The sequence below is a fragment of the Furipterus horrens genome, unplaced genomic scaffold (genome assembly GCF_987537825.1).
Source record: "Furipterus horrens unplaced genomic scaffold, mFurHor1.1.pri manual_scaffold_7, whole genome shotgun sequence".
Classification (NCBI taxonomy): domain Eukaryota; kingdom Metazoa; phylum Chordata; class Mammalia; order Chiroptera; family Furipteridae; genus Furipterus; species Furipterus horrens.
In genome coordinates this window covers 13,300,556-13,372,644 of record NW_028327177.1, presented here as the reverse complement: position 1 = coordinate 13,372,644, position 72,089 = coordinate 13,300,556, and the positions used below count along the sequence as shown (strand labels likewise).

At 39.8% G+C, this 72,089-nt stretch overlaps 1 protein-coding gene, 1 long non-coding RNA gene and 1 other non-coding gene across 3 annotated transcripts; 2 read left to right on the top strand and 1 right to left on the bottom strand.

The window, feature by feature from the left end:
- Positions 1-32,665: 32,665 nt before the first annotated feature.
- Positions 32,666-52,567, bottom strand: LOC150004054 (uncharacterized). Its single transcript, XR_016512267.1, has 4 exons — positions 52,469-52,567; positions 46,362-46,422; positions 37,165-37,253; positions 32,666-32,821 (listed from the first exon to the last, which is right to left on the bottom strand). It is a non-coding gene; the product is annotated as an uncharacterized LOC150004054 (long non-coding RNA).
- Positions 50,230-50,361, top strand: LOC150004055 (small nucleolar RNA SNORA3/SNORA45 family). The gene has a single exon (XR_016512524.1). It is a non-coding gene; the product is annotated as a small nucleolar RNA SNORA3/SNORA45 family (small nucleolar RNA).
- A 224-nt stretch (positions 52,568-52,791) lies between the features above and the next one.
- On the top strand, positions 52,792-60,298 carry CCN3 (cellular communication network factor 3). Its single transcript, XM_090282742.1, has 5 exons — positions 52,792-53,026; positions 53,158-53,383; positions 54,461-54,715; positions 55,889-56,103; positions 59,074-60,298. Exons 1-5 carry the CDS (start codon positions 52,943-52,945, stop codon positions 59,368-59,370), a joined length of 1,077 nt encoding a protein of 358 aa, XP_090138868.1. The 5' UTR covers positions 52,792-52,942; the 3' UTR covers positions 59,371-60,298.
- The last annotated feature ends 11,791 nt before the right edge of the window (positions 60,299-72,089 follow it).

Genomic DNA, 72,089 nt, shown 5'->3' with positions numbered 1-72,089 from the left:
ACCTAATCATTCCCTTTCAGTACCTTCTTCAGATCTTTAGAAATGTCTAGTGCCTTCTGCAATCTCAACACGGTGCTAAATGACATCTCATGCTGAGTGTAGTTCTCAACCCATTACATAAGACATTTCTCTAGTTATTAAAAAATATTATGCTGTACTCAACAGAGTGAAGCTCTCCAGCATCAACACCACTTTCATAATATTTATTTTCTTATCATATGCACAATAGATACAGGCATGTGGATGGCCAAGCTTTATATATTTAATGCATTCACTTCGCTCCTTATACTTTATCACCTCCAGCATTTCTGGTAAGTGCATGAGCTTTCTAGACAATTCCTTTATTCACAGTTCTTTTTCTCTTTTTAAAAACATTTTTACTTAATAATGTGAAGATGATAGCAAAGAGACACAAAGTGGCTAAAAACAGGAGCGTGAGACATCTTAACAGAATGAAGAAGGTACAGGAGCAGTGCCCTCTGAATCCTCTAGTCCAGATTCTAATCCGAGTGTCTGGGCCAGCCCACATATGCTGATCTGTTAGCTTGGATTTCAACTAAAGTAGTAAATACTTTACAAGTAGTTACAGTGGCCCTGGCTGGTTTAGCTCAGTGGATTGAGCGTCGGCCTGCGAGCTAAGTGTCGCTGGTTCGATCTTCCAGTCAGGGTACATCAGAGAAGGAAAACTCTGACTCCAAAAAACCTCCGCTGCCTTGCGGCATACCTCTTCAGGGGAAAGGCTAAGGGAGTAAACCCCGACAGAAAATCCGGAGCCGGAGTCCCTAAGGCGGTTTGACGTTGTAGTCAACACCGGCAACTCCTGCGGCGCACCTGAAGCCAAGCTGTATTGACTCCGTCTTTCCCTTGGACCCTTCAGCTGCGAAGAGAGGGGGGGTCTGCTGCATGGGCAACAGCAGACCCTCCATATCACCCTGCCCAGGCTCTGTAGCTTCAGTGTCATCGCAAGATGTCGATTCAACACGGGAGGAGACAGATACCGTGTCACTCCCGAGTCGGACTGCACAGCCATTTTCGGCGGTGCAGATGGACTCTTAAGAAGCTACACCATCGTCTCTCGAGACGGACGGCTGCCGACGAGTTACAGTGACTATTTGGATAGTGAGCATTCACCTAATGAGGGACACCTGTAGTTCTTTCACCTATTTACTCTCTGTGCAGCCAAAGGCTTATGTTACCAACATAAATGTTATTCTAACTGATAAATTTCCCTCTTTCAAACCGTGAATAGTTCCCACAACTTATGAAAAAAAAATGTGAATCTTTAATGTACCATTCAAGGCCACTCGTAACATAATCCCCACCTACCTCTGTAGCTTTATACTAACTTCCTTCCGTTATACTTTAACCCACACAGAGTTAACAACTCATTCACACGTACTGACTCCTGTTTGGAATGTCCTTCGCCATTGGGTACCATAGTTACTTTTGCTTTTCTCAAACTCTAATGCTTCCTCTCTGATCTTCACACCCAGCACATAACTTTGCTTTCTACTTCACTACTACATTTGAAGTCATCAGAAGAGAAGATACACAAACACTCATCATCATAATTATATGTCCCTTAGTACCTGTGCCTATAAAACCTGCCTTCCGTTGTGTTGCTATAGATAAACTGTCCATGTTTCCATATAAGGCCAGCTCCTGTATGTTTGGGCTGGACCTTACATTGTTGTTGACTCAAAGTCAACTCCACTGAGGTCCCTTTAAGAAAAGTCTTGCTGTTCAGTTTCAAGGAGGAAAGTTGGATGATAGCCCTCAGCTTTAGTCTTTGGATCTATCTTAGCTTTCCAGGTAGGATTCTGGCTTCCTGTGTAGCCTCCAACTAATGAGAGACCATTAAAAAGCTACTGGCATCTGTACATTTCTTCCCAACATTTCTTCCTTTTATAGGAAGCTTTGCTCCAGAATTCCATCTTGTTTCATCTGTAGCTCTCCCTACTCAGTCCTGCTCCCATCCCCTTTTATTCCATAGGTATCAGATCTGGATTGAGGTCTGAATGCTTCCCCTACCTAATCTTATTTCTTCCTCCTTTGTCTTTCTGATTTATGTTAAAAGGAACCTCTTATACTCTTAACTTCATCTAGTCATCTGCTCCCTGAAGGAACAGAACTACCAGATACTCAGAAAGGTTTCAGAACCAGAACTGAAGACTGAATCCCTCGCCACCCAGCTGTCAGTAAGGACACCAGTTGTCAGAGCTTGGTCAGGGTCTCTTCTGTGAAGTAAAAGACAGATTGTTGCAAAGTGCATCATCTACAACAAAGAAGCAACTTCTCCGGGTTCTGAGGGGGAAAAAAAACCACATTTTATACCTAGGAATGCTTCCTCACTTATGCACTGGTTGACATGAAAAGGAGCCACAGTTGAGTGGTATCTATGGCATAAATGAGCTGTGCAGGAAGTCAGTCTGTGGTACGAGCACCCATACCACTTGGTCATACATTCTAGCAGTGGAGGTGTCAGCAGTGGGAAAAGATGCAGTGCAGAGTTTATGGTGGACCATTGGGAGTACTGCAAAATGGGCTCCTGAAATTTGATGCAAGACCATGCCATATTCAGGGGAGATTTATTTCCCTTTTGAAGACAGCTCCTGGGGAGTTACTGAACCCTGGTAGAGATGGAATTCTTGACCATGGGATATCAAGTAACAGTGCCAGAACTTGTCATCAAGAGCTGAGTTATGTTGGAAACATCAAGTCATTAAATCTAACAGGCCAAGCAGCAATCCATGCTCAAATTAAAATGGCAGGTACACCCATTATTTTAGCACTAGCAAGACCAGGGGACATAAGCCGCACAATCAAGCATCAGAGACCCCCCACATCATCATGGTGGTCGCATGCTCCCAATCAGTTCACACCAGTGGACATATTGAGAGGTGGGAGTGTTTACAAAACTATCAGAAGGAGGAAGAAATAGCCTGTATTTCATTTATGACTAGTTTAGTATATGGATGCAAGCTAAGATTCAATGGTGTTGTATTATAGCCACGCTCAAAAAATAACCTTGAAAGATAGTGGAACAGAAAAAACAATGCCAATGGGCAGAATCTTAAATGATACCACTGGTTTATCTACTTTCAATGGAAATATAAGTGCCCTTGGGTGAAATATATGTGGGATTGATGGCAGCGACATATGACCTAGTGAGTGGGTCCTGGGCCTGAAATTTTTACAAGACTGGGAGATTGGAGAAAAAACAATTCAGGTGTATGAGAATGCATGTACGGGAGTGAGCAGCATGTCTAAAGATATTCCCATCACATGTTAACACCTGCCAGAGGACATCCACCATTGGAGAGACACTAACTAACCGAGAAAAAAAAAAAAAACTGGTTTGGCAGTTGACATTAGCCAGTATTGTCACCGACCGCCCTTGAACTGGCATGATGGTTCCATGAACAAAGTGGTTACAACAAGAAACATGAAGACTATACATGGACTCCCTCTTACCAATGCCTCTGAATGCCTAACCTTTAACAACAGAGCCTGAAAATGCACCCCGCCCCCATATGGTACTATTCTTCAAGGAGACTGACTAGCCATATTTCACTACACTCAACCACTGTGAATCTCATGTCTGCTGTACATCTACTTGCCTCTGCCTCATGAGAATAATGTCTTCTATTTCTCTTTCTCTTTGCAAATCTGATAGGAATGTCTTTCATTGGAAAACTCTAACCAGGAACCCAATAGAAAGAGAGAATGTGGGAAATTTAGTTCTCACCTCATCTTCTGTGATGTAGAAGAGACCTTAGAAGGTAGTGGTGATGACATCAAATTAACAACAGATACTCATTATCTGTTGTCCACCTGACATTTACACAACACCCCTATTGTCTATAATTAAACTTCGAAGTTAAGACAAAAATGAGAATGCCAATGACTGACTTTATAACAATCTTAAAGTATGGCATGAGTATGAATGAGGGGGAAAAAGGAATTATACCTAGGCAAAATCAATAATTGATGAATTACAGATGTCCTTACCTTGTCATGTTGAAATAAAATGGGCATCTTTAGAAGAGGCAGGAGAGTATACAGGTTGGAAGCTTGGACACAGAAGCCAGATTGTTTGAGTTTAATCTGATCTCTCCTCCTTACAAGCTTGTGACATTGGGCAAGTTATTTAGCCTCTGGTGCCTCACCCTCCTCTACAAAATGTAAATTATAACATTGCCTATTTCAAATGGCCATTGAAATATTAAAATGTTCAAGAACATTAAAACACCTAGACCAGTGCCTGCTTCATACGCCATAAGCTGAGCTGTGATTACTCCTGTCATGAGGGCAGTTTGTAGTGGTGCTTACAGGCAAAAGGGTGACCCAATGATCTCTCATAACGTCTTATAATGCAGACTTTCCAAGATTTTGTGATTCAACGGTTGCCGAGCTTGCCCAGTCCTACAAGTTTCCCCACCCCTTCCTCCTCATTCTCATCCTCGTTGACCTCTCCATACACAGAATGCTCTTAGAAACACGTGGGTACCACCACTGACTCATGCTCTCCTCTGCCAGCACTACTCTGTCCCCCTTCCCCAGATCAATCAGTCTAGTCTATCTGCTCAAGTCACTTTCTAATCAATCTACCTTATCCTCTTTCTTCCATTTACAAAAAAATAATAACAATAAAATCCATGCCTCTTCAGGATTTGGGGATTCTTTCTTAAGTCTTCTTCCTAGACAGTAAGTACCTCTGGTTTGGTCCAGGGAAGACTAACGTCAAGCATACTTCTGGGATGGAAATTTCAAAGGCTCGAGCTTAACGCCAGCTTTCCAGTTTGGAACTCAGAGGGTCAGAAGTTCCACTGCTGGTGCTCACTCAGCACTTCGCTCCCCTGCATTGCTGGTGCATGTCAGATTTAACCTCCGTTAAGGACACGGCTGTGTTTTACTCATCGTTGTATCTTTCCTAGCATCTGGCACAAAGGTTTTGCTCAATAAGGGATTGGTAAATGGAAATAAATAAAATAAAATTGAACTTCATGTTCTTGGAAATTCATGAGTAGTTTAATTGCCTAGCAATGACGTTATTTTCTGTTATTTTCTTTTTATTTGAATAATACTTATTATGTTTCAATATAGAAAAATTTTAAGTATGATTAAAACTATGGTATCGATTCAGAGAGAGCCACTGTTATCTTTTGCATTTTATTCTAATATTTTTATACATTTTTACTTAGAGATTAATATCTTTTGTATGCTTAGAGGTTTTTTTTATAACTGAACTTATTTTCTATTATTTACCTTAAAAAATAATATTGGATACATCAGAGCTAACATCTTTAATTTTATAAAGACTAAATGTGAAAACTTACTGTGACTCTTGTATAATTGGCAAATGTCAGAGGAATTCTTTTTAAATCTAAAACAAGGCAATGATGTCCATGCTTATTTGCTCATTCATTACTTTACTTCCAACAAGTAGTTATAGGGACCCTTCCACATGCCAGAGACAGTTGTACGCATTGAGGATATAGCAGTAAGCAAAGCAACAAACAGTAACCAAAATGCCTGCCCTTACAGACATCATATTCTGGTGGGGAGACAGAGAAGTAAATAAATAAATTGATATGTGTCACAGATTGTGTTAAATATAGAACAAGAATGATGGTTAGAAAGTGTTTGCACAACTATGCAGTGTCCCTTTTAAATGTTCTGAGAAGGGGGTATCTAAGCAAAGATTTGAAAAACATAAGAGAGTGAGTCATGCAGATATGTGAGATAAGAGCTCTCCAAGAAGACACAAAATTAATTGTAAAACAAAATTTTGACTAGTGGGAGGGCGAGTGAGGGGCTTAGGTTGCAAAATTTATGGAAGCACCCACTCTCAGCTCATACAAATGCAGCTGATCCTGGAAAGACCCCTAAGCAAACTGTGCCTGGCAAGTTTCAGGATTCATAACTATTCCTAGTTCCTGGAGCAAAGGGATCACTGTGGAAAGCATCTCACCTAGGGTTGGGGGCACTAGGAGGCCTCCTAGCATCGCAAGGATGCTGGCTTCAATCTGGGTAAGATGGGCAGTCATTGCAGGATTTTGAGCTGAGGAGTGCTTGAAAAGAAGAAAAAAGGGAATAGAGCTATAAAGAATGAGATAAAACTGCCATTGTTTGTAGATTATATAATTAACATAGGAAACCTAAACAATTGACAGGAAAAAAGCAGCTAGTTATGTCCAAAGGAGTCCCTTTAAGACCATCAGCTGATATGTCAACAGAAATATTGCAAGACAAAAGGGAGTAGCCCAAGATATTCAAAGTGATGGAAGGTAAAACTGCAACCAATAATACTCTACCCATGAAGGTTATCATTTAGAATAGAAAGAGAGAGACTTCCCCAGACAAGCTCTTGATAAGAGAGTTCATCACCACTGAACTGGCATTACAAGAACTGTTCAGTGGGCTTCTTAAAGTAGGGAAGAAAAGGCCAAAACTAACAAATAAGAAAATCTAGGACATTAAAAAGTTTCACTGATAAAGGCAAACACTTAGTAAAAGTAGTAGATTGACCAATCAAAAAATAATATGAAGGTTCAAAGACAAAAGTAGCAAGGTTATGTGCAAATACAATAATAAGGGATACACACACACACACACAATGTAAAACATGACAAAAACACAGTGGGAGGGTTGACTTAAAATGTAGTGCTTTTAGAATGCACTCAAACTTAGGCAACCATCCATTTTAAGTAGAACTAAAAAATAAAAATAAAGAGAAAAGAATGCAAACAAACCACTATAGAAAGTTATCAATGTACAAGAGAAGAGAGTAAGAAAAGAACCACAAAGTAATAAGAAAACAATTATTATAATAAAATGACAATGACTACATATCTCTCAATAGTTACTTTACATGTAAGTAGACTAAGCGCGCCAATCAAAATGCATAGGGTGACTGAATGGGTAAAAAGGAAGACCCATACATATGCTGCCTGCAGGTCTCTCTCTCTCTCTCTCTCTCTCTCTCTCCTCCCCCTCCCTCTCCCCACCCCATGACCCTGTGTGGCCCAGAAAGTGCCTCTAGGACTGGGAAATGTTGGGGGCAGGGCCACATTCCACAATTTGTACAACTCGGGCAAGAGTCCCCCAGGCCTTCTTAGCTGACAACATCACTATCTATAGATCGAGGTTACACATTTGGCATGAATATGGAGAAAGCAAACTCACCTGCAGATAGAAGCGTGGGCTAATGTAGAGGTAATTGGTTTCATCCAAACCAATTTAAAGTATTTAATGTAATTAAATGTTAGGAAACCCCAGTAATATCCTCCTGATAATATATCCCAGATAGGTTTATCTATAAATCTACAAAGAGGTATCTCTAAGAACGATCATCTCAGCATTGTGTATAGAAGTGGGGAATTGATGATAACCTAGGTTTGCATCTATGGATGGATAGGTAAGTAGAAAGTGTTAATTGTATCCAATGGATTATTAAGCAGCTATCAGAAGCAACACAGAATACACACAAAACAAAACAAATGTTAATGGAAAACAACTAATATCAATAAGATATGAAATACCTTGTATTTATGCAAATTTAAAATATCTGTATACAACACAACGTTTATTCTTGAAAGAACCATACATCTTTAAGAACATTAGAATCTTTGCCCATGCATGGGAGAAGCAAATGGAGAGAGATTGATGATAATGAGGAAAATAAGAGTAGGGAATTGCAACTAATGATAACATTGAACCTGTAGGAAATATGACTAACTCAATGCTTGATACTTAAGGACTAGAAGAAAGAAAAGAGATTATATTTTAAAAATTGATAAAATCAGGGAGAAGACTAGGTCATTCTGGTTTGCTATGACACATGAGATCCTTCTGCACTGAGTAAGCCTTGAGAGACCATTTGTATCATTTTCCACTAATGGGATGAATCCAAACACCTGCAAATCCAGTAAATTCGGACCACCTAGGCTCAGAGGAGCTGGTTTCACATCATCTGTCAACAGAGACATCAAAGAGAGGTGGGAAATCACAATCACATGTCTTAGGCTGCAAGCCCTGGCAATGACTCCCCAAACACCAATCACAGGAATTCCAAGTGTTCTTAGAACCCTAGGTCAGCACCTGTTAATTGTTTAGCGCTCCATAGTCTACCCTGAAGGCCTGCTAGTGTTTCAAGTTTAGTTAATGAGGGAACCAAAAGGAGAGACAGGTAAGTTAAAAGCATGGAGCCCCTGAGCAAACGTTCTGTCCCAAGAATCCACGGTGTTTTGTGCAGAAAGCTACCAAACTGAGTTTTTTATCGCTGATTTTAGTCCAATAAAGTTTAATTAGGACACTAGAGAGGAGTTTGTGAGGGGATGAAATCCTGCTCAAAATAATAAAAACAGAAAATCTTTAACAACTGAAAAGAGCAAAAATGAAAATTTCAAACACAGAATATAGTTAGGTTCCTATTCCTGGGCACCTTCCTGGTAAAATCAGTTGTTATGAAGAGTTAGAGGTGGTATGAAGGGGATTTATTGTTGCATGAAGCTTTCCAAACTACAAGTCCCTTTCGAGTCTCCTTATAACATGGGAATTACATGGTCCCATGATGGTGTGTTACATGTTTCTGCACGTGCACACACACTCAGAACAGTTTAGAGGTGAGGTGATAAACAGGAAGGTGTTGGTTCAAAGGATGTTAAATGAAGTTACACCTTTCATCTTCATAGAGCTCTCTCCAGCTTTGTAAGGCTCTGGAGCATTTTTGTTTCATAATTTTTATTTAAAAATATATTCAACACATAATATTTTCCAAGAAAAAAAAGCAGTGTGCATGAAGTTAGTGTACACTGCCACTTACAGAAGCAAACAAAACCTACTAGAAGAAGATGGAAAATAAGTTTGATTTGCTGATTCTATTTTATTGCACTCAAACTAGACATGCAGCTGGCATTAGCTCCAAAATAAAAGGAAAGGAGGCTGGGACTGAAATAAAACTGCACACAGTAAATAGCTCCTTCACTGAAATTTACATGCAGAATTACCTACCAAAAAGCCACTTCCTCCCAGTGGTGTAGGTCCCACTGGAGAAGTTTCAGGATGTCAGAGTCAAAGAATGTGGACCAGAACAGAAAGCTGTCTCTTAGTAGATCTATAAACCTCAGAACTTGACATCAGTGTAATTGATTATCTTGGGAAGTGGTCACCTACTTGTCCCTGTGTGCCTTAGCTTCTATGTGAAGAGGAAGACGAGATTGAATCTATTAATTAATATGTGTCATTTATCGATCCTTATGTGTGTAAACAGCATACAATTGTCTTTACTGAATGTTGGGTAAGGCATGTCAACAAATGTTCACATCATCTTTATAAAACCCTTAGCTAGAAATCTTTTAAGGGATTACTGTGTATACAATCCTATACTTCACTGATATTTAGAATCCATATTCTGACATCTGAAGAGAGGCACGTATTACCTATTAGGTCCAAGATTCTGTTTCAGAAAGACATGTCTCTATGCACTCTGCTAGTAACTCCATATTCCTTGGGCCTGGAGAGAAGATACCAAGTAGCGTGCTGAGTTTCCTTAGTGCTTCTCTGAATCATCAAACCACAGACATCTTGCAGACCCATGAGTATGAAAACTACTTATTTTTAAATTATTTATTATATAGCAAAAGACAATTCATATATTACATAGGTTGTAAGTTTTACCTATTTAAAACCTCCCAAAACACAGCTCTTTGAGAGCTGGGTACTGGGGCTTCTGCATAGTTACTGCAGCTAAACATAATATAAAGTCGGTGCAAAAATAATGTCTGATTTTGAGGTCTATTTAAAAATTGAAAAAGCCCATGATTATGAAAATATTTATTTGTTAATGTAACCTCCTTTGCTTTCTAGAACCTCCTTCCATCTGTCAACTAGCTTATAAATGCCACACTTGTAAAATTCTTTCGGTTTTGAAGAAAATATCGATCTAACTCATTTTCAACCTCTTCCCTTGATGTCAACCGAAGACCATCAAAATGGTTCTGTAGTCCCCCAAACAAGTGATACTCAGGAGGAGCAAGGTCAGGAGAATGTGAAGAATGAAGCAATATTTCCCAACCAAGCTCTTTCAAGAAATTTTTGGTGAGTCCAGCTGCGTGAGGACAAGCATTATCATGATGGAAGATGACACCCTTTCTGTTGACTAAGGAGGGTCACTTTTGGTTCAAAGCTGCTTTCAAACGACGAAGTTGTTCACGGTAAAGATTAGCAGTAATTGTCTGATTGTTGTCTAACAGTTCGTAATGGACAATTCCTTCCATATCCCACCATACACTCAACATGATCTTCTTTGGATGAAGTCTTCCTCTTGGTTGTTGAACTCTTCTTCCTCCTCAACTGATCCATGATCAGCGGTGTGTCGGCGGCGGCGGCAGCCGTCCGTCTCGAGAGATGATGGTGTAGCTTCTTAAGAGTCTATCTGCACCGCCGAGAATGACTGTGCAGTCCGACTTGGGAGTGACACGGTATCTGTCTCCTCCTGTGTTGAATCGACATCTTGCGATGACGCTGGAGTGTCCTCTCCAGTGAAGCTGAAGCTACAGAGCCTGGGCGGGGTCATATGGAGGGTCTGCTGTTGCCCATGCAGCAGACCCCCCCTCTCTTCGCAGCTGAAGGGTCCAAGGGAAAGACGGAGTCAATACAGCTTGGCTTCAGGTGCGCCGCAGGAGTTGCCGGTGTTGACTACAACGTCAAACCGCCTTAGGGACTCCGGCTCCGGATTTTCTGTCGGGGTTTACTCCCTTAGCCTTTCCCCTGAAGAGGTATGCCGCAAGGCAGCGGAGGTTTTTTGGAGTCAGAGTTTTCCTTCTCTGATGTGCCCTGACTGGAAGATCGAACCAGCGACACTTAGCTCGCAGGCCGACGCTCACTCCACTGAGCCAAACCAGCCAGGGGATAGCGGTGTGTAACGTTATGGTAAAAGATCCACTTCCCAGCACCTGTAACAAGGCTACCTAAAAATGGTGCCTGAAGATGTCACGAAAACAATGATTCACAACAAGGAACACGCTGTTGCAGATTCTCTGGAGACAGTTCGCGTGTGACCCATTTTCCAACTACTGAAACCTTTCTGATCCTTTTCAGTTGGCGCAGCATGGTCGTATGGGCTACGTTACATTGTTCTGCAAGTTCCCTAGAGGTAATGGTGGGGTTTTCTGTGACAACAGCTTCCAACACTTCAGAATCAAGTTTTTTTGGACAACCCTCTTTTGGCTCGTTTTTCAAACTGAAATCCCCACTTTGGAAATGGGAAAACCACCTCCTGCAACTTCTTTTAGTCACTGCATCATGCCCATAAATGCTCCGAATAGACTTTGCTGCTGTACTTGCATGGGCACCTTTATGAAACTCATAGAGTAAAACACTTCTAATGTGGTCTTCAGATGGGATGAACATGGGTGCAAATATTGCGGGTGATTATGAATAATACTTCGATAACTTGAAAAAATAAAGTATAAATTAGTCACTGTGACATCAAAAAATTATAAGAAGAGACAAAAATTTAATAAATACTATCTAAAACTTTCTTTTAAAAAGTCGGACATTACTTTTGCACCAACCTGATACTACAGTAGCTATCTTTGGTGATAGACGACTTTTTCTCCTACTCACCTTCAAGAGTAAAAGTAGGTTCTTCCTCTCCATACCACCATAAGGATGAAGGAAAGAAGAAAGTAGCATTCAACTACTTAATTAAGAGTTAAATGAGCATAGTAGTCCCTGAGTCTTATTATTCTATGATACTTGGTTTTTGATGGCTTTCTATAGCCATAAGAATTGGAGCCCTACTGGTGTTAATTTTCTGCATGTCTCCTCTCATGGAGAGAAAGCACAATCTCCTCTTTATAGATGAGGCCCCTTGCAAAATCTAGTCTAAACAAAAAATGATAAAAGCTCCCATGACTTCATCACCAATAGTCAACCTGGAAACACGAAGTCTCAGGGGCAACTATAGGAAGGAAGTGGAAATGACACCCATTAGTGCTATGTCTGACAACAGCATGAAGCTTACCATGAGGTTGGAGTCTTGGGGAGAGAACAGAGCTCCCCATAGATTAAAATCTACCCTCTAGTACCAAAACCATGTGTGTGTTTTTTACCACCAACAAAACTAGGCTGGCCAGGAGTTTAGCTCTAGAAGAAAGCAGCTTTGTTGTTTTAAGGATTAGGTGAATCTCTTCACCTCTCTGAGTGCATTGCCTTCAACTGTAGTTTAGGAATAATACCTTATCCATACTCGCTTGACAACTGAGGCAAATGAGATTTTAGAAGACAGATTTGAAAATGGCAAGGAACTTTTCACATTAAATGTAACAGAGTTTTAATGATTAAGAAATTTTATATTGTGCCAATTCCAGCACAGTTCTATATTTAAACTCACAGTTTTATATTTAAATGCTAACTCCTATTAGTATTTTGAGGGCATTTTTTTCTTATTGGTAAAATCAATATAAATAAATAAAAATTAAAACCACATTAAAAAGAGGAATCAACCTATGTGATCAAACAGTTGAAATGCATCTAATGGGACTGGCGATTCTGGTCTTCTCCACCTTATTTGGGTCAGTCCATGACTGGCACAGGACGGTGTTTCTAAGCCAATGCCATAAAACTCAACTTTGTTTCACTTCCATTTTAAATGTAATTCAAGTATCTTTCAACAAAATTTTACTTTGAAGCCAGCTCTTTCTCATCCCATTAGGTTAGTGTATTTTATATGCATGAGAATCCAATTTGATCTGATGCTGATAGCCAGCCATTCTGGGAGTAGGGGACAGAAAAGATCTGTTAAAGATAAAAATTGCCAAAGGGGAGATGGACATAATTTTTGATACTTAGCTGTAAACAGCACTCTTTCAATTATCGGATTGTCATTAGAATTTCTAAAGAACTGCTGAAGATTAGGCATCTGTCCTGTTTCCATTCCAACTTTCACCCTGCCTGACATCATTCTTTTAGCATATGCTCTGCCCCACTCCCCCACCCTGGCTGGTTTGGCTCAGTGGATTGAGCGTCGGCCTGCGAGCTAAGTGTCACTGGTTCGATCTTCCAGTCAGGGCACATCAGAGAAGGAAAACTCTGACTCCAAAAAACCTCCGCTGCCTTGCGGCATACCTCTTCAGGGGAAAGGCTAAGGGAGTAAACCCCGACAGAAAATCCGGAGCCGGAGTCCCTAAGGCGGTTTGACGTTGTAGTCAACACCGGCAACTCCTGCGGCGCACCTGAAGCCAAGCTGTATTGACTCCGTCTTTCCCTTGGACCCTTCAGCTGCGAAGAGAGGGAGGGTCTGCTGCATGGGCAACAGCAGACCCTCCATATCACCCTGCCCAGGCTCTGTAGCTTCAGCTTCACTGGAGAGGACACTCCAGCGTCATCGCAAGATGTCGATTCAACACGGGAGGAGACAGATACCGTGTCACTCCCGAGTCGGACTGCACAGCCATTCTCGGCGGTGCAGATAGACTCTTAAGAAGCTACACCATCGTCTCTCGAGACGGACGGCTGCCGACTGCGACTCCCCCACCACCCAAAATATATTGCATCAGCTGCCACAGTTGAGGGACACATATGAATAAGTGTGTGGAATATTTCCACAAAACCTCAACATTCAAAAGCTTCTAGGGTCCTCCCAAGCTCTGTCAATGGCGATTCTGCTTTCAGTTTTGTTAGAATTTGGCTCCTTGGTGCCACTGTTTGTGTGCACAATAACACAGGAGTTTGCTTTTGGAACATATAAAGGCTAGAATTTTTCTATAAACCATACTTGTTTTTTTCCATCTGTGTCTCCTTGTTCAATAGCACAAATATTCCTCAATATTCCAAGGTATAGATCAGGACGTGGTTATAAAATATTGAGAAAAAGCTGGAAAGAACAGAAATGGATTTCAAGATGATAAAAATAAATATTTATTGAAAGATTACCACATGCCAAGTACTTAATTGGGCAATTTGTCTTTATGTGCTCAAGTCATTCCTCATAAGCATTCTGTAAGGTGGAAGTCATCCACCTTTTATGGGGACAAAAGGGGCTCCCAGAGGCTGTGTCAATTGTCCAAGGTGATTATATAGCCATTAAACGGCAAAGCAGGTATTCAAAATATAGACGTTTTTACTTCTGATCTCACGGCCCTTCCATCTAACTCTCTTCCTTCAATGATCAATAGCTCAGATTGAATGGTATAGTGATTAGAAGTTCCCATTCGAACTACCAAAAACAGAAACTGCGAGAAAAAAGTATTTTAACTATTGGCACTTTGAATCCACCTGGAGAGTTTTCTTTGCGGAAAGGTACTACCACCAGCCACTTAAGCTGGAGAAGGTGAGAATGTGATGGTTTGATTGAGAGAAAAAGCTTAACTGCTCTGATTAAGAAGAAAACAGGACTTGGAGTTGGAATTAGTACGGAAATTGGAAGAAGAACAAAGAAGAGAGAGGGAGCTGGATAACATTGCAGTGGTCTGCAGGCTGTAAAGAAATGCTGCCCATGAGAAATCTCCAGCAGCAGATTTCCCGGAAGATTTTTTTTTATAGCAAAGAATGGCCTAAACTCAGCAGTCAAGTGATTTACTATGTATCTCTGTGTAAGTGTCCTTTATGGTCCCAGACTCTTGATACGATTTACTCCACTCACAACTCCTGTACGAAAAGGAAAGGGGATCCTGTTCCACATCTGCACCAGAAAAGCGTCGCAAGAGAAGTAAAATTTAGAACTGAGAAAGCACAGGAAATTAGAAATAGAGATGCCCACATGATGCAGGGAGACCACTGTGCATCTCATGGATCTGGAATTGTTAATGAGTCAGTTTATTATAAATGTTAGGGAAATCATGTACCCTGAGTAATGCCTGATCAGCTATATCACATTGTCTTAATATCAGCCCTCTCATCCCACCAGATGTGTGTTAGTAAAGGAATATATATATATTTTTACTCATTTAAAATGCTTAACATAAGTCACTGGATAATATGTCTCATTTGATGACATCAGCAGCAGGACTTATGTCATAGCACTGCATAATACTGGAGTAACACAGAAGAGTCAAATATTATGTAGCTAATAGAATTTTGCATATCTTGTAAAATGTTATTTTTAGTCTCAAGGCTTCAACCATATCATGGAGGTCACGGGGTTCAAGATCAACTCAGAGAAATTTTTACACATACAATTTTTACAAAATTGTATACATCTAATTAATATAATATATTGTTGATTCTATGCACATTTTTGCTCTCTTGTTTAATATTATTATTTACTTAACAAAAAGACAGAGAAATAGGAACCTAGTAATATCTTATCCAAGAACTTCATCTCTTTCTTGGAGATTATTAATCTGATACCATGATAAGTGTGGTAGCATGTTTGGAAGAGCCCAAGTTTACTTAATTTTCTACATGAGAAGAGTTATTTCTTAACTGAGGGTTATTAGGAAGAAAAGGTTATAGTATTGTGAAGAAAATGATTAGTTAATGTGAGACACTGAAAAATGAATCCCTGCCTTTTGTCATCTAGTGGTTATGGAGTGAATGATGTCTTTTAACCCTGTTGCCAAATCTGTTGCCCTCAGAACACAACAAGGATGCCAGCCTGTTAAACCAAGCACGCCATTGTCCGGGGACAGCCAACTGACCTGGAGTCTGCACGATCCTTCCCCATGTGGGAAGGCCACCCTCCCCTCCACAGCCCCACTCTTATTAGGGATTTCTGGACCCAAGGGTAGGTAGGACGACGACCATGTCCAGCTTGAAACAGCTAGAGGAGCTCGAGACCTTCGCCCATTGTCCTTTATAAGATTATAAAGGGTCTTAAGTCTGAGAGGGAGGGATGGTTATTTTTTATTGTTAAAATAATTAATTAATCATTTACTTATTTTTAAAAAAAGAAGAAGAATATATGAAAGGGTGAAGTGGGAGGGCTTGTATGTACAACCCATGGGCATGGACTTGGGGGGTTGCTGGGGGAGGAGGCTGCTGGGTGGAGGGGAGCAAAGGGGAAAAAATTGGAAGTATTGTAATAATATAATCAATAAAATATACTTAAAAAAAAAGAAAATGATTAGGAAAAATAGAAAACACTATTATCCAAAAATGTTGAAACATGAACTAGAAGACAGTATTAGCCAATGGGAGAAATGAGAAATATAAGCTTCTCTGAGTTTGTTTCTAATACTTATTTAATTTTAAACCTCCTTGTAAACACTAATGAGTCAAATCACTAGACCTCTTTCCATTAACACTATGCTTTTTTTTTCAATATTATCTCAAAACAAGCCCCACCGCTCTCTCATAAATGTTAAAATAACTTCTACAGTATCTCTTCCAAGCAATCATCTAGATTCTGCTTAAATGACCCCCTGATAGGAAACTAACAAATTTTAAGTCACTGCAATACTCTTAGAAAGCTATTGGTTTATTGTTAAATTTAGAAAGTAAAATATAGAATTGTGCCTGGCCCTTATAGCCGCCACAGAAATTGCGTGTCCCTATGAACAAAGACTAAGAGAGAACAGGGACCACTGAAAGGAATACTGGAACCACAGGTGAAATTATATTTAAGAATTCTATTTAGAATCAATGATGTTCACTAGGGAGGAGAAAAATGGCCGTCCCTATAGTAAGCCAAAACTTTATCTCACTGCATTTTCAGTGCCTAAAACTCAACCTAGCGCGTAACACTCAATAAATATTTTGTGGCATTCATAAATGTAAGATCTCCCTGTTAATATTACATCAGACCACTGAGACTTCACACAACAGGTGTATTTCCACTTTCACACTGCAGATACCATGGTCTCTGATGATGTCCCTTGTCTAGGATGAGTTTTTCCTGATTCATTCAATAGCTCCTAAAATAATATATTTTATTTGCTCTTTTTATTACCCCCCCCCTCCAGTATGCATCACTCAAAAGGTGGTATTTCAGGTGGGGCATCAGGGGTGGAGGGGAGGGCAGTTGCCAGGAAGAGAAGCCAAATTTTTCTACCATTTGCCTGACTTGCTATCTCAGAACCTTCTGATAGTCTTTTTATAGCATCATTCTTACAAAATGAATTTAGCAAATCAGTCCTTTGGAGTCCCACCCTTTCTCTCCTTATTAGAATGAAATGCAGCTTAAAGCTTGAGATACGTGCTTGAGAATATGGTTTAGAAAGGCAAAAACGGAAAGAAAAACATTTTGAGCTAAATTTCAAACTACAAAAGCCTGGCACCCTCACTATCTGCGGGTAAATTCTTTAATGACCGCTTTCATTAATTTGGAATTTCACCAAGACGTAAATTTACTCATACCTATTTTTAAGGAGAAAAATATTGATTTTGGATCGGCAATAAATTCCTGTAATATCTGTCGTCAGTAAAAAGCCAAGACAACTCTAGTTCATTTCTTTTTGTCTTGAAAACGATCGTTTTGTTGGCTGCGTACATTCTGATTTATATTCAATGAGAGTTGTAAAAAAGCTTTTATAGAGGAGACAGCCGAGTGACATTTTCCTATAAATCACAACCATTTTTACTGCCACAGAGTTCTAGGGCTGAACTTCAAATGTAACCGTGCTGTAAATTCGTGGATGGAACTGCATTCTTGCTGGATGAGAAGCATGTTTCCCCTTGCACCGTGAGCGACTACACATTCCTATCAGTCTCTGGCAGATGAGTGCATCTCAGAAACCCAGGGAGCCACGCTCAGCTCCAATGGAGAAGCCCCAAAATGCAGATTACCCGGGTTGCCTTTGAGTGTAGCCTTGCTTCCAGCTTCATCCGTCACTCATTCGGTACAGATACTGGGGTGTTGAGCTGAAATAAACTAGGCATTCAAGGTAACCAGAGTGAGGCAAGAATAAGGGGAAGCTACTTTGGGCACTCATCAGGCCTGTGGATCAGAACTAGAACCCTATAGAAAGGAATCATATTGCCTTCAGTGTGCTTCCTCATGAGAATTTCTTTGGCCATGGAAATATCCTCTTTGGGCATCCCTCACCTAAACCTGCAAGGGCCACACCTGCTCAAGTCAAAGGCAACACTCCCATAAGAAAGCGCTGCAGAGCTGAGGAAAGAGAACAGTGCCAGAGATTAGAAGCTCTGAATTTCCTTTCAACCCATCTTAGTCAAAAGAACCTCTTAGGTTTAGAAGGCATAAAGACGGCTTGTGTGATTTTGAAGAAGCCAGGAAACCTCTTCATGCCTAGATTCCTTATCTTTATGTAACATGTTCTAGTCACAAATATAGGTGGAAAAAAGTGGATTCTGCTCTGTGACATTTGGTAAATTATTTAACATATTCTATACTTTTGTTTTTTCCACAATAAAAATATCATAACTCCTTATACCTCATAGAAAAATGTGGGAAATGAAGCACATAAATTATTTTGCATCACATTCTGCATAGGATAAGCCTTTATACATGATAATTATGATTAAAGAAGTGAACAGTATATTAGGAAGAAAAATTATTTATGTGGTAAAAACATTTTTTCCCTTCCAGAGGGAATAACTGACCATTTCAAAGTCTCCTCTTTCTCTTTCAACTCCTGCTAAGATTTTTATTTTTTTAATTTTCAGACCACAAAACTCAAGTATGCAAAAAATGTAAGTATTTTTCCTAGTTTCCATCCAAAACTCCTATGGCACCTAGAGAAGGCATTGGATTCTGCGATTTCAAGGGAAATTCAGTCTCTGCAGGGTTTTCTCAGTCAATGCATGGTCCAATATCTGTTGCACATTGTGGTGGCCTCTGAGAGCAAGAGACCCTCAGGATAACCTAACGTCCAGATTAAGACACCTGGTATTCAGTCATCAGCTTCACCTGCTGACTTCCACTGAGGTTTACTACGCCCCGTTTGATCTGGGGTTTCCTTAGACTTCCCTGGCTGTGCTTTGTCATCATTGCTGTCATTTATGTCCAGTCCTTGTCTTCCATCTGCTGCTTTTGTCCTGATAACTGCAATGGCCTTGTGGCACAGCTGCATTTGCTAACAGAGAACTCAGCAGAACTGCCTGATCTCTGCCCTGCTGCCCACAGAGCCAACCGTCCTCTACTGTTCCTGCGCCACTGTCACTAGGAAAAATATCCACAAGCCTGCTGGTTCCCAGGGTTCAAAGGGGAAAATCGAGCTATTGTCCCCTTTATTTGAAGATGCCCCAAGTTAATTGGGAGGCCTATCATTCCCCTAATGGGGGATTATGACAAATCTCAAGAGAAGGGAAGAGGCAGAGCCCTTCTGAGAACGATTAGCATCAGACTAATTTGCTTCCTTTCAGAGTTTCTCTTTCCTTCCCCAGCTCACGGAATACTTTCAAGTTCAAAGATATTAGTGCATATCCACTTTTGAAATTTGAAAGTCATGAGTTTTAAACATTGATCTCCTTGTCATTGTGACATTTCCTTCTTGAGAAAAAGAAAGCTTAGATCAGATTTTCAGGGTAACTCCATGTCAATATCACATCACTTCTTTGTCACTGAGAAACCAGAGGCATCAAAAAAGAACGAAATTGTCCCACAGTCACCAAACTCAAGGCACTTCCTTCCTGCATCTGCACCCATGCTGCATCGTTTTTCTGGCTTTACTAAGTTTCTCTTATCCTGTGAGAGACCAGCCCCTGACCCTCCGGGAGGTTCTTCTCATCAAGAAATTCTTTTTGCTTCTAATGCAGCATTCAACAAAGTTTTTGTCTAAAGGCCCAGAGAGTAAACACTTCAGAATTTGCTGGCCATACGCTCTCTGTCATGACCTCAGAACTCTACTGTCAGAGCAATAGACAATATGTAAATCAATAGGTGAAGTCGTGTTCCAACATGAGTTTATTTATGGACACTAAAATTTGAATTTTTGTATAATGTTCAAAAGTCACTAAATATTACCATTTAAATTTTTTTTAACTATTTACAAATGTAATAACTATTCTTAGGTCATAGGCCATCACTAGTCCACAGGAAAAAAAAAAAAAACAGGTAGGCTCAGGTTTGGCCCATGGGCCATAGTTTGCCAATTCCTACATACCTTATATATCTCTCCTTACTTATCAGGCTATTGACAACCAGTTATTTTATATGTTCTAGTGTTTAACACATTTAAAAAATTTTTATCTTCTCTTGATTCAAGTCTTTTTAGCTACTATTATTTCTCTGTTGACCTTCACAGTACAATTTCTTAAAATTTTCTGTAGATTTAGCTCATGTATTCATCTCTCAATTATTTTCATCCCACCAGTGTAAAAAAAGAAAAAAGAAAAAAGAAAAGTCACCGATTTTCTCTGTTTTTTTAAGTCATATAACACTTTCCAACCTACATTCTATCCATTTTCTCAGCAGTTTCAATAGAGCTGACTACTCCCTCCTTGAAACATTCTCTTCTTGGTTATGTGACATTTAGTCCATCTGACTCATTGGTCATTCCTTCTTAGCCTTTGCAGAAGACTCCTCTGCTTACACCACAATTCCTAGGCATTCTGCCCTATTTTCATTCTCTCTCCAAGTATCCTCATAGCCTGAGCTATAATCTCTAGTCTAACAGTTCCAAGATGTATACCTCTTCTGCCCAGATCATTCCTCTGAGTTTCAGCCTCATGTAACCAATTATGTACTTAGTATGTCCCTGCACATGTCTAAAAGGCATCTCGAAGTTGACAAGGCCGAAGAGAACTATTGATTTCTGCCTGTACCTGAATCCTATTTTCCCACCAGCCTTCCCCAGTTAATGGCACCACCCTCTACTTACATGCTCAGATCATCTTTGACCTTGATTTCTCTTGTCCCTTCACCTACCACATGCTAATAATCAATAAGTCCTGTCAATTCAGCCTCTTAAATATATCTTCAATCTACTTTCTTTTCATTTCCACTAGGGGATCTCACCCCAGCCACCACCTTGCTTAACTAAATTACTGAAATCACCTTTTACCAGTCTTCTATCTGCTCCCTGCTCCTCTCTATTCTCTCTATACAGAATCAAAAATAATATTTCATACATGAATTAAATCATATCACACATGTGCTTTAAAGCCTCCTATGGCTTTCCATTGCCCCTTGAGATTAAATCCAAACTGCTTCCCATGGTCTACAAAATATTTCAAGACCTGCTCAGTCCTCATTGCAGAGCGGCCTCTGTCAGGTCCTCAATTATAGCAAGCTCTTTCTGATCTCGGGGCCTTTTATGCTGTCTTCTGTGCTCAGGGCATTTTCCCAATGGCTAGGTAAATGTTTGTCTTGAGGCCTTCCATGGCCCCAGCCCAGAGGAACCTTCCATGCTGACATTTACTCACTAATTAGCTTAGGTCCCATTGCTAGAGCACCTCCTTATTATAGATAAAGCTTAATAAGCTATCTACTTAGTGGTTTTTTTTAATTTACTTTTTCTCTCCTTAAGTTCGATGAGGTCAGAGATCATATCTGTCTTGCTCACTATTGTGTGCACCCCAATTTGCACAATACCTGATAACATATTGGGTAGTCAACAAATGAACATGTGTGCTCATTAAAAAAAAAAAAAAAAAGGTAAGTTTTAGAATGTTATATGTAACAAAGACTACTAGATCTAATCTAATTCCGTCACTTTGCAGATAAGTAAACTAAACTCAGAGTGCTGTGGATGAATTGCATAAAATCATAGCTAAAATGGGGCTGGAATCCAGTTCTTTCATTTCCAGCCCAGGTTGTTGGTTCTACATTATAGAAGGCAAGACCAAGAGATTATGGGAGTAATCTTTGTTCTACATTTCATTTATTTTCCTTTATTAAGTTAATGTTTTCAATCTTTAAACAAGTTCCTAGAAGATGGGACAGTCCTTTTAATTTGCCTAATGCAGCAAAAAGAATATAGCTGTGAAATTTTTCCAGACATTTTGTTTATAGCCCTAAAGTCAATGTCCAATAAAATTTAAATTGAATATAACCTACTTTTAATATTTCAAACCATAGTTGGTTCATGTTTTCCATATAAAATCTGCAGTTTCTTCTTCACATTTCGCATTTCCATCCTCTTTTTCCACCATCAAGTGGTCTGGCTCTGCCCTGAGTGTGGCAGCCAGATGACAAATGCTCTTCCAAGTAACCCCAGGAGCGGTTTCTCCTTCTGCCCCAGAGTTAGGCAGCCAGCTCGGAGAGTGGAAAAAGCAGGGGTTAGAAACCGGGCGCCCTACTTTATAACCCTGGCTCGGCCACTAATTCCGTGTCACTCTGGACAACTCGCTTAAACACGCTGGCCAAGATGCCCTGATTTGTAGAATGAAAAAATTCAGAATCAAACCTTTCCAAAGTTTCCAGTTGGCTCTAACCTTCTGTGGCTCTCATTTCTACACGCAAAATAAAACTTTGCACCACAAAATCAATTCATCTTATCTGCCTCTCTTTCTCTCCTATTTCATATCTTGTTTGTTTTCCACCGTTATTAAGATGAGCTCCTTAAGGAATCTTAGGATTCCCAGAAATCTTTGGGACCCTTAGAATCTTAGCATTCTAAGAAAACTAAGATTCTAAACTTAAAGAATCTCTTCTCAAAATCCAAATCACTCCTAAAAGTATTCAGTTCCGTTTTACGGATCAGCTCCAGCCTCCTCAAGGTGATGCCTTAAGCAAGAAAATACTTGATGTCATGAGGATGGATGACCCAATATGCAGCTTAAGCACATGCTCTGCCTTTCTCCCCAGGAATGACAATTTCTGAATATTTCTGGAAAATTCCTAAGAAAACTTTCTGGAGCCCTGAAGTCTGTTCTTTCACTGCCAATGGCAATCAAATATATTCTTAAACATCCAAGAAGAACGAACATTTTTTTCCTAAAGTATTCCCCTCCCTGCTTAAATTGTGAATACCAAAATTACATAACAGTCATCCTTACATATGTTAAGGGCCACACTATAAATTGTGTCATTCATTTGCTCATTCATTTACATATTTAACAAATGTGTGCTCTGTTTTGCGTTTTTTGTTTGTTTGCTTGTTTTTTCAGAAATTACTGTGTGCCAGGCATTGTGTTCTGTGCTGGAGACCTAGAAATGGATAAAGCATTAATCAATGCCTTCAGAAAACTTGGTTTCCTGGCATGCAACTAAGTTCAAAGTAATAATTGCTACATTATCTTTTGCAGGCTTCATGGCTATTTTGAATGATGTATTGAGGGGTCAATGAGTCTGGATGGCATCACAGTATTTTCAGTACTGGAGCCTCTAAAAGACTTAATCCAGCAATGTGCTTTGTGAGAATTGTAAGAGGGGTTCAAGGTAGGAAGGTGGGAGTGGTAATTTCCCCTTTATGGTACTTGGGAGTCTTTGAAGAAGCTGGACATGTTCGAATGGAGTCCAAGACCCTACAATCTCAAGTCTCGTTTTAAAGTCCCAGACCAATGGCACTCATTCTATTCAGGTTTCATAAGAGATGTATTAACAGAGTTTTTCTGAAAAGCTACTGCCTCCTCTTCTTTTCCCAACCCTTTAAAGTCCTGCAGGGATAGATTCATGCTTTTCCATAGTGGAAATTCCCTACAGAACCAGAGGAGCTTCTTAGCTTGGCAGTCCAGCTCCCAGCAGAAGCAGAGAGACTGGGATCCACACCAGGTTTTCCTTCCCACGAGCTGGCACAATGTCTCATGGCACCACTGAGAGCTTCTGTGATGTTATTATCTCTGTAGGTAATTTGGAAAGGAGGTTGTTTTTGCTTTGGAATTACAGAATTTGTATTTCAGTTTATAATGCTTTTTGTTGCCTTCATTATTTAACTATAGTACAGAGCCAGAAGGTATACTAAACCTAAGGATAACAACACTTAACAAAATTAACATGTACTGAGCATTTCCTATATATAAAAGATGGTTTTTTAGTTCTTTAAGTACCTCTTCTTCTTTAATTCTCCCAACACTCTCACTTTACATGTAAATAAACTGAGGCATAAAGAGAGATTAAATAATTTGTCCTATGTCACCCAGTTAGTAAGTGGTAATATGAGATTTTAACTGGCAATCCACCTAGTCATAGCCCACATGTTTACCTGCTAAGTTAGATTGCCTCAAATTATGTCCATCTATCTCTCTTCAGTATCAATTACTGTAGATGCTAATTAGAAACATTAATGTTAAGTTAAAATTAGATGGTTTTTAATAAACAGAACCAAAACTTCAGATGAGAAACTCTAATAAGGAAATAAGAGATTTCAAGCATGTTGTAGTCTAGCAGGGAGCCGCCTTGAGTCTTTCCCAGCCTTCTGCACCCCACTCCCCTAGTTACGAATTGACTATTCCTTTCTGTTAGAAGAAAGGAGTTTAGATGAGACAGAGGAAATGAATCAAAGTATAGTGCTTCACCCAGTTATTTCATCTCAAACTTCCTCTCTCGCCCTCTTCCAGTGAGCGAGCTATTCTTACAAGCAGTCCTGCTGAACTCATCATCTCAGTTCTCCATCTTTCATCCCACCTCTCCAACCGTCCAGAATGCCCTCTGCAGAGGGTTTGGCCATGTGAATGATGACTGGTAATAAGCTCCAATACTGTCTGCAGCATCTTCTCTAAACCAGATGGGAGGGGTTGTGGGGGATGGGTAAAGAGGTGAGGGGATTAAGAAGTACAAATAAGTAGTTACAGAATAGCCATGAGGATGTATAGGAAATGGAGTAGCCAAAGAACTTCTACGCAGGAACAATGGTGGGAGATTGCCTGAGGGAGAGGGGGGTGCTGGGTGGAGGGGGGTAAAGGAAGAAAAATCAGGACAACTGTAATAATAAAATATAATTTTTTAAAATATGCACATGTAGACAGCTAGATGGGTGAAGCTATCCGAGGCAACACCTACACTAATGCCATCTATATCAGCACATGAGTTCAGCTAGCTTGCAGACAGCCTCTTTTATGAAGGAAGTGAATAGCAGCAATCCTAGGGCAACCAATGACAGAAATGGAGTTCCCAGTGATCAAAGATTAGAACCGTAAGCTCTCAGGCTCCCACTGCAGTGTTCCACGCAGTCCTGAAGATTTAACCTCTGGCTGGAAGCTCTGGAACTCAAAGCAATTCTTGGTTCTACCCAGAGTGTTAATCTAAGCCAGTCTCTGAAGAGAGAGGCAGAGTACCTTATACGCAAAGGACTATGAATGAACCATCACAGTCATCCATCTAGAGCTTTAGACACTCAGGACCTATACTCGTACCCCAAGAGAATATAAATGTGTGTATAATATGTGTATTATTCAGAAATTCAGCTTACATAGACTGAATTAACTTTATATCGACTATTTTTTGTCCATATGTATAAAACATAAATAGTTTTCAATGGCTACCTGTGGTTGCTTTCCACTTATTGTATCAAGGACAGTGGAGTTAATACAAAATAATGCACTGAAGGTCTTAGACTCCCTGTAGCATTTCCATCCTTCCATCTTCTTCCTGCCAATTCATTTCCACTACTTTTTCCAAGCCCATTCTTCAGCATTTATGTTTTCAATTTGTTCCCCATCCAAGATTTTATGCACTGTCTAAATTTTATAATTATATTGTATAGGAATTTCTAGTTTGTCTCTTTTGGAGCGCGAAACAGACATTTCACTGAATATTTATTGATGGAATAGATACTTGCTACATATTCAGTGAGTTGAGATTGACTGAATGCTGAGAATGCAGAGGACCTGACCACAAACTTTGACATGTAGGTATCAAGTTGAACTTCTGATCCTCAGCACATGCAAAATAAATACATGAGTGTAACCTGATATTATAAAGGCCCATTAGCCTATGCATTTCAAATCTTAAAAGTAAATAGTAAAATAAGGGGAAATAGAGCCCTTCCCAGCTTGTAGATGGGAAACACGAAGCAGAGAGTGCAGTAGTGATTTGACTGAGCTTTTTCCACTTAATTTTATTGCCTCTTAAAAATGACTGAAACACCCGTGAAATAACTTTATGCTGATTCACTCAAAAACTCAAAGTCAAGCCATTGTGATTTCTCATTTCTATTTTGCGACAAAGTATTTTTTGTGTCTGCAAGTAAAGTATAAGTGTAAAATCGATTAAGAAGGATGGAGACTCCTGCAAGTGTGGATCAGAGAGAATTTTTCACCCTGACTGCAAGGTAAATTCATTACTCCTTAATGAGGTGTTTTCCTTTGTTTCAACCTTCAAATTTAATACTTACAAAAAGAAAAAGAAAATGGTTTTGGATATAAACTCATATTCAACACACCATAAAGCTGAGGGATGAGAGAAGAGGAGGCAAGAAAAATTAATATTTATGGTCCCTTAATAGATGTTTTTAAAAATTCAGAACCAATAAATTGAAAGACTGACTTCTCTTTAAGTTACAGAAAATAAGTGGAAAATCTTGGGGTGGTATGGCCATGCCCAAGCTACTCAAATGCTAGACAGATACAGCAAGTTGCTGTCTGGTATATTGTTTGACTGCTCTGGGGATTGGTGTTCTCACCCAGAGCAGAGAAGTATAAGAAGTCTATGTAATAGTCCATGATTTTTTACCTACTGTGGTAGGCTCAGTAATGGCCCTCAAAAAGTTTCTACATCATATTCTCCAGAACCTTTGAACATGTTACTTTTTTTTTTACGAAAGGGACTTCAGACATAATTTTAAGTTAAGGATGTGGAGATGGGGAGATTATTTTGGATTATTATATCTTAGGCCCAATGTAATCAAAATGGTCCTGATAAGAAGGAGGCAGTAAAATTCAAGGTAGAAGGTGATATGACAACAGAAACAGACTGAAGGGATATGAACAGGAACCAAGTGATACTAGCAGCCTCTGGAGGCTGGAAGAGGCAAGGAATGGATTCTCTCTAGAGCTCCTAAAACTAACCTGCCTGGCTGACACCTTAACTGTAACCCCCTTACACTCTTTTCAAACTTCTGGCCTTCAGAACTGGAAGAGAGTAAATCTGTGTTGTTTTAAACACTGAGTTTGAGTTAACCTGTTACAGCAGCAATAGGAAACTGGTTCACTAGAGGAAAAAATTCTTTATTTAAAGTCAATACACCTGTCTTCTAGTTCTAGGCTTGTCACCCAATTAGGTATGTGACCTTGGATAAATCATCTAATTTCTCTGTGCCGGGGTTTTCTCCAAAATGTAATGGGCAAGATGGAAGGTGAAAAGATCAAAGCAGAGCTTAGAAACTGCTGATCTTATAATTCTATTTGGCCTGGTAGGTGTCTTTTCCTGCAAAGTGTTTAAAATTATTGACTAGTCAAAACCAATTTTATTCTGGTATTTTATATTTTTAAAAAAGTCTCATTTGGAAATGTGAAAGATCTGGCAAAACTGAGCTATATCCCTCACGGCAATAATGCCAGCGGCTAAATCTCAACTCTGCCCCGCAGGTGAGGTGTGCACTTTTCAGTTTGCCACAGTCCCCAACTATCCAGCCTCACACAATGTTACTACCTGTTCTGACCCTAAGATTCCAGATTGTGAGAATTTGTGCTTACCACCTCTGGACAGGATGATTAGTATCAACAGTCAGAAATGGGAAGGTAAGGCAACTCATATGGAGATACTACTATGTTGTAATAGGCACTTTTCCAAAATGAGCCCCCAGAGGGTCCACCTTAGTGCTCAGGTTTGAGGCTATGATGAAATATCATGCCTATGATCATGTGGAAAAAGGGATTTTTAGATGTATTTAGAAGTCACTAATCTGTTGACTTTGAATTGGTCAAAAGGAAAATTACCCCAATGGGCCCAGTCTAATCACATGACTCTTTTAAAACCAGAGAGTTTTACGTTTCAGCAACAGAAAATTTATTTTAGAAGTACCAATAAAATAAGATACATTTTCTTGATGTATCCTTGCTGCCCTTATGGAGAAGCAAAGGACTCTGTCATGTTGAGCATTAGACCTCTCCCAGAAGGCCTCTCTGAGTGGTATCCCCTGCCCTAGAGAATTTGCTATATTCTAGCATTTGAATTCTCAAATATGTAGGCTCATAAACATATTTTCTTTCAAATACCCTAATAGATCTCATGGAAGACTCACATTAACTAAGCTCATGATGCTGATGTATAAAACCAAATATCATGCAATGATTCAAGTGATCTACGTAGCAACCAAGACAGCTAAAATGCAAATGTCAGCAAGGCCACCACAGTTGTTTGGAAAATAGCATCGTAATCCTGCTTACAAACGATACTTTGATAAATGTTAATTCTCACGGTTAAAGCTGTGGGTACAGTACTATAAATTCCTTGAGTTGAAGTTCCTGGGACAATGTGTAAGTACATATTTACGGCTTTTAATGCACATGGAAAACTTCTTTCCAGAAAGATGGTACCCATGTACAATCCCACTTGCAGTATATAAAAGTGCTTCTTTTCCCAAACCTTTATCAGTATGTGTAAAGATTTTTGAGCAATTGCCAACCTAAAATGTAAATAATTATATTTCTTTATTTTAATTGGCAATTTTTAAATATTGAGTCACTGTTTCTTTTGTATCTTTATTGGTATCTTATTGGTTTTTTTTTTTTTAATGTCTGTTTATGTTCTTTGTCCAATTTTCTATTGATTCTTTTCATACTTTTCATGTTAGTCTATTGGACTCTCACATATTAAGATATTAAATCACATATTTTGAAAATATTATTATAATTTGCTATTTTCCTCTTTAGTTCATTAAGCTGTCTAAATTAGAGAATTTTTTCTTATTTTTATAAAGTTAAACTTTTATCAAATCTTAGAAAGTGTTGTTCCAAGGCCACATATTCATTCTTACCTATTTTTCCCCAAATTAGATGGATTTACTCTTTTTTTTTTTAGTTTGTTGTCATTTTAATGTTCATAATTTTGGTTTTCTTTTCCTTAAGTCCCTTTGACATTTCATATAATAATGGCTTGGTAATGATGAACTCCTTTAGCTTTACCTTGTCTGGGAAGCACTTCATCTGCCCTTCCATTCTAAATGATAGCTTTGCTGGATAGAGTGATCTTGGTTGTAGGTTCTTGGTTTTCATCACATTGAATACTCCTTGCGATCTCTTCTTGTCTGCAAAATTTCTTTTGAGAAATCAGCTGATAGTCTTATAGGCACCCCTTTGTGGATAACGCTCTTCTTTTCTCTTGCTGCTTTTAAGATTCTATCTTTATCTTTCACCTTTGGCATTTTAATTATGATGTGTCTTGGTGTGATCCTCTTTGGGTCTAGCTTGTTTGGGACTCTCTGTGCTTCCTGAACTTGTATGTCTATTTTCTTCACCAAATTTGGGAAGTTTTCCTTCATTATTTTTTCACATTAGCTTTCAATTTCTTGCTCTTCCTCTTCTCCTTCTGGAACCCCTATGATTCCGATGTTGGTATGTTTAAAGTTGTTCCAGAGGTTCCTAAGCCTCTCCTCATTTTTTAAAATTCTTTCCTCATTCTGTACTGGTTGACTGTTTTTTTCTCCCTTATGTTCCAAATCATTGATTTGAACCCTGGTTTCCTTTTCTTCACCATTGGTTTTGTGTAGATTTTCCTTCATTTCATTTAGCATACACAGGCTTCACTTCTTCTCTTATGCTTTCCAGTACTTAGCATATCAGTCAAGCCTGTGAGCATCTTTATCACCAGTGTTTTGAACTCAATGTCTGTTAGGTTGGCTATCTCCTCGTTGCTTAGTTCTCCCACTGGAACCTTGATCCTTTCCCTATTTTGGGCAATACCTCTCTGTTTCATCTTGACAGGCTCCTGTGTTTGTTTGCCTCTGTGTCTTAGATAGAGCTGTCACACCTGTTATGTTGTAAAGGGCAGAGCCTTAGGGATTCATCAGTACAGGGCAACCTGTTTCACCACGTTGTGGCACTGTATGTAGGGGAGGGGTCTGAGAGGGAACAATGCCACATGCCCAGCATTCACCCCTTTTCCAGGCACTTATCCCACTTCTTTATAGGACTGGTGCCCCTCCAGCTGCTGCCCTGGCTGTCATTCCCAGAGTGGATGGGTCTGTGGATGTTCTAGGACCATGGGGGCCCTTTAAACAAGCAGACTCCACTAAGAGACCAGCAGTTTCTGCCTCCGCCCCAACCCCCGCTGGTCTGCACAGTCAGAAGCAATGAGACTTGATTTTCCCTGGTTCTGGGACCGTGAGCTGCTAGGTCTGATGAGGAGCTGGGAACACTCCCCAGGTGTCCCTCCTGACTTTTTAAAACATCTAACTATACTCTCCACTGGCTTGCCACTGCCGCCGCTGCTGCCACCACCACACCACGTCCTCTCCGCCCAGCTTCACCCCTCCTACCTGTCTGGATGAGTATTTCTTCTTTGTAACTTTGTTTGTTGGACTTCCATGCAGTTTGATTTTATGGAACTTCTGGTTGTTTCTAGTTTTGAGATAGTGGTATTCCTTCTTAGTTGTGGAGGGAGATGCAGCGTGTCTATCTACGCCTCCACCTTGGCCAGATTTACTTTAAATGTTTACTCCAACTGGAATTCATTTTGCCATATGGTAGTAGGTGTTTTCCACATTGTTAGCAAGTTGTACTAGCACATTTAAAGAATGTGTCGAGAATATCTTGGGGTCTAATATTATAGAATTCATGCAAAAAGGGTGAATAATATTTGAATATTTCCCCCCTGTATCTCTGTCATTATCATGTGCCCAATATCCTCTTATAGTCTCTCTCATTCTGCTAAAAACTGCTCCCCAAAAAAGTCTTATGAACTCATTTTCAATACTGTCTCCCAGTACTGAATACCCTCTATAGGTCAGGCTCCAAGCTAGACATCTGAGGATGCAGGACTGAATCAGCCACAGATGCTCTCTTCAAGAAGTATACATAGTTTAATGGCAAAACACAACCAGAAGCAGCAAGAGATTTCAGGTGCAATAATAACATGAATACGTACTACTGTTTATTGAGTACTTACCATACGCTTCTCGTTGAACCCCATATTTCATACTCGTCTCACTTCACCCCCAGGACAATGTAGGCAGGCACTACTTTAACTCACTTCTTTTTCACCACCCACTCTTCACGTACAAGTGATTAGAGAAGCAAATGTTTCCAATGTTGAGACTGACCATGATGATGCCATTTTAGTCCAAGCCAGCAGTCCTACAAAAAGTTCAAAACTGAGACACATAAAGAAATTTATTGGAGTAAATAGAGCGAGGCAAGAATTCTGTAGGTCATCACCACTGATAAACTTTAGCTTTGCATGAACCTGCAGAGGTTAAATGCTGGACAACTACGCAGTACTCAGTGGGGCAGCCATTTTTCCCCAGAAGTCAGTACGGATACCAGGAGCCACTACAGCTTGCACATGTGTCTGGCTGTTGCTCACCCTGTCGGCACAGAGCAGCAGCCAGGTCTGCTGGTTCTCCTTCAGCTACTTTGAGTTCAACGCCAGGTGTGTGTGTAGCCCCATGGCACCAGATACTTCTATTTCACCAGCATCATCATTATTGGAGGCAGAGAGGGACTGATGTGTGTTCCAGTTGGTCTTCATTCTGCCCCACTTTGTGTTTGGCTTCTTGACTGCCAGCCCTATGGACCTACAATGACTTGAGGCCCAGAGGCAGAGACCATAGGCTTCCACTTCTTTGACAGTACCTACAACCACATACAGTTGAATCCCTATCATAAATTTTGTATTCCATATCATTCCTAGTGGTTCTGTTCTCTGGTGGAACACTAACTGATACAATATAATTTAATGTTAAATAATAAATATAGGTTAGTGGTAGTCTCTGGGGAGGAAGGAAGAAGAGTGGATTGCCTATAGTTCACGAAGATCTTCAATGTCATTTATATAATGCATTATACATTTTTTCAAGTGTGTTTACTATAGTAAATTATAAAATGTTTTGTTTTACAAAATTGTATGTTTTATAATAAAATGTAAAATTGTAAATTTATTAAGCTGGGTGCTGTGTATACAATGCTTGAATGAACAAATACGTGACACTCAGCAAGTTATTCAACCTTCTTTTTTGATTTCTTCATCTATACAATAATATGATTAAATTATATTTATGTGCCTTTCATGTCTAAAATTCTTGAGCTCCATCAGTACAATCTGTTGATTTATAACATATCAGGAAATAAAATACCTCTTTTCAAATATTTGAAGGCCATCATGGAAGATGGTGGTCTGCTTCAGCCTATGTTGGTTTTGAGAGTAATGGGTTATATTCAGTATGAGAAATAATTTTTCCAGCAATTAAAATTGCCCATCAAAGGAAGACAATAACCTTAGAAGTAATTTGTTCTTTCTTCTTGGAATAATCCAGGCAAAAACAAATGATTGTTTATCATAAGGCTACTGAAAAACTCACTAAGTGATCAAGCCTTCTAACATCTCCCTGAACTTGAATTTGCTATGCTTTTTGTATAAATATTTTCCACTTATACTATTAGCTTAGATGGTTACAAAAGAATAGTCTAGGTCCAATTTTTTTTAATTGTAACTGATATAGCATTACAGTTTGTAATAGTTGATCAAGGCATAAGATATTTCTTGACTGTTAATGTGAACATGTAGCCAAGAATAAATAGCACACCGTATGTGTAATGAAATCTTAAAAGGGTTTTATTGGAATAATTCTTAGATCTCTTACATGGGAATGAAAAAATAAGAGATGTAAATGAGTATGATGTCAGACTGATGAAGCAAGTCTCCAGAGATACTTGAAAGTTAAAATAAATTTTAAAATTCATCATGATTGAATTATAAAATAAATGAAAAACAGCAGGGTTAAATATGTGGTTGGTGAGAACAAGGAAAGAAAGTTCTTTGGATAGCCATGACAAGGAGCAAGTTCAGGTTCACCTTGAGGGCAAGGAGGAATTTTCTTCCAGGTTCTTGTCTTTCACTGTTGACTCTGTACTGACACTGGCACTGTGTTGGTCACTTGAAATACAAAGGTTAAGAAAAACATTAACTATTTAAAAGCTTATGCTTTCAAGGGAGGAGCAGAATATGCAACTGAGTGCTAATAATAATAATAATGCAGTAATAGCTCAAACTAACAGAGCACTACCATGTGCCAGATACTGTTCTAAGCACTTTATATATATTAACTCATTTATTCTCATGCCAACCCCATGAGGTAAGAACTGTTACAATGCTTATTTTATAGATCCTATAAGTAGCTTATTCAGGTCACACAGACTGTAAGTGGCAGAGCCAGGATTCAAACCCAAGCAGCTCTAAATGCAGAGTCTGTGCTCCTGACAAAACACCTTATTGCTCCTCTCAACATAATGGTGTTTCAGGGCTAACGACTGCTACTTTAAAGATCTTTACAAGTATTTATTTTTTAATTTGGGAAAATTCTTGCAGTATTATTTTATTTTATTTTATTTGCCTTTTTTTACTATTGTTCTTTTACAGATGTCCCAATTTTTCCTGTGTTGCTCTCCCCTGCCTCACCCACCTCCTTGTGCCCACAGTCAATCCCCACCCTGTTGGCCATGCCCATATTATTATTGTTTTAACAATCTGTTGTTTAAAAGCTCAGAAAATAGAGATTTCCAGTACATAGTAAGAAAAAGACAGGGACATTCCATATAATTTCACACATATTAAGGCATTGACATGTATATATCTGATAGTTCAGGCCCCAAGAAACTTATCAATGGTAAAATTCGGATCCATAACCCATTTCAATTTTATGTTGCAGATACTTATTGGATGCCAAAATGTACCAAGCAGTGTTTAAAGGAGAATGAAAGAATAGAAACAGGAGAATTTCTTGACCTTAAGAAGTTTAAAATCTAATAGGTAAGATGAGCCAAGTACAGTGATCCCTCACTTATCGCAGGTATTACATTCTAGACACCCCCCAGGATAGGTGAAAATCCGCGAAGTAGGAACCCTACATTTATTTTAGTATTTACTATATAGTACCGCAAAATCCTGTGATATAGCAAAAAATCTGCAATAATTAAATTTTTTTTTAATTTTATTTTTTGGTTATTCAATTACAGTTGTCCCATTTTTCCCCCATTGCTCCCCCCTCCCTAATTAAATATTTTTTAAAATCCCGCAATAGAGAGGCCGCGATAAGTGAACCACGATATAGAGAGGGACTACTGTACATCAAAAATCATAGTATAAAGCAAGTTGTGATAAATGACATAAAAGGGGTACAAAGTACTAGAGAAGTTCAGAGGAAAGAAATTTTCATTTGGCAGAAAGATCGGGGAAGTCTTCCTGGAGGAGGTGACATCTTGAAGTCTCTTGAGTGCTAAGTAGGATCTTGTTAGGTGAGAACAAATAGAAGGTTAAAGGCACCCTGACAATGGAAACAGTGGAGTGAAAAACAGAGAGAATGCAAGATATATACTCAGTAATGAATTAATCATGCTGATTGTTTGGAGAAAGTTGAAGATGTGGATGAAAAAGTGGGTTGGACTACTGTGGAATGATTGCCAGGAAGAGAAGTCAAAACTTTCATGATAAAGGTCTAATTTACTGGGGTCAGATTGTATTTAGGACCATGCTAGTCTATCATTTTCCTGTACATTTTTTCCTTCCTTCCTTTCTTCCTTCCTTCCTTCTTTCCTTCCTTCCTTCCTTCCTTCCTTCCTTCCTTCCTTCCTTCCTTCCTCCCAAGAACCTAGAGTGGCTAGCTAACAAGGCCATAAATACCACATTTGAAATAGTGTATAATGTTTCTCCATTTTTTTCTATAAAACATACATTAAAATATCTTCCTGATCAAAGCTAAGAACAAAACTCTAAAGATGTATTGTGCATGGTGTGTAAGATATTAAAATATATATATAATCAAAAATAAATTGTTACCTTAGAATTTGGTTATTTGTTTAATAAACCTTTACTGGAGACTACAACTACACACTCGATGTATAAGAAGATCTAAAAGTCTGAGATATTTAAGTCAAAATTTATGCCTTTCAGGTGTTCACAAAGTGTAGGGTAAATACACAGAAATAAGCTATTAAAATGTCAGAATAGGAAAGACATAACTGCTTGGGTGACCTGTGAACAAAGAGAAATGTGCTAGATGGACACAAGGAGATGGGCTTTCTTGCAAAGATAACAACATGTACAGAAACACAAGAAGGAAGTCCTAGCTCATCTGAAGAACAATAAGAACTAACTGGGGCATAGGATTCAGAAAGGAAAGTGGCAAGAAAGGTGACCGTGAGGGGGAATGGAGCCAGCATGCAAAAGGTCTGGAGAGCAGGCACAGAAAGGATAGTGAGCTTTGGCCTTGAGGCCAAGGAAAGCTGGTAGAAGAAAGGACTGACTGACTTAATTCAATTTTTAGGTCAACACCTGTGCTGGCAACACGGAAGATAGTTGAACTAGAGAAAAATGTTAGTGGTACAGAGTCAAGGTTATTGAAACAGCCTAACCCAGCGATTTTCAACCGGTGCTCTGCAAGAGGCACACTGGTGTGCCGCAAGAATTTTTAAAACATGCAATACCTGACTATTTAGTGAGGAGCACTTACTCTTTTCCCTTAGGTTCTCAAATTTTTTAAAAATGAAAATTGCCAACACAACAGCTGTTTTGTGTGAGTGAATCACAATTATACCTATGTTTTTTGCCAGATCAGAAAAAAAAAAAAAAAATTGGGGGTGCCCTGCAGAATTTGAGTCATTAGTTTATGTGCCATGCGATGAAAAAGGTTGAAAATCACTCGTCTAGACCACAGATGACAAGCTCTAGAATCTTTAAATGCAAATCAACAAACATTTATTTTTAAATAGTAGATGTTCAGTAGAGTGTTGAAAAAATTAAATGGTAAGCTTTGAGCTAATCTGTGGGAATCAGTGGGGAATCAAGGTGAGCATTCTGGAATGGGAGGACAGGGAGATTTTTGAGGTTCCCAAAGTGGATGGCCATCAGTAAGTTCCACTTCACAAACCTTTTTCTCACTTTACATTCAGGTTTTACTTACCTAGCATTTTTTTCTCTGAAAATTCTATATTCTTCAGTTATCACCCATAAGGTCTCTTTGCTCTCCAATGTAGGGGTTGTTGAGATACAGTAAGCAAAGAATGAAAAAAATAAAATAAAACCAAATAGTAGAACTGTAGATAATAAAGAAAAGAAATCAAGTATTTTAAAAATGGGAAATACTGTGAAAATTGAAGGAACTGTTTAGTACACTTTCAAGATTTCTAATTCGGTTGAGCATGTTGATGGCAAAGTCATCCATCTAAGTCAAGATTGATACAGAAGCAATTTTGGAGTGGGAAGAAAAATATTATTTCAATTGAGGTCAGAGTGACCTTGAAATAATTGTGGGGCACCATGGTATCTAGGAGAAAGACATATAAAGTTGGACTTACTGGATCAAATCAATGAAGGTGAGTATCTCCTTCAGGGAGTGAGATACAAATCCTAAGAAATATAATAATTGGCAAAATTGTTATAAAACGTTACATAGGTTAAGAAGTGCATGGAGAGACAGGAAAAAATAAGAAAGCCAAGGAGGAGAAGTATCAAGAAGGAAGGAGAAGCCAACCGTGCCGGGGCCCTGAAGCACCCCATCAGTAAAGAGTGAAAGGGTTTGCTGGGTTTCGGCAGCTCCCGGGTTTTCCCTGGCTTCCTAAGAACACCTGCAGATGAGCGGTGAAATGAGAATGCCCTGAGCCCAGGAGAAATTGTAGGTAATCGATTGCAATCTCAAGTAGAGACGATTCTTTCAAGAATCGTGGTTAAGAAAGGGAGTAAGGAGAGCACCCGAGTAGCTAGAGGGGAGCATAGGATTCAATTTACAAGAGAGCAAGAGAAACACTGCTGGGAGGTCAAAATGCTTTTTGTCCTTTTATCCCCTGAGACTCTGTTTATGAAGTGTTTTACTGTGCTTATGAAGAAATTTCTGAAGTAAACATTTCCGTAAAAGTTTCATGACACCCAACCATCATCATTTCAATGAATGTAAATTCATATAAAATGTCTCCTCACTGATTTCCACATGACTGTATTTACTAGAATCCTGAAACGGTGTTCATTTTTGTTTAGTCAACAATTTTGAATTTGTTTACTTATATGAAATTTTTTATTCAGAATATTGTTAAATTAAATATCCAGAAACACAACAATAATATCTAAAATTAACATTTTGGGGCATTTACACTATGCCGGGCACTATTCTGGGTTTATTTTATTTACCTTCATTTCTCTTCCCTGGAATGCATGAGGTAGGTCCTGCTTTTGATCTGCACCTCACAGGCACTCACAGGGAAGCTCCCTTCCCCACATCACACACTTACCAAGTGGCAGGTCTGGTTCCATCCCAGGCAGCACCAGAGTCCACGCTTCCCACCAGCGTGCCATTTTGCCTCTTCGTCATAAATTGTACCTGTCATTACATATAAAGAGACATCCCAGGCAGCTGTGTCTTATTACCCTCGTTCCATCTTCACTAACTCTCAGGAGCTTATCTCTTCCTCCCGACTTTCACATAAACAATAAAAAGAATCGCTAAGCCATTCATGTAGTTATATCAGTATTCAGGCAAATTCAAATGTGGATCTGTTTATCCTGCTGTTTAATAAGGGTCCTTAGCTACTTCAGCTCATTCTCCAGCTGGGAACCGAGGAAGGATCCAACTGGCCTGGAGAGGTCATGGCCATCAAGCAAGCCATTGGGCTGGGTATGTAACAGGGAGATTTTTAAATGGTTCCTGATTGTTGAAGTTAGAACTGAGACCCAGAGGGAAGCAAAATTTACTTCGCATGAAAACCATGCAAATGATCTGTACAAAAACACTGCGAAGAACAAAGCTCTTCCTTCAAATCTGGGATGTAAATGTTGAGAAGGCTTCAATAAGAAGGATGAAATAAAGGGAAGCTATTTCTCTCTCAGCTCCTATTAAATGGCTAGGTCACCATTTGCAGCATGAGTGCACACAGATTTTTTCAATTTCCTCTTTAGAAGCCACACAGTTAGCAACACAAAATAAAATAAAGTTTAAAAATAAATGAAAAGCCCTGAAGCCAAAATTCTCCAGTGGGACTGGAACAACATACAGAAAAACGGATGTATGAATACTGTGACACAGGAGGGATTCGGCAGGTTTCCAAGCTCCGTGTAATTCTAAATGTTCAACATGTTAAGAAACAGAGCATTTCTATCATCATCCATAGATGTGCCAGTCCAAGTAATTCTTAAACCCGACATCAGCTTAGCATTGAACAAGATTTAATCTAAATACACATTAGCTCCTTCTCACTGAGTGTTTAGAAATTAGTAAGTTTTTAAAATATATGTTTTTAATCCAAAGAACAATATATCTGTTTGGCATGCCTTCTGAGTGGACCTTTTTGGAGACACATCTAAGTGTACTATTTGGAAAAAAGGAAATAATACTTATTCTGAGCCTTTAGGAATCTTAAAATACATTAGAAGTTTGACATATACTGTCTCAGTATTCCCCACTAGATCTCTTTCTGGAAGATTCTATAATAACCCTCAGTTTTCAAACAAACAGACAAAAAAATCAATAATGAACAGGCTGAGAGTTAAATAACTAGCTCAAGTTCATTCACTGAGCTAGCAAGTATCAGAGATGAGATTGCAACCCAGGTCTGTTCGATACCAAAATTGCTTCCATTTCAAATGTTCTTCTGTGTGTAATCAAAACCATGATCTTTCAAATTTTGGATATAATAGATAGATAGAAAAAAATAACAGATATTAAATAGCAGAAAGTTGAACTCAGCTTTAAAATAAGTTGGACAATAACAGATTTCTGTAATGTCTTTATTTTATATTAAAAGTAAAAGAAGTCATAGAATAAAAACTAATTTGTATGTAAAATATAATTTACCCAGTAATATCCCATAAGAATCAAAGCATAATTATTAAAAGCCACTAATTTTCCAAAACACCAGATTGTCCTAGAGTTTGTCTTATACTGGAGAAAATGAACCTGTGTATACTTAATAGCATAGTATCCATTGATTATTCTACTAATGAAATTTGTAGGTAAAATGCTAAAAGAATGGTTCTATTTCTGTGGATATATATTTAATATAAGGTGGACAAATCTCATCATCAATGAAAATTTTGTTATCAGTTAATATTGGATATTGCAAGTAATAAAATCTCAACTTATACTAGTTGAAACAATAAATGGCATGCAATAGCTCACATGATAGAAAAGATCAGAGATATAACTAGGTTCAGGCAAGATTGCATCCAGGGTCTTAAAAATATCGTATTACCCAGAACTTCATTCTTAAGTATCTGTCCATTCCGTTCCCTGCCTGATCCTCAGGTTCCCTTTGAAGGCCCTTTCTTTGGAGCTGTCTTTGGAGCAGCAATGGCTTTCATAGATACAGACCTCATGACCTCACCTCATTCTATGTTGGAGAAACATGATGATCTCCTCTCATAGTTGCCACAGAGGAGAGAGAAAGTCTGCAAAGTATTGAACATTTCATTAGCTCTGGTTGGACCCCTGGACCCCTGTGACCAGGTATTGACAGAAGTGTCCAAGGTTGTTACCCTGTAACTGGGAGTAGACATCTCACTCAAAACACTTGAACTCAGGATTGGGAAGGGCTAGTTTCTCAAAGGAAAACTCAGGATACAGTTAACAAAGGAAGAGGGTGTTTGGTGTTCTCCAAATTATAAATGCCCAATATAAATTGAAAGATTTCTGGGCAAGACAATGACATGAACACAGGCAATCTCATAGGCTAAAATAATATCCACAACAACAATAAAATCAGTAATTACATTAATAGGTATTAAGTCAAAAGTTGAGCACTGTGCATGTTTTACTCGATTAAAACCTCACAACTACCTATCAATAGGTGTTATTATTAGGCCTACATTTTATAGATGAGGAAATTGAGATCCAAGATACTATTTAAGTAATTTTTCCAATATTACAAAAGACAAAAGCTTGAATCATCTCTGTAAACTTGGAAGAGTGACATCTAGAGGACAGAGAATTGGAAGGAAAATTGCTAGACACAACACAGATAAAGCTAGATTTATTCAACAAGTACTTATTGAGCACTTACGACAGTGTAGACATTGGGTTGGGCACTAGAGCCACTGTGCTAGGTGCTGAGTTAAAGAAAAGCCAACTTGTGCCTCCAGCCTGGAAGCAGTAGGTCCAATCTGGACTTTTCAGGGTCCCTCACACCCATCAAACCTCTCCTGCCTCAGGGCCTTGACACGTGCTACCCTTTCCTCTTTCTCTCTACCCTTAAGTCTCTTCACTTCACATACCTCCTCATCCTTACTATGCATGGTCCATCATTGTCATCATCTAATACCTAAACTCTTTGTGCCTCTGTCAATTTGAAGATTAGTACCACCATAAGTTCAAGGTTTTGAATCTCAGCAGGGCTCTCAATTCTACCTAGGATCCCTCTTAAGTCTCTATTCAGTTTCTTTCTGCAATTGCAAGATCAAACCTTTTCCAACCTCCTCAAATCTTTGACTCTACCACTTCCCTTACTCTCAGCAATCTACCTCATCTATTGTACTTCTTCATGAGAAAAATAAAAATTGTTAGACAGGAACTTTTTCAGGCATGCCTCTAGCCCTACCCCTAGTCCGATCCAATAGAGTGCATCCTCAGAATCTTACTTTTACCATAAAACTTCTACCTGAATCATAAACACAAAGCATTTATTTTGTAATCATTGCTGAAGCTTTTTCTCTTTTTTCCATCTTCACTGCCAGATTCTGGTGCAATCCATCATCTCTTATCTAAACAACTGCTCTGGCCTTCTAAGTGGCCTGCCTGCATGCCCTCTTCATCCACCCAGTCAACTCCCAAATCAGATTATCTGTAGATCATTTAGTGCCTCTGCTGAGAAGATTTTCACAGCTTTTCTTTGTTAAAAAACAAAAGCTTTAATATAAACTGCACAGACACACATTATCTAGGTCCTAACTATACGGACAGCTTCATTTCACAATAGTCTCTCCATTGCTCATTGCCCTTTAGAGGACCCTAGAAGTCACCAAGTCCACCCTGCTTGGAACCTTCATTCATTCTATTATCTCTGCCTGACATATCCATCCATGCTTTAACTGGCGAACATCTCTTCATCCTTTAGATTTTGCATTAAACGACATTTACAACAACAAGAGTCTTCCTTTATTCTTTAAGGTCTGCCTTCCCCTAATTAGACTGTAAAATTAATGGGTTACTGGCCAGGTTTTTATCATCACTGTATACAGTGTCTGGCACCTGGGAGAAGAACTGGTAAGTATTTGTTAAGTAAAGGTGTGACCAGAGTACAGATCCAGGATATGCTAACTACCTACTTAGGAATTTCAAAAGAAGACAATACTGCAGAAACAATAAAATGAATAAAACTATCAAAATGTGTAGGATTCAGTTAAATCAATACATAGGAAAGTAGAGTAATAGTATTAAATGCTTATATTAGAGTACAAGAAAGATATCAAATAAAAAATGTAAGCTTCCTTAAGAAACTCGAAATTTAAGAGAAAATTAAACCCAAGCAAGCAAACAGAAAAAATAACAAAGAACAAAATCCAAGAAATTGAAACCAAAAAAGAGGAGAAAATCAATGAATCCAAAAGCTAGTTCTTTGGAAAAAATAAAATAAAATGTATAATCTAGTCAGAAAGATCACTAAATAAAGAGAAGACACAAACTAACTATATCAGAAATGAAAGAGATATCACTACAGATCCTAGAAAAGTTAAAAGAATGTACAGGACTACTATGCACAACCTTGTGCCCACAAATTTAACAACTTATATAAAGTGGAAAAATTCCTTGAAAGATACAAACTACCAAAACTCACTGAATAAATAAGCAACCTAAATATTCCTATATCTAATAAAATTTGAATGTGTAGTTTAAAATCTTCGCACAAAGAAAACTTCAAGCCCAGATCGCTTCACTGGTGAAGTCAGCAAAACTCTTACGAAAGAAAAACCAATTCTTTACAAACTCTTTCAAAAATAGAGAAGAGAACATTACCAACTAATTTTCTGAGGTCAGAATATCTTCCTACCAAAACCATAAAAAGAATTAAATAGAAGAACACATACCAATATTCCCTGTGAATAAAATTGTGAAAATACTCTACAAAAACTGGCAAATTAAATCCAGAAAAAAATCATATATATGTATATATATACACACATATATATACACACGTGTACATATATATACACACATATACATATATATATATAATATATATATAACCAGATGAATTTTATCTTGAAATGCAAGGATAATTCAATATTGGAAAATCAGTCAATATAACTCACCATATCAACAAATTAAAGAAGGAAAATTATATGATCATTTTAATAAACACAGGGAAAAACAGCCAACATGAAGCAAGTCCATCAGTCTCTCTTTCACTGACTGCAATTAAGAATTTTGACAGAATGCAAAAAGCAGCTACCTGAAATTTTTGAAAGTAAAACGTTTATATGATATTCGTGTAAAGGCAAAACTAGAGGGATACAAAACAGATGGGAGGCTGGGAGGTCAGAGTTTGGTTTTCAGAGACTAGGAATAGAGGAGAGGTTTACTATAAAGGAACATAAGGGATGATTCTATATCTTCATTACATTACTGGTCACATAACTTTTGTCAAAACATCTGGACTTGTGCATTAAAAGGTGTAACTTTTACTGCATGTAAATCATACCTCAATAAACTTGACTTTAAAAGTTTCAATAAAATATCTGTTCTATGAAATTATGGTGTAGATTTTTAGAAACTATAAAAAACACTAAGATGAAAAATAATCTGGTATTTAAAAATTGGATCACTAATCTAGGAGACTTCATATTTAGCTTAAAAAGTTTACAGAAAAAAAAAGAACAGAATATGAAAGAAATTAAATTATTAAATAATAAAAGAAACCATCCCTAAATTGAAGGTATACAAAATGCCCAAAGTATAACAAATGGAACAAAGGAGAGAGAGAGAGCAAGCAAACCATGTCCTAATGAAATTTTAGCAACCTAAGGTTTAAGACAACTTTCAAAAAACGTTCAGAGAGGAAAGAGAACATATCACATACAGAAGACTGGGAATCAAAATGTCACTGAATTTCTCAAGAGCAACACTAGAACCTGAAAGACAATAAATTAGCTTTGAAATGTAGATATAGCATCATATCCTAGGCAAATTACCAATCAAGAATAAAAATAAACTACAACAAGGATGCCAGCCTGATAAACCAAGCATACCGTTGTCCAAGGACAGCCAACTGGCCTGGAGTCTGCACAATCCTTCCCCACGTGGGAAGGCCACCCTCCCCTCCACACCCCACTCTTACTAGGGACTTCTGGACCCAAGGGTAGGTAGGACGATGACCATGTCCAGCTTGAAGCAGCTAGAGGAGCACGAGACCTCCACCCCTTGTCCTGTATAAGATTATAAAGGGTCTTAAGTCTGAGAGGGGGATATTGTTATTTTTTATTGTTATAAAAAATAATTAACTAATCATTTAAAAATATATATATATGAAAGGGTGAAGCCGGAGAGCTCATATGCACGACCCATGGACATGAACTATGGGGGAGGGGAATTGCTGGGGGAAGGTGGGTACTGGCAGAGGGGAGCAAAGGGGAAAAGAAATGAAACTACTGTAACAATATAATCAATAAAATATACTTTTAAAAAAGTTCCTAGGAGATAAGAAGAGGACAACTAATGGAACTTTTCCTGTTTCATGAAGCAATACTACATCACTCTTAGCATATTAACCAAGTGCCTACAGTTTCCATGTCACCATAAAGGAATGCTGGCTGTACTTCTCAATAACTCAGAACATTCCAGTGTTTTTGTTTACTTTCACATGGACTCCCTTGGTACCTCCCACACCAATGTCCCCTTCAGGAATGTCTTGTGAGCATATATTAACTCATTTAATTCTTATAATAACTCAACTAGGCAAAATCTATTTTGTAAGAGGTGAAATTGAGGTACAAAGAGGTTAAAAAAAGGAATAAAAATAAGGTAATGACATTTTAAGATGTATGGTCACATAAAGTTTACTTTGCATGCACTCTTTGTAAGAAATGTACTGCTAGACACATTCTGGAAAAAACCAATACTATAGGGAGTAAACTAAAGGAGTAGGGTAAAATTAAAATACCTGGGATTTATAAAATAGAAGTTCCAACATAGCAATATAGCAAAGGGAGGCCCAGGCATAGGGAAGTCTCAGCACAACTAACAGGCAGATATGGAAAGTACCATTTCAATTTGGAATAAGAACTTTCAGTGCTCCAGGTAAGATGTAGTCAAGAAGAAAGGAAAGAAACGTGGTAATTTATCTGACGTTCTTGGATCTTTTTTTGAAGATTTTAATAATTTCATCATTAAATTTGAAGCTTAATTATTAATGAGTAATTAACAAATAAAAAGATGAATCAGTCAGTAACTCCAGGAAAAACACTCAGTTTTATAAGAAAGAACATGTAATTGTAGTACATTGTCAACTGTAACTCATATTAACCTTGTAAAGGAATGTAAATAATATTTATTTAAATAGAAATTGTGGTGGAAATTTGGAAAATTGGAAGAGACAGACAGGTCGTCGGCAGCCGTCCGTCTCGAGAGACGATGGTGTAGCTTCTTAAGAGTCTATCTGCACCGCCGAGAATGGCTGTGCAGTCCGACTCGGGAGTGACACGGTATCTGTCTCCTCCCGTGTTGAATCGACATCTTGCGATGACGCTGAAGCTACAGAGCCTGGGCAGGGTAATATGGAGGGTCTGCTGTTGCCCATGCAGCAGACCCCCCCTCTCTTCGCAGCTGAAGGGTCCAAGGGAAAGACGGAGTCAATACAGCTTGGCTTCAGGTGCGCCGCAGGAGTTGCCGGTGTTGACCACAACATCAAACCGCTTTAGGGACTCCGGCTCCGGATTTTCTGTCGGGGTTTACTCCCTTAGCCTTTCCCCTGAAGAGGTATGCCGCAAGGCAGCAGAGGTTTTTTGGAGTCAGAGTTTTCCTTCTCTGAGACAGACAGGTAGATAGATGATAAATAGATAGGTAGATAGATTTTTAAAAAAAATTAACTCTACAGCTCTACAGTTCGACAGTTACAGTCTTCCAGCAGTCAGCAGCTGCACCCCACTTTTACAACCTTATTTCCCATTACTTTGCGTGTTCCAGAGAAACTGCACCACTCTTCATTTCCTTAACAAGTCCTGAATTCTCCCATCCTCATGCCTTTGTGCCACTCCCTCTGTTCAAACCACGTCTCCAGGTTTCAAAATCCTATCCATGCTTTATCTAACTTAATGTCCTTTAGTCTTCAGGGCAATTTGGTTTAGTCAAAACACAAACAATAAACGGAATTATAGTCTTCCTAAGAAGCCCCTCCCAGACACCATGAAACCATGTTCTCACAGCAAAGAAATTAACTGCATCCTCTTTTATGCACCTGTTATTTTGCTTATGATTATTTACAGGAATTATCACATTCTGTCTCCTATGATAGTTATTGCTTCATTTTCTTAGCAAGTTATAAAATCCTTGAGGACACATCTTAGTCATCTTTGATTTATGCATGAAGTGTAAACTAGTTACCAATAAATGAATTGGACATAATGATTACTCACACTGTCAAATGCAACATAGTTCTATGGTCATGCCTGTCCTGAAAGTAAGTTATCTGTTTCTGAGAATTCAGAAATTGGGTGGGAGAGACTGTATAAGCTTTTTTAGGCTCTGAGATATCATTTGGGGATAGGGAATTTTAAAAAATCCAATTGTTTTCTCTTTCTTCAGAAACAATCATTTAAATTGATTTAGGACCTTGTCTGTGTTCAAGTGACACTACTTCCCTTCTCTTGTTTCACCAGCATGTACGGCCACCACCCAATGTGGTGCACTCCTGAGAAGCTATTGGCTAACCTGATGTCCAGTCTGTACGTATGTGCCTTTGTCTCTGATACCAACCTCTAATTTAAAGAATTCTGGTCACTCAACCCAGCCGTTACGAGGCATTCAGAATTCACATAGAAAAAACTTTATAGGACCACTTTCTTCAGCTGGGTGTTGAAATGGGCAGTACTGTTGCCCAGTGGATGGGAATGTGACATATGTGGGGGTGAGCAAAAGTAGGTTTACAGTTGTGAGTATGCAAAATAGAGTTTATGCTTGTATTATTATTTATTAATTATTGTATTATTTTTCATACAAACAACTAGAAACCTACTTTTACTCACCCCTGTAGATATGCTTGCTAGATTCCATCCAGTTCAAACAAACTTAAAAAAAATTATTTGACTCTCCAAGAGCCCAGTTTCCTATAGAAAGTCATTTAACAGTGGACTTATTTCTAGCTAATTTCTAACTTGAATTTACTTTTATGTAATCATCTGGATTTTTGTTTTAAGAAATGCACTAAAAATAAATTTTTAAAAGGTGGGCAATAGGAAGATATTTCCAAAATGGATAACACTAAAAATTATATACTTTATGTTTCACCTGCCACCACCGCCTCTTCTCTGCCCTTTGTTGTTTCTGGAAAAGCAAGACATCAAGGGATCTGTCAGAAAAGCAAGAGGGTGTGATTGAAATTAGCCATATAGCTGAACACCATGTAGGGCTGGCCCGCCTAACACATAATGGGAATTACCTTGTCTTCTACCAACTCCCTGGGGCCCCAGAAAGGGGATATATAAAGGAAATTCAGAAAAGACCAATGAAATTATTAAGGAGCTGCGAGGTGGATTTACGAGGCACAGTACGAGAGCGAAGGCCATGTGGCTTGGCTACACAATGATTGAAGATGCAATGAATGTCTATGAGTTTACAGGGAGCATAATCACCGAGGAGCAGAGAGGGATGGCGTTGTCCTGGAGGTGATCATATTGCAGTCCCTGCTTTTTATTTGTTTTGTTTCTAATAGGGGGCTCTGTGTTTTATGTTCCTCTTGCCTGCTACAGAAGTAAGTGCCAATGTCTTTTTTAATGTCTTATATAATGAAAAAAAAAGATAACAACAATTGGAAAGCTTCATAAAATTTTACTTTCAGATTGTAAGGATTTCTCTAAATGTCTTCTGGGTAGGGAATTGACTGAGAAATAATAAGAATATAAATCAATTAACAGCCTATCTGAGACAGAGAGGGAGAAGTGAGTCTCTGGTGCCACATCTGGGCAAGGGAAAGGGAGGAAGACGAAAAGGGAAATCAACCAAGGTACTTGCATCTCATAACCCAGTGGAATTTGCCATTTGGTTGGTAGCCAAGGCCAGCAATTCATGAATTCCCTAAAAAGATATCTCCTGACTCTCCAGAGACCTCATTGGACATGTGGTTGATTTCAAACAAGTGAAGATCACCAGCCTGCATGCTCTCCTTTAGACTCTTACTACCAGGAAAGACCAAGAGAAGATGCATGTCAGAGGCAAATGGGTGATGTCTGATAGGACCAATCCATCCTCTACTGCTGCTGAGAAACAAACAGCCTCCAGTTCTTTCTCATCTCATCTTATGCAGAACAACATAAAACGTAAAGTGAGGTTTGCAGTAGCTCAAAAGGCCCAAGAACAACTGACCACTTGTCCACCCCTACAGTCAGTGCTGGGGGTGTTATGGAGAATATGACATGCTCCCTGTCCTCCAGGGCTCCCAGTCAGGAAAGGAAGACAGGTACAGAAACAGACACATCACCGTTATGCAATGAGTCAAGAGACATAAAAGAAAAGCAAGGGGTGACAGGTGTCCTGAAAGAACAAAATCTACCCCAGCATGGTGGACCTCAGAGAGGATGTCCTGGAGGCAGCAAAGCATGACCTGACAGAATTATCTTCAAGTGGCTTCACTTTCCTTTTCCAATGATTTCTTCAAGGAAACTTTTACCCAGGAGCATTTATAGCTGACAGAAGAGTGTGTAAGCACTGTTTTGTAAGCTTGCTTTCTTCTAAAAGAATAATTCTTCTTTCCTAGGGAACTATTCTTCCTCCCCACTCCAACTACATGGTGTCAGCTAATCCCCATTCCTCACCTGTCTCGTCTCCTTCAGTTGGCCCAGGATATGCTCATCCTACTCCTTTCCTGGAACTTCCCAAATTGAGCCTAAGGGAAAGGGCTATACCTTCTGTAGTGATAAGGTTATAATGTAAGAGGTTGAGGAGAATTTAAGGATGACATTTCCTATACATGGAAGAAGCTCATCTGTAGTGGGATAGACCTAAGTCAACACACAGAGAAACACTGAAGATAGGATAAAAAGATGGAGATGCATCAAAATTACAGCTAAAATATAGGACAAACATCACTTAGAACAATCAGGAATTGAGTTGAATGGAAGTCTGACAATTATGGAATAAAGACACTACATCCATCCAGACTGGTAGGAGGGGTGAAGACATGGAATGGGCTGGTCCCACACCCTCATGTGCTGGAAAAAAATTCTGGAGGGATATCTTGGGAGTGAGGAGTCCCAGCCCTATACCAAGCCCCCCAGCCCAGGGTTCCAGTGCCAGGAAAATAAGTCCTCATAACTTCTGGCTGTGAAAACCAGTGGGGATTGAGTCAATAGAAGAAGCTTCTTGAGTCCCAAGCAATTCCATTAAAGAACCCACACATGGACTTACTCAGCTTACTTCCTCTGAGCTCCAGTACCAGGGTAGCAGCTTGAAAGTCACCAGTGGCATACAGACAGTAACTGAAGTGTCTGGCATCGGGGCAAGAGTTGAGGGGCAGCTTTCTTCAAGACAAAAATGTGGGCAGAGACCACTGTCTCTTTTCTGAGCCTCCCCATCCCCCACATACACACATAGCCACAGAGCCGGCAGGCAAGTGCCATATCTGAGGCCGCAACAATCTGGCTAACACTATTTGCCCCACCCTGAAGATTGCCTGAGACTCCATCCTACCCAATTTATGTGCTCACCCAAGCTGTTAACATAGACTTTTCAATATGAATGGCTTGTCTTGGTTCATGCTTCACAACTTCCTAAATCCTCTCAAACAAGCAAGAGCCAGCTTCAGTGAGTCCCCAGCCTCCATACTTATTGCTAAGTGGCCCCGGACCCGGCACACACAGCAGCCAGTCTAGATTCACAGCTTGGCTTTGCATGGAAATCTCCAAGCCTAGCACAAGTAGCAGCCACCTCAGATTGTTTTATAGTTTGAGTAGGGTGGCCCTGGGCAAAACACAAATGGGAGCTGACCTTGGCCTGCACCACCCAGGAAACCCCAGAGCCTGTGCACCCAGTAGACAGCTACAGACCATGTCAGAACATCACCCCCCTACACCTGCACAGCTGATCCTCCACAGAGGGCAGAGGTTGGTGGTCAGTGGTCATAGCCAGTCTTTGCAGCTGACTGGCCAGGGTAAATCCCTCCCATTGACCTGCCAACAGCAATCAAGTCTCAACTACAAGAGAAGGGTGTATTCAGCCCACAGGAAGGGTGCACCTCAAGTACTCAGCTTGGGTGACAGGGGAGGCTGTGCCACTGGGCCCTAGAGGACACCTACTACATTAGGCTATACTACCAAGACACGGAGTCAAAGCAGCTCTTCCTAATACATAGAAACAACAGGGAGGCTGCCAAACTGAGGAGACAAAGCAATACAGCCAAAGTGAAACAACAGGACAAAACTCCAGAAAAAGAACTAAAGAAAAGGGAGATAAGCAATCTATCAGATGTAGAGTTCAAAACACTCATTATAAGGATGCTCAAGGAACTTAGCAAGGACTCAACAGCATAAAAAAGACCCAGTCTGAAACAAAGGATTCACTAATTGAAACAAAAAACAATTTACAAGCCAACAGTAGTAGAGTGGATGAAGCTGAGAATCAAATCAATAATTTGGAACATAAGGACATAAAAAAACAACCAATCAGAACAAGAAGAAGAAAAAAGAATTCAAAAAAAGAGGATAAGCGGTCTCTGGGACAACTTTAAGCATGCCAACATTTGCATCATAGGGGTGCCAGAAGGAGAAAAAAAAAAAAAAAGAGCAAAAAAGTGGAAATATTTTTGAAAAAACAATGAAAGAAAACTACCTTAATTTGGTGAAGGCAATAGACATACAAGTCCAGGAAGCACAGAGTTCCAAGCAAGATGGATGCAAAGAGGCCCATGCCAAGACACATCATAAAGTAAATGGCAAAGGTTAAAGATAAAGAGAAAATCTTAAAAGCAGTAAGAGAAAAGCAGTTAGTTACCTACAGGGGAATACCCACAAGACTGTCAGCTGATTTCTCAAAAGAAATTTTGCAGGCCAGAAGGGGCGGGCAAGAAATATTCAAAGTCATGAAAAGCAGGGACCTACAGCCAATATTGCTCTACCTAGCAAGGTTAGCATTTAGAATTGAAGGGCAGATAAAAAGCTTTTCAATCAAGGCTAGAGTCACGCTTGGGTATCAGCTATTGCCTTAGTGTGCTAGAGTCCTCGAAGAGCAATTGCTGGCCTTATTCACTGACTGTGGCCCCCCTATGGCATAGTCAGTCACCAGGTTAGTGACAATGAAAAAAAAAAAAAGAAAGCTTTTTAGACAAGAAAAAACTAAAGAAGTTTATCATCACCAAACCATTATGATATGAAATGCTATAGACACTTATTTAAGAAAAAGAAGATCAAAACTATGAATAATAAAATAGCAAAAAATACGTATCAACAATTGAACCTAAAAAGCAAACTAAACAAACAAGAAGAATGGAGACAGAATCATAGATACAGAGAGCATTTTGATGGTTGCCAGGTGGGAGGACGGTGTAGGGGAATGGGTGAAGAGATTAAGAAGTACAAATAGGTAGTTATAGGATAGCCACGTGGATGGAAAGTACAGTGTAGGAAATGGAGTAACCAAAGAACCTACACATGACCCATGGACATGAACAATGGTGTGGGGATTGCCTGAGGGGGTGGGGGTGCTAGGTGGAGGAGGACAAAGGTAGAAAAATTGGGACAACTGTAATAGCATAATCAATAGAATATAATTTTTTAAAAAAGAAAAAGAAAGATGGAGTCCTCACTTCAAGGCCCTGATCCCCGTAGCCTCGGAGACCTAGCCGCACCATTCCTATTTCTTACTATGTGAGTACCAAAGCTTCTTTCCAATAAAGTCTTTTTGCTGAAAGGAGTCCAGTTTCTATCACTTGCAATCAAGAGGCCTGAGTATCAGCTCACATTAGCAGTGATTGACTTTTTCATCCTTACCTTGAAGTTACATTTCTCCTCTCAGCCTCTCCTTCCCAAGAAGGGTCAGCCCAACCTCAATGCTGCCAGTTTCTCCTTGTTCTGTCTATTCATCCTTTGAAAACTTGGCCAATATTCTTACTTACCCATCAGCTATGCTTCCGGTTGCTCCATATGTAGGTTTCCCCAAACCAGCTTCCATTTTAAAGTAAATTAAAATGCTGTCTACCCAGAGCCCTCACCAGAGACTCCAACTGATTGGGTCAAGAGTGGGGCCTAGGAATCTACAGTTTAAACAAAATACACCCTGTTGCATCCTCGTGGGCAGCCAGGTGGAGCATCACTAGGCCAGATGACTAAGAAAGCCTCTCAACTTGGAAAGTAGAGGAGTAACCTAGATGCGGCAAAAATTAACTGTTCAGTCTTTTGTCAGGCTTTGATCTCTGCTCAGCCTGGTGGACCTCAAAGACAGCGGAATGACTGGAGGCTCGGAAGTGTGTCATCGGAGTTCCAAGCTGCTCCAAGAACTACCCTGAAGGGGCTTGAAATGACTTCATCACCAAGGTGGCAGGAATTTCAGGGGCAGCCCTGACCCCTTACACACGCTGCCTTTGATTTAACTTCATACTGGAGACAGATGAAGTAGAGGCAACTTGTTTCTTTTTAAAAGTCTAGCATTACATCACAAGCCTGTATAATTTTTCTTATAAAGTGTCTTTTCAAGGCGGGTATCCTCAAAGGAGCTGGGCATAATTATTCCAGAGGCAGCAGCAAAGTTGAAGTACAAGGGAGTAATTTAAAAAAAAAAAATTCCAACAAGCAATGTCCCCTTTGGAGCAGTAGAAGGGCTCTCCTTCTCGTGAGAGATGACCAGTGTGCACAGCAGCCAGGTTCTAAAGGTGGATGCCAGGTGGTTAAATAAAACAAATACCTTCCTCACTCCTTCCTTGATGGCAGAGGTTTTGACAGCGGCTGAGTCGAACCTGCCTTATAAACTCTCAAACCCTCTTGTATGTTGAGATGTGCTATTATACGTCAGCCATGATGCAACAGGTGTTTCAGGGTTTTTATCCAACAGGAAGAAAGTTTTTATTTACCTCAAGCTCTTATCTTTTCATTTTGTTATGCCTTGCCTCTTCCACGAAAACTGCAGAACGGGGGGGTTTAAGAATCAGTGGGTCTTGGAACAATGAACTTTGCCATTTGGCCAATAGCACCCCCCATCCAAACATTGTTGATTTTTTTCGCGCTCCCCCGCTTCTCTTCTCTTTCTCAGTTCCTCCATTTCTCCCTCCCCCTCTCTCAGCATATTCAAAGAGTGCCCTAAACGGTGACAAACTTGCATGTACCTCCCTTATGACTAAATCCCTGGGCCGCTCGCCAGCCCCCTACAGATACCCCCGAACTTCAGGCACCCCTTTTAGGAGAGCTCCTCACTTTCAGTCCCGCTCGGGCTCTGCCAGGGAGATGTGTGGTGGGGAGCGGAGGTGTCTAAGTCCTGCGGGATGGCAAAGCAGCTTCCTGGAGGAAACGGGCGTTTCCTTCCCACGCGCTCAAGCGAGCCCTGGGTCCTGGCCTGGGGACTCCACCCAGCCCCTCCCGGCGCTCGGGGACAAGTCAGTCGCCACACACAGGCACTCGCAGGCCCTGGTGCCGCGCCCTAAGGAGAGCAGCACCCACGGCCAATTGCCATGGCAACCCCGGGGTTCATTCCATTCCCCACCCAGCCGACCCCCCCTCCTCCCAGCGCTGCAGCCAACCGGCTTGTGCGCGACCCTGGAGCGCACTATAAAACCTGCGCCGGTGGCGCCGGGTAAGGGAGGCGATCTCCGGGGCTGGAAGGAGGCGAGCTGAGCCAATCCACAGCGTAGAAAGTCGCGCTTTGTAGAAGCGGGAGGAAAAAGCCTGAACATGCAGAGTGGACTAAGCATGAGTCTACATCTGCCCAAGCAGTGCCTTCGCCTGGCTTTCCTGCTCCTCCACCTCCTGGGACAGGTAAGTGGTGCACCTCTTAGGTGCCCCTGGTTACTTTGCCTTCGCTGGCGGCCCCTGCTGGGACCCCGGGTTACTCAGCCTTCGACTGATCCTGCTGAAAGGTTTCCCCTGCCTGTCTCTCCCGCCCCTAGGTCGCTGCGACTCAACGCTGCCCCAACCCATGCCCAGCCCGGTGCCCCACGCCGCCGCCGACCTGCGCCCCCGGGGTGAGAGCGGTGCTGGACGACTGCTCGTGCTGTCTGGTGTGTGCCCGCCAGCGCGGCGACAGCTGCTCAGAGATGGAGCCTTGCGAGGAGAGCCGCGGTCTCTTCTGCGACCGCAGAGCGGACCCCAGCGCCCGGACTGGAATCTGCATGGGTAATCCTGTGCCCTCCCGCCACTAGACCTCTTTCCCGCTGCTGGCTGGAGCGGTCCCCTTTCCTCTCCTCTCCCACCCCCTTCCCAGAGAGTGATGCTCAAGTAATAACAATAATGAGGCTGCCGCAGGTGATGGTTAGGGGGCACTCAACTGTATGCCAGACATGGTGTGGGGGGAGCTTGGGGTTTGGGGGAGCGCCCCAAAACCAGAGGTGAGAAGCATTCAATCACTGGCCTCCCTAGAGAAGACTCAAGATGGGGAGCAGAGCAGAGTTCAGGGCCAGGGAAGTCATTTCCTTCAGACATTTCCAGGGGGGCGCTTGGGGTGATGGAAGCTTGGGCTTGCTCATGGGCTCACGCCTCACCGGACTGCAGCCCAACAGGTGTATTTTCACACTTCTAATTGTCCTGTTTGAGCCACAGGCTCCCGTAGTCTCCTGAGATGACTATGTAACCCGTCTAGGCTGTGAATAAAATAAAGTGCAGGCAACCAGCCAGTGCAGGCTGGTGAAACTTAACTAATTGGGCATCAGTTTTCCACATGGCGCACCATTCAGTTGGAGGCTGGCCCTGCCTCCCTGGATGAGAGGCTTGGAATAGCCTTTTACTTTCTTCTCTGAGCTAGCAATGATTTTTTTGTGTGCTAGAATGCCAAGAACTTCTAACTCTCTGCCCAATTTGACCAGTTAACCTATTTGGAGACTATGTTTGTTTGTTTTCTTTTTAATTCTAAGCCTCTGGATTAGGAGAATCTTAGGAGTTTCTTGCAAAATAACTTTATCATAGAGAACGTAGCTATGGGACCTTAGGAAGGTCATTTCTCAGTTGTACACCTCTTTTCTCATTCATAAAATGAGTGGCAGGACTGGATGGTCTCGTATGTTCCTTCTTGCTCTGGGAGGCCTCCATGAGGATATCTCTCTACGGGAGATAGATAAGAAACCAGACTCTCTCACCAGAAAAAGAATAACTTGGGCCTTGGAACAGGTGCTGCCAATCTTAAGTAGCTTCCTGAAGGCATTATGTTTCTGTTTTTGTCTCCCCTCCCCTCTCTGCCCTGCTTCCCCCATATTCTAGCGATAGAGGGAGATAACTGTGTGTTTGATGGGGTCATTTACCAAAGTGGAGAGACCTTTCAGCCCAGTTGCAAGTACCAGTGCACCTGTCAAGACGGACAGATTGGCTGTGTGCCTCGCTGTGACGAGGACCTGCTACTACCCCAACCTGACTGCCCGGTTCCAAGAAAAGTTGAAGTGCCCGGGGAGTGCTGTGAAAAGTGGATCTGTGACGCAAATGACACAGAGGCATTAGGGGACCTGCATGCCCTTCCAGGTGAGAAACAGCGCAGCCGCAGGTGATCACAGCGCAGGGTAAATGTGGGCAGGAAGCACACGAGTGCTCTTGTGGATTTGCAGTGAGAAACTGGCCTCCATTTCTGGCCATTCAGCTGTGGATTCCAGAGACCAACTCATCATGGGTTTGAATCCTAGCCAAGCGACACAAGTACACACAATCTATCCTAAAGAGAACCTGCCGAATTCAGTGATTCTTTTCAGCAATGGGACTAATTTTGTCTTATTGCATGACCATTATTTATATTTTCATCCATTCCACTTCACCTTTACTCACATTAGAAAGATAAAAGTAAAAAGAAAATCACTCTTTCTTTTGTGGATTCTGTACCTGTGCACTCTCAAGGCCAGCCCCCCTAACGAATGCTACTCATTGTTGGACAGGTGTCACAGAGCAATGTCACTTTTCCAGATGCTGTAGGAAAGGTCAAGTGACACTTCAGGATCTTTGTTTTGCTTTTTTGCTTTTTTGTTTGTTTCACCTTATAAAAGAAATATTTTGGGGGGCAGGGGTACTCAAGAGTCAGTTTAGAATACTTTAGAAGCCAATAATAAGCCAGATTATATACACTGGTGGTATGCAGAGCTCTACCTATTTCTTATTAGCCGTGGAAAACTGCCTGTAGGGGAGATGTGCCCCAAGTCATGATACTAAGTGTTGAGACAGAACTTTTTGTGATCAAAGTTCAAGTGTCTGTATCCCATAACCAGCAGTTCCAGCTCTCTGAGGCAAAGTATTGCTTTCATCACTATTTTGAGTTGGTTGGTTCTATTTATGCATTCAATTAAAACGTTATCATGATTCTTTTTCTGTACAAAACCACCTATTGAAAACACTATAGTTTATGGAATGGTTGTTGGTGCTAAACTAGTCTATATTCTTAAAAATTTCTAAGCTTCTTAAAGACAGGTTATCCTAAGCTCCTAAGGACAAGTTAAACAGTCATTCCACAAAATTTCCCTGAAGGCCTACAATGCGCCAAGCACTGTGCAACCTGTTAGGGGTTTACAAACACAGAGATCCCTTCTGTCCCTGAGAACACCTGAGTTTTAGGAGGTACAGAATTGGCTGGGGACTTCTTTCTAGTGATGATGGACCCCTTCCTTTGTGATCCCCACATTTCACTCCACCTAGTTGTCTTTCTTACCATAGCCTACAGGACAGAAACCACGCTAGGAGTCGCAGTCTCTGACTCAGGTACCAACTGCATTGAACAGACCACAGAGTGGAGTGCTTGTTCCAAGAGCTGTGGCATGGGCTTCTCCACCCAGGTCACCAACAGGAATCCACAGTGTGAGATGGTGAAGCGGACCCGGCTCTGTATGGTGCGGCCCTGTGACCAAGAGCACAGGCAACCGGCAGATAAGGTAGGAGCCTGGGGGAAGCCTCCCATTACAGAGGAGGCGGCTTGGCCTCGCTGGGGGCCCAGGCTTTGGAAAATCCCTGCGATACTAGTTGAATAGTAACTCCCAGCTGGGGGTTAACCTCAGAGAAAAGGCAGAGAAGTTCTTGAAGGGAGTAAGTTTACCTTCTTTTTTTCTTCTTCCCCTCTTTAATGTATTGAAATATCCCAAGCAACTCATAGAGGCTCACCGGTAAAGAGGGAGAGGCCGACCTATTATCTGCATGTCCCCAGTTGAGAAGAGTATGGCAAATCTCACTCCATTTCTGGAAGAAACTGGCTATTCAGTTGCCAAGTGTAGTTGATTTTAGAGAGGTCATTTCTTTTTTTCTTCTTTTTAATTAAATTTTATTGGAGTGGCATTGGTTAGTAAAATTATATAGGTTTCAGGTGTACAATTTTATAATATATCATCTGTATATTATATTATGTGTTCACCACCCGAAGTTAAGTGTCTAGAGAGGTCATTTCTGACCTCAGTCTCCTTCACCCTTAGGTTCAATCTGTAGCGAGCAACAGAGTAGGAATTATATCTGCCTTACTCAGCCCTCAGTCCCCAACATCCTACCTTATCCGTAGGGTGGACTTGATAAAACGTTGTTGATGAACAAATGAATGGCTGTCTGGGAATTATTTTCAATGTTTTAAAAGCTTAGTGGGACTAGTATACTTGCCAGCATAAGGCTATATTTGCCAAATAAAATAACACATTTCTTTCCAGTGTGTTAACGCTGAGTAGAAGGCATGCAGATCAGAAGCTTGGACTGGTTCCTGATGACATCACAGGCCTTGTTACTAGAACCCTAGATAAAGGCAATGCCCCCAAATTAAACTACTATATGAACCCTTGTACAAACTTAAGGCCAAAATAAAACGGTCCCTACCAATGAAAGATTTACACATTTCTGCCCTGAGGCAATGTGTCATCTGATGCTGAAGGGTGCGACTCTGGCTTTAAATCCCAGCTTCCCACACGAACCAGCCGTAGGGTCTTCGGCAGTTTCCTTGACTTCCAAGCCTCAATTCTGTTCCACGCATAATGGGGTCATTGAGAGTACCTACCTCAAAGGTCTTATGAGGATGAAAGAGAATGAACTGGCAAAGTGGTAGACACAGATTGTTCTGTTAATATTTGGCATCATTACTTAAAATTTCTATTTATTGCTAAAATAAGAGTCTCTAGTAATTGCATTCATTATGTGGCTGCTGAGCTATATGACTTTTTGAGGTCCATCCTAACTTTGTTTCTTTCACCAATTTAGAAAGAACACCTAGAAATACCTTGTCCCTAATATTATACACTTAAGGGAATTCTAACATACCTGTAACATGGTCATGCAGGTTCACAAAGCAGTCTCTCTCCTTCTGTCTCTCTCTCTCACACATGCCTACATATATATATACATACATGTATACACACACAGAAAGGGATGTTCCTGGCCTTGTACTTTTTTGTGGGTGTTGGCAAGAATATACACTAAATATTAAATATGAAAAGGGAAGAAACAAGAAGTCCTTAAATATTATCAAGGACACAGTAACTTCTTACTTAAATCAGGTTTTCCTTGTCATGCCTCTAAAATATTGCTTATTATTGTTTCTTTACCAAAAATTTTTTTTTTCTTGCACCTAGTTTAACACTGAAAGATATTGTATTTAAAATATTTATTTATGGTATGCACCATCCTTCATAAATATTCTAGAAATTTAATTGGCATCTAGGAAAATCATAGCATAATCATCATTACTTCCTTAACAAGCGATTCTCCCCTGGGAGATAGCGCTTCTCCAAGTGTGGTCCCCAAGCCTGCAGCAGCATCTAAGAACCTGTTAGAATGTAAATTATTGGGGCCTACATCAGACCTACTGAATCAGAAACTCTGGGAGCAAGGCCCAACAATTTGGGTTTTAGCAACACCTCCAGATGACTTCGATGCACAATAAAGTTTGAGAGCCACTCATTTCAGAGAACTCTGAGTCTCCTCGCCCCACAGGCTGTGGGCTGTGCCTAGGAAGTTCAAGAGCAGCGGAGAATTGTGGCACATTGACAGGTAAAGAAATCTAAGTGGGAAATAACCCTATCATCAATTCCTTGCTGAATTATCAATATTGGGGTTTCTCCTAAACCATTACTAATGGAATAGTCAACAAATTCTTCACTTACTTTGCCTTCATGAAAAATAACTTTAAATCTCATTGTTTTGGACTTTCATAAGGTTACATAATACAGTAGGAGAAATGGACATTGCGTCAGGCAACTTCAATTACTAGATGTTTTCTGATCACTTTAGCCCATGAGATTTCATTTGTTTATCTATAAAACTTGGGCAATTGTTTTCTACATTAACAACTGTTCCTTGTATGAGTGAATGTTGTTGATAAGCTTACATAAGTTAATAATTAAAAAATATTTGAACATTAGTAGGCTTGCGATGATGCCAGACTTCTTCTCTTTCTCTTTATCACACCTAAAGAATGTATTTGGTTAAAAACAACACCAAACCCTATTACAGTGGCTTGAAAACATAGGTTTCTTTATCACACATATGCTTTCACCCTCACGTTCACCATCAAGATCAAAAGATGGCTCTGCGTGATTAAGCGTGGTTTCCACTTTCTAGGCAAAAAGGGAAATGAACGCAGGAAGTGATACAGAACTGTACCTGTCTAAAGAGCAAAGGACTTCCCAGAATTAATTGGCTTATGTATCATTGGCCAGAACTTTGTCACAAGGCCGCCCCAAGCTCCCAGATATTCTGGGGTTAGCAAATCCTTTTAGCTGATCACATTACTAAAAAAAAATTAATGTTCTGTTAGCAAAGAAGAAAGAACAATGGCTACTGGGCAGGCCACTAGCAAGTTATTCCACACCCCTGAAATGGTCCCTGGGAAGAACAGTGGCCATCCATGCATCACGCCCTTTCTTCTTTCTTAGAAGGGAAAAAAGTGTCTCCGTACCACAAAGTCCCTCGAAGCCATCCACCTGCAGTTCAAGAACTGCACGAGCCTGCACACCTACAAGCCCAGGTACTGTGGTGTCTGCAGTGACGGCCGCTGCTGCACCCCCCACAACACCAAGACCATCCAGGTGGAGTTCCGGTGCGCCCCAGGGCAGATCATCAAGAAACCAGTGATGGTCATCGGGACCTGCACCTGTCACAACAACTGTCCCCACAACAATGAGGCTTTCCTCCAAGAACTACAGCCTGACACCAGCAGAGGGAAAATGTAACCTGGGTCCTTGGAGGAAGAAGCACACCTTCAGAGGCTACTGGGTAACCCGTCATCCGAAGTAGATGAAAAAAATCATGAGAATTGTGATTTCACCTCTGAGTCTAATGTATTTTCTGTGGTCAGAACAGGTCAATTATAGCTGTTTTTTTTTAATGAAAGATATGATTAACTATAAACTTGGAATCGAGGTAAGCTCAGGATAGTGCTTAGGAATGACTTACTATTCTATAGTGTTTACTGCACATGAAAATTTCTATAAATTTAAGAAATCAGATATAGGTTTTACTCTATAGACTGTATCACATTACACTTATCTTATTTTGTTATATATTAGTGCAATTTCAAGAAAATGCCACTGTAATGAAGGACACAATGAAGTCCAGGATCATAGCGATCATGTCATCATACAAATATTTCACCATATATTGAGGTTTGACTTGAGGGAACTCTAGAGCTCTTTTGGAGGAGCTCAGCTCTGAACTTCTAAGTCCAAGGTCCAAGGAAACACAAAGGTCTTCAAGTTGAAATCCAGAGTCTATTAGTTTTCTTGTTAGTTGTATACTAGGAAAAAGAACTGTATCTACAGTAGCACAATGTCACAATAAATAGAACGGACTAGTGTCATAAACTTACTTCCCTTCAGGCAAATTGACTCCTTTCCAATAGAAAGATGCTGCACAGAAAACTCCCCATCATACAGAGATGACAATGACCAGACACTGCCAGCCCCCATACGCCTGCAGATTGCTGGGCTCACTAGTGTTTTAATTCAGAAGAAGCAGAGCATGTCAGCAGAGATCCTCTCATCTCCCTGATGAGTAAACCGAGGCCCAAAGCCCCTGATTACAACCATATACGACTTTCAAATGAGGTCAGTGATAGCTGTCTTTTTTGATGACTTTAAGATAGAGTAACATTTTTCAAAAGAACAAAACCGACATGAGTGGGAGGACATAATCACACAAGTTTTATGGGAGCTTAGAATTTATTATAGACCTGCCCATAACTTATCCTTGGGCACTAGTCTTGCAAACTCACAAACAAGATATGTGTGTATGTACACATGTGTATCTAATTTGTCAAACTATAAGATGGGCTGCAAATTTCAATGTATACATTCTCCTAATGTCATTGTATGTGTTCAACTTTTCTCCTTTAAAGTATTTATAGAAATATAAATTATACATTTTTAAATATTCTTTTTACTTTCTCTACTTGTCAGACAACACTAAATAAACATGATTTTATCAATGTGTGACTACGCTTTGTGCTTGTAAGTTGTTTATTGAAAATACAAACATAAATGAAATTAAAATTTGCAAATTAAATTAGACACCAAGCACAGTGTATATATTTAGATGAACTTATAACTTCTTATCCCAAGGGAAACAAAAGACAATTCTTCCCAAGTTAGGTGATCTCTACTGCCAACGTCTTAAATATTCCCCACAGTGTTTACTCAAACCAACAACTCAAGCCCTGTTTTTTTGTTTTTTTGTTTTTTTCCTGGACATTCTGCTATACACTTCTATATATTAAAAATCGAATTTCTTGTTGGACCAATCCAAACTCACCTCTCTGGCTCCTGTATTCAGCTAAAGGGCTCTCCATTCTGCCAATTACCCAGCCTAAGACACCAGCATTATTTTGTTCCACCTGCCCTTGCTCTGTGCCCCAACAAATCACATTTCTGGTGGCAATGTGAGCAGGGCTGCCATCGGAGTCAGAGTTAACATAAGCTATATGCTTTTTAGCTTCTGGCTGATGCTGAGGGTCTACACTTATCCTTTCATCATTTTTAAAAACTTTCCCTCTTCCTGACTTCACTTCCTCTGTCTCAGCTTCCTTCCCAGCTATCTCTTCAGCTAGTTTCTATTTGCCCTTTAAGATAGATTGGAAAGCCAATTGGACATCAAAGGAAGTTACCAAGGGCGCTAACACGTATCACATACTTTGTGCTGAGAACTTGAACTTCATTATATTATTTATTTTGTACTATAGCCTCACAAAGTAATCTCTCCTCCCCATAATACAGTTGAGAAAATATTTAAAATTTTAAAAATAAGTGGTTAGCAGGGAAGGGAGTATAAGGGAACTAAATGGCAATGGAAATAATACAATAAATAATTTTAATAAAATGAAAATAAAAATAAATGGTTAAAAGAAACTGGTGGATCTAGAGCTCAGATCAAAGTACTTGGATTCTACATTCAGCTACCACATGGGTCCATACATGCTAGATTATCTGCAAGGTTGCCCCATATTTTCAGTAATGACCAGATGGGAACATTCAAAGATCCAGCAATATAGATTGATTACATAAACCTTAGAATATCCATTATTATAAAGAACAAAGCAAGCTTTAAAATGAAAATATCAGAACCTATGTACCCCCCCAAAAGGTAAGAACCAAGAAAAGTGTGATTTGGTTTTTTTTAAAAGTATCTTATGAACATGAATGAAAAGAGAACTGCAACAAACTATTATTTGTAATTGTTTGTGATTATGTCTTATTTTTTCCCCTTTTTTGTGATTTCTTGCAAATTTTATAACTGAGAATAATACTACCTTTATAGCCAGGGGAAAAAAGTAAGGCTGAATTCACAAATGCCTTCGAGCACAGTTCCCCTCACACCTGTGTTCACTCATGCTGAATCGGCTGCTCCTTCCAGCATCCAACACATTTATTAATTCAGTCATCATTGTGTTCATTCAAAAAACGTTTACTGACAGCTCCTGCGAGTCTAGCATTGTTTTAGGTCCTGGGAATACAGCCATGAAGAAAATAACACACACAATAAAATAAATAAGTTACCTCTTCTCCCTGGAATCTACACTCTGTTGGCCAAGGAAAGCAAGAAGCTATAAACAAAAAACAAAAAAAAAAGAAAAAAAAAAATCAAACAAGAGAAATATCAAATAGTGATAAATAAACTCTAGGAAGATCATTAAAATGGGGCAATCTCACAGAGAATTTCTAGGTAACTAATTTAACTCAAGGTGGTCAAAAAGGTTCTTTCTAAAGAAGTAATATTTCATCTTGGATCTGAAGGATTAATATTAAGAATTTCCAGGCAGAGGTTAACAGCAAAAAAAACAGTGTCAGGAACAAGCCTGGAGCTTCCTTAAAGAATCTGTGTGCTGGGTCCGTAGGTGAGGGGAGGTGGGAGAGGGCTCAAACATGCAGGGCTGGCTTCTATATTATACTTCTCACACTAAGTTAGAATCGCTCCTTTCAACCCCAATACACTAAGCATCTTGAGAGCAGCATTTTGGCCTTCATTGTATCTGTCCCAGTACCTGGCACACAGTAGGATTTCACTATATACCTGTTGAATGAATGAACAGATGACTACGGGGAAGGATAAAGGGACTGTGCCTTGACAAAAGATAGGACGTTCTGTGAAATGAATGTTAGGCTTTTAAACTATCATTTCGTCAACATCATCACTATGATTTCCATTATAACTATCACTTGGAGAACAATCTCACTCTTTAACATACATACAAATGTGTACACGCGCATTCCTGAAATTACAGTTAAAGTCGGTTGAAAAAATCTGATCTACAAACATTTGCTAAGATCAGAACGTCCCAGTAAGAGCGAGGAGAGCAGTGTTTGCTGAGCAGAACTGAGGCTGCGTAAATAGTATAGGCTTGGGAGCTTTTCAAGCCTGGATCTGAATCCCGGGCCTATTCTTCCCCAGCTGTGAGATACTAGGCATTTTGCACATAGCCTCTGAGCCTCAGTTTGCATGTGTGTAAGATGAGACTGTAATATTCATAGAGTGACCAACTGCCTTAGTTTGTCCTGGGCTGAGAGGGTCCATGGGACTCAAGAATTTCTGCTGTAAAATCAGGATAGGACCTGCCAAACCAGGACAAGCGGGTCATTTTAAGTATCAACCCCCTATTGTTGTAAGATAATATGCATTCATAAGCACTTGACTATGTCAGGCACATAGTAGGCCTGCAAATGACCATTGTTAATATAAGAAGAATCCAGTAGGGCCAAACACTGCCCCTTATTCTATGCATGTCATGCTCAGAGGCAGACATTATTTACCTCTTTTACAGGAAAAGGTGTAGAAACTCAAAAACTCTAATGGCCTATGAAGAACACAGTAAATGAAGGAGCTGGGATTCAAACTCAGGGTCTGCATGAGCTCAAGGCCAAGGCTCCTCCCTTTTACAGCACCATAGTGCTGAGGCCAAGTATATTTTCAGCAACGAAAACAATTCCAACAGTTTTCATTTTTGTGCTATTTTCCCAAACTATAAATGTTCTCTTTCAGAAACAGCATTACAAAGTTGTGAGATTACTGAGATCATTCTGTGAATGTGAAATTTTGAAAGCATTTATGTAATTGCGGTTTAGTGATAAGGCACACTTCATTGAAAGTTATTTGGGGATTTTTCTTTTCTTTTACCAGACAAGGATTTGATTCAACAATGAGACAAGGACATTTTTAACTACGCAAGGAAATAATATTTCACATACTGATCTGTGCGTGATGAGGTTATCAATAAAGCTCTTGCTGGAGCTTTATTGCTGGAGATTCTGAGCAGCATGAGATTTCTCTCTATTTTCTTGTAGGCAGGTCTACATTGTCATGCTTCTGAACTGGTTTCACTCCCAAATGCTCAATATCGTAAGTCAAATCATCAAAGCAGCATATCCTTTTGGCTGTGTGCTGTTGAGCTTAAAGATTCTTTATTGTGGGAAGTATATCCACCTTAACCACACCGCATGGTGCTTACAGGCAGTGTGCTGTGCTGTGTGGACCACGGTGGGGGGGATTACCGAATTCAATTACCACTTCAATAATACTGCTGGCACTTGCTGAACTCAATAATGAAGAATTCTCTGCAGCCATCCAGCTGCGGACTGTGAATTAGTTACACCAAACCAGCTGTTTCAGGGATAATTTGAAATTGCAAGGGGTAAGGATAGCAATGTTGTATCGTTCTTCCTAAAGGATGAGTATCTCTCCCCCTGGGGCAAGAAAATGAAGGTCTGGGATGCAGCGCAGGGAGCTCTACAGAAGAATGTACAGTTTCATTCAAATGGCAGTTTCACAGATGAATAGCCCACCGGTTCTACTGAAAGGCGACTGGAAAGAAATGTTTTATAATCCAAGAAGAGGATGTTGCTTGGGTTTATATTTTATTAGCAAAATCTGAGAAACACTCTCTGCTTGTAGCCCAGATTCTGCTGTCTGGAAGGGGTTACAAAGTTCTTCGTGTGGGTTAAATAAAGGTCAAATGCTCCAAGCTGACCTAGATTTGTCCTGCTGAAGCTAGGCCACCCATATGATCCTTGGAGGACCTTGGCAGAGGAGATCCCAGTCAACTCAAGTTCTAGTTCCTCTGACAGTTCAGCGGAATCTTCCCGTATACTTTGTAGAGCATCTCAGCCCCTGGGAAAAAGGATAAAAGCCACAAGCATCCTGTTGAGTATACTCTGTCATCTCCCCAAACTCCATGTCCTTATTCAAGAACCTACTTTTAGTTCACCTTCTCTAAGAAGATTTCCTGACTGGCACCCTTTCACCTCCAACAGAACTAGTCACTCCCTCCTTTCTGCCCAATTGCTCCTTATAACAATTAGGAGCATTGCAGCCACAGCACCCCACCTCTGCTCTTCGTTTGCATGTCTGTCTTCCGTTAGGCTCTAAGCTCCATGAGGGCAGGGACCTTGTCTGGTTTTCCCTCCACTGCTTCCCACAGTGCTTCTCAGAGTTCTCTGTCCCATTACTCCAAACAGATGAGCATAGTGAACACCGAGAGCAGAAATCCAGCATTTCTGTGATGTGCCACAATTTTCCCTTAAAAATTCAGGTAAATCTTCACTCCTCTTTAATATATCCATCTTTGTTTATATATAAAAACAACATTTAAAATTTCTAATTGGCTAACTTACTCGGTTTTGTCCACCCCAATTTCAAAAGAAAAAAAGAAATTGAGGCTCCAGAATGATGTACATTTACACTGAAGCCTCCTGTATCTACTTGCATCCTTCATACAGTCAGATCAGCAGTGATAATAAAAATAATTCTAAATTTTATCTCATGGTAGGGACCATCGATCGTAGGGTGTACACATCATGTATCAACAAGACATAACATTCTCCAGTTTACCTAGGACACACCATTAGTTATAAGACCATCTCACTTTCATAAATAGAAAAATAGTTTTAAATGTTTATTTTAGATTACATAAAATTTAGGAAGAAGATAAAGAAAGGAGAAGGTAAAGGAAGAAGAGAAGAACTAACATTTACAAGCTTATTAGGTACCAGGCAATACACAAAGCGCTTTCCATAGATTATTTCATTTACTTTAGTCCTTACAAAAATCTTATGGGGTGGCTACTATTATATCTCAAAACTACAGATGAGGAAAACAAAGCTTTGTGGAGGTAAATAGCTTGCCCAGGTTCATAAATCTACTACAGTATTCCCTCACTTATCGCAGGTATTACATTCCAGACCCCCCCCCCCCCCGCAAAGTAGCAATCTTACATTTATTCTACACTCTTAAACCTACGTAACTTTAACAACATACGTATACAGTACCGCAAAATCCCGCGATATAGCAAAAAAAATGCGATAAATAATTAAATATAATATTTTTTTAAATCCCGCGATACAGTGAGGCCATGATAGGTGAACTGCGATATAGCGAGGGACTACGGTATGTGGAAAAGCCTGGGTCTGAATCATCACATTCTGAATCCAGAACTTGTGCATTTAACCCCTCTGTCTTATTGTCTCTAGATGCCAATGTCTCATCTGAAGGTCAACCACTTACAGAGGTCCCTCTGCAGCAACCACGGGAAGACGACTCTCTTGTGCCCATTAACCACATTCCTGGGAAATCTCAGACGTACACAAGGAGGTAGGGTTTCTGAGTTCTCTCTGTAAGTCCTCATTCATTAAGAGAGCTATCGAGCCCCCGAGCTTCTGCTTAATGGTTCTTCAGATGGATCATAGTATTATCTTTTTCTGTTTGCCAGGAGAGCTCAAGCTTTATTATACCCATGCCCTACTTGTTGCTATATTTTCTACCTAAAAAGTCCTTCTTCCATTAGCTTCACTTTTTAAAATCTTGTCTATCATTCAAGACCCACTACAAAACGCGATCCACTAAGATTTACCTAATCATCTTTTACCCAGCTTTCCTTTACATCATGCTTCCTAACCATGGCCAAAAAATAGTAGCCAGAAGTACTGGAAAACACTGAACTTAGAATCAGAAACCAAGCCTCACTCTAGTTGCTGACTTCTGAACTTTTATGTCCAAAAACTGAGAATGTGGACTTCAGGAACTTAATATTGACATTTATAAAGTACCTACTGCGTCCCATGCACTTATACATATCATTTTTGTAACCTTATTTTCCCTCACAACAGCCCTACCAGATGAGTATTATTTTAAAGATGAGACTAATAAGGATTCAAACCCAGGGGTGACTGGCTGTAATGACCAGACTCCTTGCAGCATGACCCCCAAGAGCTTGTACTGCCGTTTCTCTTCCTTTCCCCTTTTATAATAATGAGCACAGCAAAGGCTGAACTCATCGCAATAGAAGCATTTCTGTTTGGGGGATTAGAAAATAACCACCGTAGCCTTCGGGGTTATTCTGGTCTCTCTAGGCACTGTGGTGATAAAATAAGCAGCATAAGTATTCATTAAAACTGCATGTGACAACACCCCCATACCGGCTGAGATGTGAAAAAGTCACCCAGGAAACCAGCTATTAAAACTTTGTCCCATCAATCAATGAATTTGACCTTTTTATTTTTATTTTTTGAGACCACTTGATTTGTCAGGTTGCTCAATTAAGACATCAAGGCGCATTTATAAAAACAAAGCTTTGTAGACAGATCCATTGAATTGGTCAGGTCACTTGTTAAAATGGGTCATTTCACTCAAACAACTTGTTGGAAACCTAAGTTATTAACTAGTTAATGCCCATTCAGTATATTAAAAATGATTCACTCATTTGGTAGAAACTCACTGACATTTTTAAAACATCAACCTGTACTATATAGCTAAGATGGTGTAGTAATTGGTGACTACTTTTAATCAATCAAATCTTGGGTTTACTAAGGTGTGACCATATACCTTTTGCTGTATGAGGTTGGCCATCACAGATGCATTCTTACAATGTTGAACAGATTCTTTAACAAGAGTTGAACTTCATTATCACACTAAGGGGGTTAATACAGTACAGATTGCTCAAACTTACTTTCAATGACGCTCCTTAACAATACAAAGCCATGCCTTTTAGCGGGCACCTTTTTCTCCCAAAACTTTGTATGATTTACACATTTCTTCAATTTTATATGTTAACAGTGAATTTATAAGACTCTCAAACTATATAAGTTGCACACACCTTTTTTTCTTCACTGACTTTCTAGAACACTCTTTAGTCCTGTGTCTTTTTCTTCTTTGATGACCAGCTTTAAAAATGTCCACAAAAGGTATTTTATTGTATTCTGAGGGAGAGAATGGCATTTTTGACTTGGGTGTTACCTGAACCTTACAGTCTCACTTTGAAAAATATAGTAACAGCCAAACCCCCCTGATTTTTGTAACAAGCCTTTATCCCCACCCTGACTAGCTAGGTATATGTAGCATTTTGTACACGGGCAGCAAGCCTAGAGATAAATGTGCTATTATTGTTGGTTATCCAGAGCTTTTATAGGCACTTGGCCAAAGTTTAAATTACTCAAGATCTGTGTCTTCTACAAAATAAAAGCCTTTTACATGTTCTTGGCTATTTCAGATTCCCCTACTGGTTACATGATTTGGTTTTAAAAGATAGTTGATATAACACAACTCACAAGGAACCACCTAGAGCAATATTAAGAGTGTTGCTTCCTTTCCAAGCTTTTATGTTTGCTTTCCTCTCTTCTCTTTCTCCAAATTATCAAAGTCTTGCTTTCTTCTCTTCCATACAGTTTTGGAAAGTGTTGACGTAACAAATGTCCAAACTAGTAGAGAAATTTTTGAGTTTATTTGACCCAAGCTGACAACAATTGCCAGAAAGCAAAATCTCAACAAGTTGCAAAAACGCTCTGAAAAACGGCAGCTTTTCAGCTTATTTTGTACATTAGAATCAAAGGGAAAGACAAAAGGAGGCTTACGTGAAATCCACTGATGGTAGATTAAGGGGGGTGGAAGAAAGCAAGATGGGTCAATTTCTAATATTGAATAAAAAATAAAACAGAGAGCCTGCGAGCCAAGTGTCGCTGGTTCGATTCCCAGTCAGGGCACATAACTAGGTTGCAGGTCAGGTCCCCAGTTGGGGGCATGAGTGAGAGGCAACCACACAGTGATGTTTCTCTTCCTCTCTTTCTCCTTACCCCTCTCTCTAAAAATAAAATAAATAAACAAACAAACAAATAAATAAATAATTTTAAAAATTAAAAAAAATAAAACAGAGAGACACATACTACCTTTACATTGGTGGGAACTAGATAGTTAATAATTAACATTTACAGCACATGGAGAAGGTATGTGGGAGAACAAGATAACAATGAGGATTTCTGTGCTCTGGTGGGAGATTGTGCCCTGAGGGGCCCGGAAATGGAGATTACTCTGACATTCCAAAGGTACATTATCTTAGATGCAAAAAGACAATAGACAGGCTCACTTAAGGTAAAGATTAACCTTTGTTAAGGAAGCTATAGGCCTAGGATTTGGCTACCTGCCAGGATGCCCTTTCAGTTAGAAATTTTTATGTTTAGACCATCCCAGGTGCTTACTTCCATTCTCCGAGTTTAGAAGGCTCCTTGTGCATATAATGTCAGGTTGAGTATGTAGCTCCTTTTCACCCACAACAGTGCAGGCACTCTCTCTGAGTTAACACTGAGTTGTAACATTTGTTTTGTGTGCCTACTGATGGCCTCTTTTCTAGGCTCATCCATCAAACTACCATTACCAAGTTTAGGAAATCATTTTCAAGATCAACCCTAAATTTAGGAGGGAGAAAGCAAACTTAGGAGAAACCTCTACATAAGGACCACTAAGAAAGAACCTTATCCATCGATAATAGCATCCATTGAGCAGCCTCACGCTCAATCTGCCATAGCCATTATCATAGGTCATAGATAATACTTTAGGGGCTGTGTTTAACTCTCTTCATTCCTCTACATAATGGCAAACAATAATTCTGCACAAAATGGGTACTCAAGAAATGTTGGAGGAAAAAATAAAAGGGTACATTGATGAAAGGATGGAAGGATCATTAGATAGAGAGATTAGATAGGTAGATAAAGGTATTAACTGATGAATGGATGTACAAATGATTCTCATTTGTTAAAGAAAACAATTTTACCTTTGAAAAATTGATGCTCAAAGTCTGCAAAGTTCCATCAATGATTATCTCAGAAATTTGTCCAGAGTTCCCATCTGCCCACACCTATTGCTCCATGCTCCCTTTCCTGGTCCTCAGCAACTCTCCTTTTAGGTCCTTGCCTCAGTTTGTATTGTTTCTATTGATTCTTGTTCCTAGCCGTTACCTGGCCCAGTTTCTGATGTATGTCTTCCAACCATGCTCTCTCTAAATTTTCCTTTTTCATCTTTTCAAACTTGGTCAGCTCAGTTGGCCCACTATCTCCCAACCTACGCATCAAGGTATGGGAATTGGATAGTTTACTTGAGCTGTTACACTTAAAACCAACAGAATTTCAATTGATATTTTTTAATTCTCTCTGTCCTTGCCTAAACAACAAGGGATTCTAACATATTATAGTGTATTAGAGGTCCTTCTTTGACACTAGATGCCCAATTTTTATTAAGATTAAGGCCATAGTGACCTAAGGAGGTAGTACTCTCTTCAACTCCAGGGGGAAACATGTATAAAAGTATTTTTAAGTTCTAAGTTCCCACTTGAAATAAATAACTATTAGGGGTCATTAGCTTTCAACACAACTCCAAATCATTTGAATATAAATTTTAATTTCTCATCATGTAAATGCTTGATATTTGAAAAAGCCCATTTGGCATTTTGGTCCCAACCCTCTGGATGATTAACGAAGCAATAAACAGGAAAAGTCAATGTTTGTTATCTTGTAGACATTTTCCCTATAAAGCTAAATACCCTAACTGTGTTACAAATAGAGAAGGAAATATTATACTGGGTTTTTAATTTTTTGACCATATGCAAAAATGATCAAGCAATGTGAGTCACTTGGCTAAAAAAATAAATGACCACCGGCAGACAAGACAATTATTTCAGTTTTGAATATATTTATGAGCTTTGTAGAAATAGTATCAAATGTTTTAGAGTATAACTCCTCTTACAAGTATTCTTTATGGTGATAAGAAAGTAAAATGTTCCATGGACAATGCCTCTCCCCATCCTGATTCAATTTAATGGGACAGCTGGTGTGTGTAAGTTTATTCTCAGCCCATGATTTTGATGCTTAAAATCCCCAAACTTAATTCCATGAAGATACAGCATTAATTGCCCTAACATTTACTGAACACTTAATGAAACTCAAATGCAGCAAGATCTTCCTTTTCTGTCACAGAAGATACTTGTTGCTAACCTATAGAAGGTAGTCAAAGAACTCAATTTTATTTGCTCTCCTGCCTGAGAGCAACTTCTCTGCTGCTCTTACCAGATTCTGAGGCTCTGTCCTGGGTCATCATCCCAATACTTACAAGAGCTTCATTTGGTAACTTACAGCAGTACAGGGGAATGTTTGCTGTCTCAGTTATATTACCACAAGAGTTGACAAGGTGACTGGGAGGCTAATATCTTCTCTTCCCTGAGAACCACTTTACCTTCCTTCCTCATGCCAAGTATCTACTGGGCTATGACGGAAGCATATAAAGGGACAGGTAGGGTAAGTCTCAAACCAGCAGTACAGGGTAGTAGGAGGAGAGGTTCACTTTGTCCAGCTTACACACTCCTTTATCTCTCACTAGCAAAGATAATCCTTGAAGAAGAGTGCTCCAAATGAATTCTCTATATTTCCCTAATAGTCTTTTATTTTTTTTTCCACAAAATCATTTTTCAAGTTCTTTGCTCTAATGTCTAATCTTGTCTCTCAGCTAACTCTACCCCTTCCCCAATAAAGATCCTCCATCTCTACTTAATTTTTACAAATTCAAAAGCCTGAGGCTAACAAAAGTTCTACCCGACTCAGTCCTGTTTTACTTATGAGGACAGGGCTAGATCAGAGTCCTGAGGATGAGGCAAAAAAATGGATGTTTGGAGTTTCATCTCCTGTCATCAAGAGATTCAGCTGATATCTTCATGTTTACCTAAGAAGGGTGGGTACCTCCAGGGTAAGGATAGATATATTCCCATAAAAACAAAAGAAACCAAAACCAAAAACCACAGTCTATTCTGATATCATGAAAAATGATAGGTCTTCTTTCAGCATGACTTTGACCTCGCCCCTTTGTGGAAACAATGACCCTAGAATTATTGAGGGAGGAGCCTTTGACTCTTTCTTAGCTCTGATTTATACTCTGTCATCTTAATGGGGTAACTCCAGCTCTGATTAAGCCGATTTCCACAACAAACATCCTTACACATTATTTTATTCAATGCTCATAACTACCTACTGAGGTACAGAGTTTCCTGCCCATCTTACTTGTTCAGATCCTGTAGAGTTCTAGAATTCTCACATTTTAGTTAATTATTCTGGCATTTGAGAGAAAAATATACAACCTGTTAACTCAAAAGAAACAA

Excerpts from the sequence above, each read along its gene's own strand:
- CCN3 (XM_090282742.1), top strand. The coding sequence starts at position 52,943 with ATGCAGAGTGGACTAAGCATGAGTCTACATCTGCCCAAGCAGTGCCTT. Across the intron at positions 53,027-53,157 it reads TCCTCCACCTCCTGGGACAG|GTCGCTGCGACTCAACGCTG; the intron begins GTAAGTGGTGCA and ends TCCCGCCCCTAG. Across the intron at positions 56,104-59,073 it reads ACAGGCAACCGGCAGATAAG|AAGGGAAAAAAGTGTCTCCG; the intron begins GTAGGAGCCTGG and ends CTTCTTTCTTAG.